Below are 72,089 nucleotides of genomic sequence, written 5' to 3'. Positions count from 1 at the left end.
ACTTAGAAGTTTCAAATTCAACTGATTTTTGGTGAGATGATCTCCTCACAAAAAATCAGCCCAATCCAAAACTCTTAAGCCACATAGGAAAAAACATGTTGAATACCCCCCCCCCCATATATATAATAATGCTGAGAAGTGACCTCACCCTAGTACCTCATATCGCATTTCTTGACGTGAAAGTGTATGGGAAATGTAGATGATTTTCATCCTGATATGAGTTAAAAAGCATCTATGATTCCTATCCACTTTCACGTCAAGAAGGGCGATATGAGATTCCAACTTGAGGTCACTCAACACGACTCATATATATGGGTCGGGTTATTTTGACCACATGCTCGACAAAGTTGTCTTATATGGCTAAAAATTTAAGAATGAACTGATTTTTGTGAGGATGATCTAATCCTGAAACTTCTAACCCCATGAAAAGTGGTTACAAGCTAACGGTAAAAAATTAATGATTCACGATTTCTCAACTTATAAATTAGGGTTAGAATTTTCAGTATTGGCTGATTTTTTTTTAGGATGATTTTCTCACCATAGAGAATATCTTCACAAAAAATCAGCCCATTCTGAAGCTTATAGCCCTTATAAGACAAAATACTTCATTTAGAATCTTGTCTAGGATTTTGTCAAAAGAATGTTACCCTACACATATATGTATGTATCAATCAATCAATCAAATGCCAACTATTCGGCCATCACGTTTTGTCCTACATGGGTTACAAGTTTCAGAATGGGCTGATCTTTTGTGAAGATGATATCTATTATGAGGAGATCATCCGCACTAAAAATCAGTCAATTTCAAACCTTCTAACACCATGTCTATTAGTTGAAGAATCGTGGACCATCCATTTTTTGTAAACCACATTTTATGGGACTAGAAGTTTTGGAATGGGCTGATTTTTGGTGAGGATGATCTCCTCATCATAGAGATCAACTTCACCAAATATCAGCCTATTCCGAAACTTCTAACCATGTAGGACAAAAAATGTTGGCCAAATAATTATCTTATATGGGTTAGAAGTTTTGGAATGGGTTGACTTTTGGTGAAGATGGTCATTTCACCATAAATCAGCCCATTCCGAAAATTTTAACCCCATCTAAAGAGTTTTACAACCAAAAAAATTTGATGGTGCACAATTCTTCTACTTGTAAATTGGGGTTAGAAGTTTCGAAATGGGCTGATTTTTGCTAAGAATGATTTTCTCACCATAAAGATCATCCTCATAAAATTCAGCCCATTCCGAAACTTCAAACCCATATAAAACAAAAACCATTGTCACACTCTATGGATCACATGCCAACTTGGTTTCCAAAACCACCATTAGGTGTGTATATACAGCATGACATTTTATGAACTTCCAAAAAATCAAAATTGAAAAAAAGAGATTTTTTCAGCGTTGGATTTAAGTTTTAAATCTTCGAGTTAAGTGGCCATTAATTTTTTGAACTCAAGATCTAGTCCAAAAAAAGTATTTTCTTTTCCAAATTTTTTTTTCAAACCCGATCTAGACCACAAATCAAGAGGGATAAGGGGTCATTTGACCAACATGGCAATCCACATGGCCCAAATGTGGACCCCGGTCCATCTATATGGTCCCTTGGTCTATATACATATATATATAGGGACGGATCAAGGGACATGTGAAAAAACATATGTAAAAACAATGCAACATTAATAAATTTTCAAAATATGGGTTAGAACTTTTGGATTGAGCTGATTTTTTGTGAGGATGATCTCTATGATGGGAAGATCATCCAAAAAAAAAAAAAAATCAGTCAAATTTGAAACTTCTAATCCCATTAAAAGTGATTTAGAATGTGGACCGTCGATTTTTTACCAATTTTTACCAATAATTTGTAAATCACTTTTGGTGGATTTAGAAGTTTCAGATTGAGCTGTGAGGATGATCTTCTCATCATAGTGACCATCCTCGCAAAAAATCAGCTCAATCCAAAATCTCTAACCCATATTTTGAAAAACCATTGTTTTTACATATGTCCCATGAACCGCCCCATATATATATATATATATATATATATGGATAGCACTCGGCAAGTAATGTTAGGGAGTCAAAATTTGTCCTCTATGGCTCAAGCTTTGGGTTGGGCTGATTTTGGTGAGGATGAGCTCTATGGTGAGGAGATCATCCTCTCAAAATTCAGACCAATCAAAAACTTCTAACCCTATGAAAACTGATTTGTAAATCAACAGTAAAAACAATGGTTGACAATTCTAAAATCACTTTTGATGAGCTTAGAAGTTTCAGATTGGGCTGAATTTTTGTGAAGATGATATCCTCATCATAAAGATCATCCTCACAAAAACTCCGCCCATTATGAAACTTCTAATCCATATAGGACAAAAGCATTGGCTCCCTAACAGGAACTTATGCCAATATATTTATATACGGTCCTGTGCAGCAGCCCGCAGCCCACAATAGGGAGACCACGTTGGGAGCAAAGTTTGTCTTATATGGGTTAGAAGTATCAGATTTGGATGACTTATTATGAGAATCCTCGCAAAAATTCAGCACATTCTGAAACTTCTAACCCCATTAAAAGTGATTTACAAATTTAATGATAAAAATTGATGGTCCACAATTCTTCGACTTTGTAAACCATCTTATATTGTCAATTGATAGAATTTGGATTCGTGAGGGTGAGCTTGACCTAAGTTTTCCCGAGTTGAACTAGTGTAAACTTTATCATCAAAATCACAAAGGTCATAAGGTCAAGAACCATGAATTTGAAGTATCAATCATAATCATCAAAGCTTTTAATACTACAAATAAGATTAATACTTGGAAGTAGAATAGCAGTAACAGCAACCACAAATCAAATCAGGTAGTAAACCACCCCACCAAAATAAAAATAAAACTGAAATTTAAACGATGAAAGCAAAACCTGGAAAATAATCCGCAAAATAAAATAGATAAATAAACCTTAACAAAGCAAGATAGACAAGGGGTATGAAGTTATGAACATAACCAATGTAAAACAAATAAAACTAAAGAGCACGAAAGAAACATATCATCCAAACACGGTCCAACCCTAAGAAACACAGATCATTAAACCATTCTTGAGAAAGTATAGCTGGTGCCATTGAGATAGATTATTGGGCCCTTATGGTATCTCGTACAACATTCCGATGATTGTCCGAGCGAATAAGTCAACTTCAAAGTGGATCTTTTGTGCGAAGAGTGAACTTATTGCCAAAAGAAGATGATGTAAAAAAAAGAGTGAAGAAATTAACACATAGCAGTCTTCTTTATTAAAGATATTCGTATAACATTAAGGACATATCCTTTATTAAATAATTCTTAAACTGTTTTATTTCCAACTTAATATGATAACTATATTTGATATGAAAATGATGTTCCAAACAGTTGAACTACAAAATTATCATCGATATATCCATCTTTCTTGATTCTCATCATTCCCGAGCATCCCACTGCTGAAAAAGGAAATAAGGAAGACTATATCGCCAACTTTTGGTGATATTGTAAAAAGAGTTGGAAGAAAAAAGGAGTGGGGTGGTTCTTCCTTCATGGCTAACCTAACTAGTTCTTTTAACTGACGTTACTATTGGTACTTGATTTATGCCATCGGCTTTGCTCTTTGTATTGATATAGGAGATGTTGAGTGGAATAATTCCAATTTTCCAGGGCTGCGATGGAAATTGGGGTGAAGATTTGTCGTGGAATGGTTATCAACTCTCAGGCAAGGCAAGGTATTGCAAAAAGAATAAACAAATAACTTCCCGTGGAATATAGATATCTTGCAGCAGCAACTCTTTTTCAGGTAGAACCTCCTTCTAAGTGCTCGAAAGGCTCAATCCAGTCCTCATCCTCCCTTACAGCTTGGTCCCATCGCTGCCTGAATACTTCAAGCTCTGCTGTTGACTGCCTTCTGATCTGTAACTCAAAATTGTAATACACAACAAGTAAAAGAGACAAGTTCATGAACCCACCTACAACCTGTAAACAGTTTCATAATTAAAGACACTTATCGCTCTTACATGGGTTCTTAAATCAAGAGATCTGTCGCTTTGTGCCTGTAGAAACACAACCATATTTACAATTATTGAACAATAGTTGAAAGTGTCAACAGAGTATCCATAAACGTATCAAGTGCAGGATCAATGGAGAGCATTCTAACAAACTACCTTACTTGCACAAGGGTGGAAGGATGCAAAACTGCCTCCTAGATTCTATGATAGATATGAAGGCACATTAAAGACTCATCATTGGATTGCTAGGTATACGAGTTCTCCTTCCAAACATTATTATTGATATATATTACTATCATCATCATCAAATATTTTAACACAATTTTTGGAAGGGTAACATTGCTTCTTTCATTTTTTTTTTGACTGTTAATGACTGTTCTTTATTAATAGAGAGCAAGAAGATATGAAGAGGAGAAATAATCAATGAAAGGTAAGAAAAACAAAGATTACATTGAGAAATCTACTACAAAATATATATATATATATATATATATATATATATATATATATATATGGGTGGTGTTCTTTTGACAAAATCCTAGACAACATTCTGGACAAAGCATTTGTCTTACATGGGCTAAAAATTTCAGAATGGACTGATTTTTTGTGAGGATGATTTCTATGGTGAGAAAATCATCCTCTCAAAAAATCAGCCAATTCTGAAATTTCTAACCCTAGTTTATAAGATGAAGAATCGTGAACCATCAATTTTTACCATTAGTTTGTAACCACTTTTCATGGGGTTAGACGTTTCAGAATTGGCTGATTTTTTGTGAGGATGATCTACTGACTATAGAGATCATCCTCACAAAACAATCAGTCCATTCCGAAACTTTTTAACCATACAAGACAACTTTTACTAGAATATTGTGTAGGATTTTGTCAAAAGAATGCTACCATATATAGATGAATATGTATATATATATATCCAAATCACCTGTTTAGCAAGGTCATCTATCATATCACTGCCAACTTCAAAAGAAGCAAGAACAAGATGTTCATTGAAGAGGCCAAATTCAAGATTTTTCTAATAATATGAGAATATCTCAAAGCACCCATACTTGAAGAAGAGAAAATTTTGGTTTTATTGGAATTCACAGTCCCTTGGGGTTTAAATATGATTTGAAAATCTCTTTCATTGTCCAAGAAGAAGCTCCCAATTCCCTGACTGGCCAACCATCAAAAATAAAGTTGACTATATCCTCTCGGGGAGAATATCAAACCACACTGCCAATATTGAAACCTTCAAAGAGACTACTAGGGAAGGAGATTCGAAGAAGTGTTTTCAGTGAAATCTTATCACAACATTCTTTTGGAGTTTTAAGAAAAACGTATTCTACAGAAAGTATGGGGTTTTGTACTTCCTTCTAGGGTGAGAGCCTTTGAGTGGATTGCTGCTCTGGGCAAGATATTCACAGCTACCTATCTTCCCAATAGGAATATGGCTTTCCCAAATAGGTGTTTTATGTGTAAAGAATGTAGGGAGAATGTAAATGAACTCTTTGTAAATTTAACCCAGAAGTGTGGAGCAATCTTGTTAAATTTCGTATAGATTGGTGTTTCAAAATTAAAAAGGTGGAAGTTTTTGGGTTAGCACTCTTTGTCCTTTTTATTAAAAGGGGAATGTGCTTTAGAAAAGCCTCCCTTATGCATTGTTTTGGGCACTTTGAGGGAAAGAAAATGGAGAAACTTTTAGGATGGGATAGTGGAAAGATTAGAAAGATAAAATTAGAAAAGATTGTATCCATGAAAATGTAAGAGTAGCAGGTGATTAATTAAAGGAAATTTGATTAAGATGAATAGGTCATGACTCATGACCAATGCTAACCGAAAACAGCCCTGACTTGAAAGGAATGTACAAGATGAAGTTTCTAAAAGAGCTAGAGAAAGCTGAAAAAGTATGTGAATTAAGGTAGTAAGAGCAGATACCAAGACAATTGAATAAATAAAATACATGGCTTTCGATATAATTAAATGGAGGAACAAGATTCAATGCCGACCCCAAATGTTTGGATAAGGCTTTGACGATGATTTCTCGGTTGGTAGTGGAAGTCTACAAGTTGGTTTGAAAGCTTTAGTGCAACTTGCGTTAAAAGACTTTTGTCACAAGAAGTTTGTGGGCTACATCAATCAATTGGGTTGCATTATTAAGAACAGACCGGACAAGATCATGCCATAGCCTACTTGAAAAATGATTGAACAAGGTTGTACTAAACTAGACGTTTAAAGAAGCTCTCTTGAAAATCGGGGTCCTAAGTTTATTCTGGTCCCATTGTTTAGAAGAATTGAAACAAGGTAAAAGTTAGATCTTTCAGATCATATTTTTAAGAGTAGTTATTGAGTCCATTGGAAGTGGAGGGGATATGGAAAACACCTTTATCAGGTGAAGAAGGAACGAATGGGCCATGGATATTCGGGAGTTTATTGGAGCATATCCGGGAATTAACTAGAGAGTGGGTCTAAAATTCTCTTATTTTACTAGGGAAGATAACAATGAAGATCTAAGGATGATTACACGGAAACCTTGTGTATATTTATTGTTCTATCCCTTAATCTCATAGTTTCCTTTTGTTTAATCTAATAAAAAAATCTTAATTATTAAGTAAAAAAGGGGACTACAACAACAATAATATTTATAATAAAAAAAAGTTTCAAAGGATATGGAAGCATCTGAAGAGTACCACTATGGGACAATACGTAATTTTTTCCATCAAGTACCAACTACCAAAGTCATAGAGGTTGAAATTAACAGGATCCTAACTATCCAGAGATGTAAACAATTTAACTATTCTACCCAACAAGTTATCAGGCTAACACCTTCAACTGAATGGAGATCATAGCTTCACAAATAAAGCTAAACATAACAGGAAAAAGAAAAGGGATTTCAAGTGGAAAATGTTTGCAAAATTAAAAAATAAATAAATAAAGGTAATATGTTATACATGCAGACCTTATTTGCAGATGGTCCTCCCAAGGATGGTATTCCCTGGTGAATAATGTACTCACTATCAATCACCCCAACCTTCTCGGTTCGGTCACCCTGCAATTACAAGCCTTAGATCATTGAGTGCAATGATACAAAGTTTTTTTAAGATGGTAATCAACTCTTAATTTCCAGTACATAATCTTCAATTTCACAACCGATTGCAAATGAATGAAAGAAATGTTTCAATGTTTAGACCACTGTTGTTAAGTGCTAAGGCGTATCGGCATTTAACTGCCACACAGCACAACCTGCTGAAAACTAGACACTTACACCCTAGTTGCATGCTTTAACTCTTTTCAAAAACAAAACCTCAGAAAGGTTTTCTGGAAAATGAAAATAAACTTAATGCTCTTTTTAAAGAAAATCAGCAAACTTCTATTGCAAACAGGTGGTTGTACATTGCGCAGAACCTTAGGTTCGACATCTAATACCTATTGTTCAGTTACAATTTGTTTTCTTGTTGGACTCTTATGCTGGATTGCTTCAGTTTGATAGCATCTTTGTTGGATGAAGTAAACAATAAATGAATGGTGTAATTAACTTGGCTAAATCTAATTTACGATTTTTTAGGGTTTATGTGGAGTTAACCTGAGGGTTGTTTCAACATTGACCCGAACATAGGTTCAACATCAAAGGCATCTCATGATTCATCCAAAGTCATCTCTTCCAACCTCAACCAGACTAAATGAAATGGTAAAGCAATGGATTTTTGGAAGTCTTTCATTCCCTTGAATTGTGAATGAATTCTTTGAGATGAATCTCCAAACTCTTCAAAAGGTTTCTTCGACCATTGTCAAGTTTCCCATTCCCTTGCATTCTCGTTTAAATGGTGCTTGCTCACAATAGCACACATTTAAAAATTCCAGGGTCTTTGTTTACCCAGTTAATTTCCTATTTTTGGAGTTTCAGAAGAATTTCATAACTAGTTCAAATTTCCATACAATCATCCTACGGTCTAAGTCGTGCACTTCCTCTACATTACAAGATTTAGTGAAATCTTATTTTGATTCGTTTATTCAATATCCGTATAAATTTGAGTATACAATTGAGGCCTATACATTGGGATATGGGAAGAGTGTACTATTGTTGGGATCTTATGACATGCATTAACCAAATAAAATCGATTAAATAATTATGGATATTTATACGAATATCCTCAATCTGAATCATGCTCTTGATAATGCCTATAACGGATACCATCACTATGGATGTCTAGTACTCCATATTCAACATCAAAGTGTATTTTACAAGCAAGGTATTAAATTTCGGATTTTGGTGATTATTTCAATCATCCTGGAAATGGGAATAGTTCAACCAAGCGAAAATTTACATGAAAAAGATGGAAATAATGTGGAAAAGATGAGAATAGTGAGAAAATTTTTATTGAAACTGTAGAAAATGATAAAACCAACATAAAATATCGAACACCAATGAACAACCATATGACTGTGGAAACAAAAATTGGTAGAGTTTTCTACATATTAACACGCGTATCTAAGAGCCAAATAGGTAAAAACAGATCCAAGATACATCAAAATAAAAATGCTCACATTAACTACATACACCTTAATATTTAGACACCTACTTAAATGGACAGACCATTAAGTAATGAGGAATGCTATAGCAACAAACTCCTATTAAGGAGCGTGGCAGTTACTTCCTCACTCCTAATAACACGTGTTCTCTTTTGCTTTCACACTAATGGCATGCACCTCAAGCTTTTCTAAATATTTGAGATACCTCCTCATCTTTTGAAATTGATTATATGACCCCCTTGATCTTGGCCTTTAGTAGTTTTGGGGAAAAAACTGTCTGATAAAAGTGACTGAAATTCAACAATGGAACTAAGAGTAACGTTAACTTGTTTCATTTTTCTGATCAAGCCTAAGGGAAAATTATCTCACCTGAGCACAATATCCCAGCTTCATGTCCAGACCCCATCCATGAATGAGATCGTTCTGCACAGAATGGAAGGCATAACTACCCTCAAAGTTAATGAAAACAATCACTTCGATGAATCTGTAGCATTTTAAATGTTTCAACAAAAAAAGCATCAAAAAATAAAAATAAATAACAAGATTAGAGAATCAAGAGTTTTGTAAGTCAACTGGAACCAGCAAATACACTTTTGTGTTCATCATGGCAGTCCATTGTTAAGGAGTTTAAATTTGGGAGAGTGAGAAACTAGGTCAAGATATGGAAGATGAAGAAGGAAAAAAGAAGAAGATGATGGGAGAGAGAGAGTTTACATAGCTTGAGTAACTAGGGTTCGGCCTCCTCATGATTTATTATAAAACATAAAATAAATGTATGTGGGGTGAGGACCCCACTTAAAACATAAACCCATGTCTCAACTAAACCTAATAGGGTTGTCGCCCACACTATAACAGTCCTATTAGGACTGTCGTACAAAGCACTCTAACATTCCCCCTCAAACTGGAGCATACCTATCAAAGATGCTCAGCTTGGAATATAAATAAGAAAAAGGTCTTCGGGATAAGGATTTAGTCAAGATGTCAGCAAGCTGATCATCAGATTTCACATACGGTGTGACAATCTGTTTGTGCATAAGTAGATCCTGAACAAAGTGACAATCCACTTCAATATGCTTTGTACGCTCGTGAATGACCGGATTACTGGCAATGAAAATTGCTGTTTGATTGTAACAATACATCTGCATCGGTAAATGAAGCTCAACACCCATGTCTCAAAGAAGAGAACGAACCCATGAAATACGGGCCATGCGCGTTAATGAAACCAAATCCTGCCATGTCACAAACTCCTAGGCTTATTTTTTAGGTGAAGGTTCAGAAATTGATGGACCATTTCTGATATTGTTAATTTGATGGGGGGAAGTTCAATCCACTGTCAAAGGTTTTTTCTGTAGTTCAGAAAAATTGTTCCCGATGCATAAGACTATTTCATTATATGTCTACCACTAAAAGTGATACAGCTCTATAATGTCATAGACCTACTACCAATGTTGTCAAAATGCAAATATGGTGTTGTTTGCATATGAAAATCACACAATAGTATATGTGGTCGCATAGAAGGAAAAGATTACATTTTTTTAGTGGAAAAAAATTAGGAAAATTTTGCAAATATTACAGTAACTCTAGAAAAAAAAAAGATTTTTGTGATCTTTTTTTTTTTTTTAATAGGTGTATTTTTGTGGTCTTTTATTTTCAATCTAATTAACATTTATTATATTCGCATGTTTAGCAGGTATGTAAGAATGCATAAACACGGAATTTTGTGTAAATTTTTTTTATTAATTTAAATGTGATTTAAGAACATACGTACAAATATATATATGAATCATCTAAGATAAATTTTAATACAATTTACAAATTCAAAATTCAATCTTGCTTTCTTAGAAAATTACAAGTTGCAAGCCATTTGTTCATTGGTACTGGAAATGTGAATAAACCATGTACTCTATATATGGATCCCTAACCCATCGTGGCACGTCTCCACCATCACCGACATCTTCATTGTTGTTTGTGTTGCCGTCATCATCCAAATGTAGTAGTCATAAAGGAACTAAAATGAAGTAGAAAATATAGAACTACAAAATGTAGTTAGAACTAAGATTTGTTCAAAGTAAACGTGACTTATGTAGAGAGTAGAAGTAGGTTAGAGTGGTGTAAGTATGGAGGGATGGGGTATTTATAGAAGTTGGATTTAAAAAAGGAATATTTTTTGTCCAACGGACAAAATTTTGACCGTGCTATCGCATGCTTTTGTATGTGATGGCATAATGACCTAACAGTCCACATCAATTTTTTTAGGCTCTTAGCCAAGGAAGAGACGACGAGGACAATATGTCCATGAGATTACATTGTTTTAGTATTTTATAGATGTAAGTGGCATGATTTGGACAATTAGTTTCATTAATTTGAACACCTAAGTCTCTATGTATACGCTATGGATATTGCCTTTTTTACTCCAATGGTTCGTTTATTGATAAAAAAGAATTTCAACAAAATAACGAACATTATGATGAAAAGGAAAACCATTCCCAAGCGACAAAGAAAAGAAACAAGGGAAAAGAGGGGAAAAAAATTGCCAGTCAGAATTCAATTGGCAAGCCTGTACATAACAAGGGCTCTTGGGTTTCACCCCAAAATAAAAAAATATCTTACTTAGCATCCTAAACTCTTTCAAGGAATATGCCCAATATATCAAGAGCCACTCAACATATTTGCATATTCCAGAAAAGACCTACAATCCTCAGAGATCCTTTTTGTCTATTTAATTCTTTCCCAATTCCCAACATTAGAGCATATGTCATAACTATGGAATATAATATACCTCTGATACCAAACGTACCACTCAGCCAAGACATAAGGATGTCCACGTTATCTTAAGAAAGAACACATATTATGCCGAACAAGTATAAAAAAGAAACCACAAAAATATCCAATCCAGCAACGAATAAATGAGTAGGTGACACCCTCCTCTTGATCTTTACACATTACACATACATTTGAATCATCAACTTAAAACATAATTTGGATGGCCCATGGTTAGGATCCTGTCCAAAACCACTATCCATATAGAAGAGCAATTATCTTCTTATTATTTTTTTTTTTTTTTGATAAATATTATCTTCTTATTAATAGACTCCACTGGAGACCCTTCCACTTCAAAAGTAGCCAAAGAATCATAACAGACCTTCAGAGGAAAACCCATTAAATTTTTTCAAACATGCATTCTAATAGAAGCCCAGTTCAAGTGAACTTGATCTCCCTTTCTAGAACATTTCCCCAGAAAGATAGATACCATACAATTGCTCCTTTCTTCCTGCGAACAAGTGACTCATGTACAAAACCTTTTAAAGGACCAATCTACAAAGGTGGGGGGCACATTTCACAGTGCTTACCCATATTGCATCATTTATTCTCCCCAAAAGTAATTCTCTCCATTTCACATTTATACTTTGCAATTTTTGTACATGCACCTACATAATCCCCTTCCAAATGGTTGTTAATTGCAATATAGTGATTTGTTAGTGCATTTGCATGCTTCTTGTACTGTTTCTTGAAAATTACCAACATGTGTCTTTTTTGTTTTTGCAAAAATTCCCTTAACTTTGCAAATTGCCAGTTTTGTTGTGAATATTCCCTGAATTAATTCAACTTTTTACTGATGCTCCAGTTAAATACTAGTTTGGCACCTTGGCCACCAGTAATGCATATACATCAAGCTATCCTAACACTTGGTCAAGTAATCTTTAAGTATTAAATGTACTGACATACTGTAATTCTCCATTCTAAAACCATTGACATACTAGTTCAGCACCTTGGCCTCAGCTATGGCAGCTACATCAAGCCATGCAATCCTACCACTTGGTCAAGTAATCATTAAGTATCAACTACCAAATGTACTCACACAATGTCATTCTCCATTCTAGAACCATTGACTAGCATTTAATCGATGAAGAGTGAGTTAGTTCTTGTTTTAATTAGGACTAACACGAGATTCAACTCATAGTGTTAAAGCCACCAAAGAATATAAGCGGGAAGTAAATCATCTGGCCATAAATCAAGTAATGAAAATTTGGGATCTGAAAGGAAATTCACTAGATTACCATAAATAGTTTCTAGTATATCAAACAGAAGATCTGAATTTCATACCTGGATGAGGTGCCACACACAATGCCAGGCCGCTCGTGAAAATACAGGTGCCATCCCTTCCACCCATCTGTGCAACATAGAAGTTTTTCAATCCTACCTTTGCTAGAAAAGCAAGCCACCATATAAAAATTATACAGATATAGCCAAAATAGCAAGCCTAAGAACAAAAATAGAGGTGGCCACAACAGGTCCGCTCCTGTGTTAACCCGAGCCATTCCGACTAAGCCTCTGGAAGATCTACTTGTTGTTGGATAGGCATTCCAAACAATAGCAACTGACTTCTAGAGTCAAAATCACCCACAAAAGCTTTGTGAAGATTTTTAGACTGAATCTTTAAGATATTATTGGATCTGGGGATCAAAGTTGCACTTATCAACAAGTCAGCACCCAGCCAAACAGAGCGGATGAATGTGTTGTTTAAAAGGAAAGAAAGGGAAAACAAAATAGTAGTCTTTATGCTATCAAATGTATACAAAATAATGGTTTTATTCATGGATATGTAATTTCCCAAAAATCCTTACATTTTGCTGAACTGATTTAACAAATAAAGTGGAAAAGTTAAGTTATCTCTCACTTAGTTTAACAAAAATGCAGTACATTTTGACAGAATATCACATGACAAAGTGAAATACAGTGGCAGAAGGGAAGAAGAGGAAAAGAGGAGAGCTGGATTACATATTTCACTGTCTCTAGTCCTTAAAAGATGTCTGAGGTAGTTTCAGTAGGATCTTGTGTCAGCTTATGGCCATATGGGCGTAATGACTACCTAGATGTAAACAATTTTTGGGAACATTTGAAAGAGGTTCCCCAAATGTAGAACTACCCATGGTTTATTGGGAATGATTGTTCTCTTTCAAGGAAAATAAAGATGAAAATAACATCATGTCATGTATGACGAGAATCTTCAAATCTTGTTAATTCCTTTGGAGTTGGTGAATTTCCCACTGGATGGAACTGCTTTGGTAGACTAACAAGAATATCCTATTCTTTTCTTGTTTTTTTTTATGAATGAAAATTTTATTGAAAGGAGAACAAGGTGTCCTCCAAAAAGAACAGAAGCCAAAAAACAACCCTCTAAACTCCCTAAACCGTTTACACAAAATAAAAAAAATCAAGCTAAGAACACTTGAAATTGGATCTTAGGACGAATTTTCCTTCCCTTCAAAGATTTTCCCATTCCTTTCTTTCCAAAGGCCCCAACAAATAGTAAAGGGAACGATTTTCCACAGAATCCTTCTCCTACCTGAAAAACTTGATGGACTCCAACATGATAAAAGAGAAAGAACCAATCGATGTTGGCACCAAACTATTTTAAACCATGAAAGGAAATGGGACCAAAGAGCAGTCGCCAACTCGCAATGAATAAGAAAACGATCCACAGACTCCCTACTCAGCTTACACAAGTGACAAAAGTCAACAAGATGCAGGCCCCTCAATCTAAGGAACTCGACTGTAGGGAGTCTATTCAAGATTGCCAACCACATGGTCAATCCAAGTTGGATGGATTTTTCACTTCTTCCAATTGGAATCTCTACTTACTGAATGAGTCAAGATCCCCCAAATCATACTAAAATGGAATAAGTGCTAAGACCTGAAAGGGTAAGGCCTTTCAACTTTGAGATACGGTAGAGAATCCATGTTTTACAAACTCAACAGCTGAGTAATGGATGGAGTTTCTCCCTAGTGATGGGGATGGTTGTGCTTTGTGCTCTAAGCTTAAGGCCTTGAATGGGAACATATGATATGGAACAAGGACTTAGCAATATGATGGAAAATTTATATAAAAAAAATCCTTTAAGAACTCCAAGATGTTGATAAGGCGGAGGAAAAGTGTGTACCTAGCATTGGTGAGGAACTCAGTGGGAGATTTTTAGAAAGAATTAAGTGTTGATGGTGTAGAAATAAGAGATAAATTGGAAGCAAAAGTCTCGTACTAAGTTGCTTAGTGTGGGAGATAATAATATTGAATATTTCCATGCATATGCCAATATATTCGGAATCATTTGTCAGGAGAAAGACCATAATTAAGCCGGATGCCCTTGCTCCTTACAAATAACTTCATTCAACAAATAATTCATCGAAACCCCTGTGTTATGATGGTTTGGATTACACTTCTATCAAAGAAGAAAGGTAGCTTCTCATAAAAGGGACTTTGAGGAGGTAGGTGTTATCAAGTCTCTAAGCGGTGAATAATTTAGAGTCTAGATAGTTCACAATGGCGTTTTACATGGAGTGTTGGGATATCCTTAAAGAAGATGTTCAGAAAGTTTTCTAGAACTCCATGAGAGGGATGTGTAGAATAGTCCCCCCCCCCCTTTACCTTTTCTACAATTAATAAAATGAGACCTTTACCACTCTTATTCCTGATAAAAAATTGCTAGAAGAAGTAAAGGACTATAGACCCATGATCTTGAACATTTCAAAATGTTCTTATTCACACACAATTGGGTCCTATTTAGGTATCACAGCCATAGATCCATGGTTCAAAATTTTATTTCATCTTGAACATATTGGCCAGACATTTTAGTCTCTCCAACAGGACATCTTGATTATTATTGAGAAAACATGCCCCAAGATCCAGACTTTAACCATATATAAACTTATTAGCCTTATTTGTAATTTCTACAATGTAGAAATCTGATTTTATTGATAATACTTGGATGAATATTACATGAACCATGATACGATATTTATAGGGATTACATCAACCAAGATAAGGAAACTAGCCTAACATAAATATTCTAATTCATTAGAACTTCCTAATGTAGAATATCCTAATTGATATTGTTACATATATTATTCTCCAACACTAATACATTGATATGATACAATGTATCTCATGTATCATAATATGATGCATCATGTTCTCTTTCATACAACATCGTGGAGGTGACTTTCTCCAATAAATTTAAAGAGGCCGCCTACTTAATCATTGGGCCTTTTCAAGTTGCATTGCATTGACTCTTGTATTCGAAGGTCAAATATAGAAATTGTTAGCAGATTGGATATTGAAAAGCTAATGATAACACTGATTGGGAATTTATTTTCTAATTTGTTCACCTTTTTCTGATTCTTATAAATGGAGCTTTAAAAGCTTCTTTTTTTTCAAAACACCATGGGGACTTATGATAACATTGATTAGGAATTTCTTTTGTATCATTGAAGGAGGATGTGGTTCAATCTCATATTGTCATGGTGACCTTTTCTGATTCTTATAAATGGAGCTTTAAAAGTTTTTTTTCCAAAACATCATATGGGCTTTTGTCGATAAGCTTCTCTCCCCTTCCGTTCTTCATCCCAATGATACAAGTGCAACGTATGCTTATTAAGAAAGCAAAAGATGTTAGGGATAGTTCAAGGCTTTATGGTGAGAGAAGGACTAGTAATCACTTATCTTCAATATACTTGATACAATTACTTTCCTTGATGTATTGGCCGATTTGGAAGTAATTTTTGGGTGGTTTTTCTTTGAGCTTTTATCCATTTTATATATTAATCTAAGGAAATGTTAATTAATTACAATTAGGAATGAGAAAGAAGGGATTTTGGAAAATTGTGCTTTAAAATTAGGTTGTTTGTTTTTTTAATTTTCTAGTTACTTATTTTGAATTTCCTATTGGTGTTTGGGATCGATCAACTAGAACTTTTTCCTTTCCTTGGGAGACAGAACAACTTCAATTAAAAGTATTTTATCTAGTCCCTTCGCATATTCCCACCACAGTTTCTTTGAAAAGTAAAAGCCTAATTCTTCCATGTTTATGTAGTAGCACATTGTTCCATGGAGCTAAGTTCCCAAATATGGAAGAAATAAGATTTTTCGTAATTCAACCACTCGGTCAATTGTCTTGTATTAAATCCCTCTTTCATGGCCACACATCTTTATGGCTAAAGAATGGGAAATCTTTTTCATGTTACATAAGTAAAACGTTTCTTTAGTCATAACTTTCTCAATAATGTCTTTGTAATTTGATCAAATAGTGTAAAATTATGTAGGAATAGATTTGATAAATATTGATAACTCTTGTATATAGTATTAGAATGGAAAAATCCATTAGATAATGGATTGGTTCTAAGCCATCACTAGAGGTAAATCAACAATTCTAAGTGTTTTATTGTGTATTCTTGATTAACCAACATTTGGATGTAGGAGGAAATGTTTGGGAATAAGAGGCCCCTCGAAATGAAGAGTGATTTCAACCAAAATAAATACAAATTGGTGTTGTTTATTACATTTTGTTTTGGTAGCTCTCAAAATTGAAATATTTTGACTGAAATAATCTAAATGTGTTGATTTCTAATACCTTGGATGGAAGTCTTTATCCCTAGTTATGGTTGTCTTTCAAGAAAATTGTGCAACCAAGCTCAACAAGAATGTGATTTGAGGTCATGGCACAACGCAACATCACAACACGAAAGCAAGTATTCTCCTACAAAGAAGAATTGTAGATGGCCATGTTCATCCTTGAGTACTTCAAAAACTCAAGATGAGTTTGTTTTCAATCAAAAGAGAATAATGCGGGACACAAATCAAGCCAATAGTCACAGGCTCCAATGAAAATTTTGTAATTGTTTGGGTTTACACTTAGTTGGGGCTCAGATTTAAATATTTTATCATTTTTATGTTGGTTGGTGATGGCTTTATATTAATTAGATTAATTACATTCTAGTTTTGAGTGAGCCTTTTTCGGTTATTTTAGGAGTCTGATTTGAATCTAAGTACTATTTACATCACTTTAATTTAGGCTTTATTTTCAAGTGATCGAAACTTTTCTTATTATGTTGATTTTCATGTTATTTGAAAGGTTATTTAGTTACCTTTCCAACGAGCACCAGATTTAGCAAATTTGATGTGTTTTGGAAAAGCTATGACCAAAAAAATTGGTAGGGTATCAATTTGAGGGATTTGTATCCCGGGATGAAAAATGTCAAAGTTTAAGTCATTTTAGGATTGGGGTTAGTGTCTAAAATGAGAGAGAGCCTATATAGGTGGCTATTGTAATTGATTTCTCTCATTTTTTATGGAAAGAACTTTAGAACTTCTCTTTGAGAAATTCTCCAATTATTGGATTTAGTGTGATACCAAGGAATATTTATATCTTCTAATCTATCTTCTTCTTCACCTAATTAACCTTTCCCCCACTCTTCCTAAAGTAGAACAGACCTAGAATCTATAAATGTAGGTATATTACAATGTCTCAATGCATTTTACCTCTAATGAGCTCAATGTATTTAGAGTTCTTTCTTCAAAATGAAGAATGAGAGAGAGGACTTTCTAAAACTAGAGAATTCGCGAACTAGACTTATATGGATTGTGAATATAATAGACTCTATCAATTAGAACTTTGAGCTTTGAAAGACTTGAATAAGTGCAATCAAAAGTTGAATGCATTACCCTGTGCATGGAGGTCCTGTACTTTCATCTGAGCAATTCAGACTTCCTCGGAAAGCATAGACTCGTCTAAGTATCAAATAATAAGGTATCAATTAGATTTGAAACAAATAATAATGTATCAATTAGACTTGGAAGACTGAAAATCTGTAAAAGAAGTAAAATAAATGTAAAAAGCTATGCTTTATTACCTGTGGACCTTTCCTGTTTTATTCCGCATGGTAATTCGATGGTGTACTTCAGATAGATCAGGATCCAAAGCCGGTTGTGCAATCTCTAAACCTTCAGAAATCATTATCTGCAAGAACCTGAACAGAAAAAAAATGACAGATTAAAAATGGAGGTCTGGAAGAAATGCATATGAATTCCCATGCTCTCAGCACACAGTGGCTCCATGTGGTTGAAAGTGATCCCAAGAATATCATCCAAGAGTGCTAAATGTGATGAGACATCCCACGAAGTTGAAATGTTGGGGGTTGGTCCTTGATATTTAGTAGTACTCACTCCATTTTCTTGGCAATGTTGCAATGCTCAACTATACCAAACCAAGAAAGAAAGAGCCCATGTCTCCTTGGCAATTTTGCCAAGAATAAATAGATGGTTGACATTTTACATCTGCTCCTTGCCCATCATATATAGATTCATGATTGGCACCTTTCAATTGATAAGGAGGCCAAGGTTAAGATTTATTAAGGAAATGTCTAAGTAAAAGCCTCTACACTAAAAAGAACCAGTTTATCCCAAATTGACTAAACTGGTTCTCTCTCCCAAAGAAGCCAACCAAAATATCATAAAAAGAACTCAAAACGAAAATCTTCTTTCTAAAACAGAATATCTTTGCTATTGGTAGAGATGGGGATCTATTCAGAACTCTTGACAAGGGAAACACACTCTTTGAAGAGTATATGTGCTCCAAACATCTATTCCTCGAGAGCATCATTTTAATATTCCTAAGAGGCTGATTGTTCTCCGTTTGGGTGGCATTGCCACTTACTTGGAATGCTTCAAAGTTCAAACACAACTTCACTAAAAGAAGGTTTTTGATTTCTCCCATAGACGTATATCCCCTCATCTTCTATTTCAGTCTTTCTTTCTACTAGTCCGTTTTTTTATTTTTTTCCTTCGGTAAATCCTTCCTTCGAAGATGGGAATAAAGCAAAAGTTAAGAGTGACAGTGCATGAATAAATGCCCCCAATACTGGGGCGTCCTAAGGAGAATTAATCCACAATATTCGATTTACATTGTAAATTGAGTAGAGTTAACCACATTTCAGCAACTAGTCCAAAACTTTAAGGATCATTCCTTTAATTTAGTCCCACCAAGAACTTTATTTTTCACTTTTGGCCTTCTGTTCCTTACTATCCAGCGTCACCATACTATCTGAAGAGTGGTTTTAAGCAAAGAGGAAATGGTGAACCTCGCAAACATGAATTGTTCCTTAATTCCCCATCTTACTCAGTCTCCTGAAACTCATTATTCACTTGTGTGCCTAGTTTCTTTTTGACACTTGTGTGCCTAGTTTCAACAAGAATCTTTATATCAGTTAAAAAAGAACATACATAAATGGGAAGAAAAAGCTTGTAAACAAGGAAATGTCTAGTGAGAGAGAGCCTCACTACACCTCAAACTCAACAAGAAATTATTTAACTAATTTATATGATATTTAACCTTTTTTATTAATGAATTTTTTTATTAAAGAGGAAATGGTTGAGGTGACCACTCCGAAAGCGAGGAATGTAAAAAAGAAGGAAAAAAGCCTTGACCCAGGATATGACTTAAAACTCGGCTTAGAAAATTGCAATCAAAACTCACTTGATTTTCTCTTTGAATCGTACGCCACACTCTAGAAGTGACGTGGCTGCTGACTGCACCAATTGCACAAAGGAATTTGCTTTAAATTCTCAGCAGCTTGGCCCAGCAAGGACACCACATGGCGATTTAATGAAGACCAATGACGTATCAGTCTACGTGCCTCTCCCTCACCAGAGTGCCGAACATGTCTTGACTTTTTGAATTTCAAAATCTATGTTTTTGTGTTTTATTGGATGGATTGATGCTATTCTCGAAATCCCAACCAAAAAAGGTTGTGCCTTGGGAGTTGATTCCCAACCCCTCTAAATGAAAATATGTGTGCCTATAGAAACAACGAAACAAGTTAAAGGTCTCGAACTAGTAGTCAAGGTATAGAAAAAATATATACTGAACTTCCAAATATGAAATAAAAATTTGAAGAGCTTTTTTTCCTTTTTCGACAACACAAGCTATCCCACATCCCTTTTAGGATGGGACTAGTCCCTACAGTTGCACACTCCAACTCCATGGAAGTTTCCCAACATGCTTCATCCATAACATCTCTAACTACAAAGTGACTATGTAAACAGATCCAAAGTTCATAACTATGGTACGAGAACACACCTTCCAGGGTGAAAATTTTCCACTCCTAAATCTTCATCCCACAAAAAGATGTAATCGTAAATAGATACAACATCCGGGTGTAAAAAGCGTTTTGCGAACCACCTATAGCCATAAACATGAACCTTGTGAGATACCAAACGGAATATCTATTATCAAATGTATCATAGAACACAATGACATTCAAATCTTGGAAGAATAACACAGAATCTATCAGCAGTAATATTTATAGTTAATCATGTAGCATACATTGATTAAACTTATATGATAATCTTTATATGGTCTTTCTCTGATTTAAAAAAAAAAAAAAAGGTTGTTGAACCGTTTGATCTACAAATGAAGGCTTACACAACAAAACAGTATTGTATATCTGAAAGAGGGTTTTCAGTCCAAGAACAACAATCCATGTCTGTTACATTGCATTCTTGAGAAGGACTCAAAAATGCTTGACGATCTTGCAACTAAACAGTTCTAGGAAGGGAAAACAAGTCAATATGTGCGTCATATATTGTTACCATTTTGTTTGGTTAGGAGCAAGTATGTGTATTGCCTTGTTACTCCACTCAAGATCATTCCACGCATCCACGTTCCCATCATAGTGAAAAAGTAAAATGGAGCAATTTATGGAGGAGAGAAACTGAACTAGAAAAAGGAGATTTAAAATCAGTGAGCCCTGAAATTCTAATGACACAATAACTCTAAATTCAATATATTCATATTTGAACTAATAATGTCAAAGAATGTGTTGGATACGCATTTACCTTGTTGACTAAGTCGTCCACATTTTTCTTTTGCTTAAGGCCAACAGGAACTGCCAAGAGAGCACTGCACTCCACACTGCTACTCTGCCAAAGGAAGAAAAAAAATTATCATATAATATGCAAAGTGTATCTTCAAACAACAGTATTGCCATTAATGATTCTTGAGAAGTATATAACGAGAAATCCAATTGATCTGTCATGCTTCAGTTGCCTAGGTTAAGTAGTTATATTTATAAATAAATCCTTCAGTGTCACATAATGAGCTCCACATTCAGTACCTCTCAGATCCGAGATTGGGAAATTTCTCCTAATACAATAAATCAAAAGGTCCAACAAAAATGGGTCCAGGCACGTGCTTATGGTCGCCTGACACTAGAGAAATTCACCTTTTTCAAGGCAGCTTTAATTGATTTTGGACAATTCACAATCATCTAAATATATAACAATTGCAGAGTAACAACAAATCAGTTAGATAGATAAAGATTCATGAATCATGAACAACGCAAAGATAACAATTCCATGAAATTAATAATTGTTTGGGGGTTACTTGTTGAAAGCTAGAGATGTGGTGCCAGAGAGATCTGAGTTCCAAATCGACAATGTCCTGTGGTAAAGAATTCAAGGATGAAGATCTAAGATGATGATCATCATCTGTGGTTGTTGAAGTAAATGGGTACCACCGACTCTCCATCTGAAGAAGAAGAAGAAGAGGTATGAATGAATTGAACAATTAATGTCAAAAAAGGAAAAATGAGATCTAGTTTTTGCATTTGTAGATAGAATTAGAAACCTTAATGTGTTCATATTGGAGCCTTGTAGTGACCAATATAATGATTAACATGAGAGCAGTAAAGAGACCAAATGAAGCCCTCGATTTCATAACGCTGTTGTTGCCTGTTTGGGGAAACTCAGATCTTTGATCTATTAATTTTCTTCTCTTCCCTTCCGATAAAAATGTTGACTCATTAATCTCTAGACTCTAGAGAGAAGATAGGATTAGGATTTAGGACAGACAGAAAATAAAATTCTCTTTCTTTACTCTGGAGAGAGAAAAACAAATAAATAAATTGATGTCTTGATTCGTCCAAACAAAACCATTTTCCCTTTTTTAGTGTTTTAGGCGAAGGAATGACTGATTGACACTTTTCTTTCGTGTATATTTCACGTGAACGTTGCGTGAAATCAATAGGAATGAATGCTGGTCCCACGCTTCTACTAACATTTCGGTCTATTAACTAGAAATAATGTTGAATCCATGTTCATCTTTCAACCTCTTGAATAAGATGAAGAGTAGACACACTCAATCGACTCTCTAACATGAAAAGTTTGGGAACCTAGAGTATTCGATTCCCTCGGGATACACATTTTTATGGGGAAGTGCAATTTTGTATCCCAAGACATAAAGATTCAAACTTGTTACATTAGGAGAGTCGATTGAATGTGCCACGTGGGGTAATCAATTATCATGGTTCTAAGATGAAAGATGAGACAAATAGAGATGATAACAATGATCTGGTGATGATGATGATGATGACGACGATACTAAGAACATGAGTTGTGATAATCGGACTCCCCCCTTCTAACATACTCCCCTGTATTCCCCTGATGTGGCATGTCATAGAATCATAGATTTCCTCGAGATACATAATTGCACATATTTATAGTTCTATGCACGTGCTATGTCAAGAGAGAATAGGGGAGTATGTCAGAAGGGGGAGTTAGAAAATCATTATTTTAAGAACATTGAAAGCTTAATACAACTCCAATGCACCACTTATCCCACTCTTTATCCCCTCAACTATCATTTTGGCTTGTGAAATTCATAATAGGGGTATCCAATGCACGACCCATCCCACTATCCAAATGGATAGTGGGAATTTCACAACCCAAAATGGATAGCTACACATGACTTTTCCATTTTTTTTAGGGAAAAAATTACAGACAATTGATAGAAAAATATTAAAATTTTAGACTATTTGAAATTTCGATTATATTAAAAATATTAAAATATTTATGGAAACCTTTTTTGAGTAGCACAATTGGAGTACATATCTCATGAATATCCACAATGGCTATCCATAAGCCTAGGTCGCCCATTAATGGAGATGGAGATGGGTATCCTTGGTGGAGTTGTTCTTATATCAGTTGATGAAAATATAAGTGTAGACAAGCCAACTTACACAAGCCCACCCATGAAAAGATTTCCAAAAGCTTGATCCAAGAACAAAAAACCCAAGTATTCAAAATCCTAACATTTGTTCAAAATTAAATTCCAAAGGCCGTTAGTCGGCCTATGGGTTCCCAATAATCACCACTTGATATTTCCCATTACTTTCTCTCGTTTTGCTTATCACTTGGCAAATTCTCATGCATACATGCATTCCCTCAAAGCCCATTCCAATTCCTAAGCCTAACTCATTTATAACCCAAGCCTAATCCAATTCCCATTCCTCAGCCTAATTCATGTTTAAACCTCCAACGCAATCTCATTCTTATTCTTAATCCAAATCTAAGTTTATTCCTTTTCCTAATCTAAATCCAAATTCATCCTATCCCCCCAACCTAAACTCATGTCCAAATCCTTAATCATAACCCATGACCAATGTTAAAGACTAAAAACCCAAAGTCCATTATTTCACACCCCTCCCCAAAAGAGAACACTTAGTAATTTATCCTAAGTCCCAACATCCAAGTAAGCCTGCATTGGTAGGCCAACACTCTAAGCTCGTTGGTGGATCAAGTCACTGGAAAAATATCAAAATTTCCCTCCTTTAAAAACATAGTTAACACAAAAAGTGTTTATATTTTTTGTAAATGTTTCAGCATTTGTAGAGATAAACAATTTTATCCTCAAACACATGGATTTGCAATATGAATAGTCAAGCCTATTGAGTCTTCAATCAGAGAACTAGCTTCATTCAAGAGTCCATAAATGTAGTGGTCAATGATCAACCTAAAAAGAATCTTGGAACCTCCAATCAAATGTTTGAGGATGGGGATGTCTTTCTTGAATCTTCTTCTCCTTTGTCCTCATTGCCTCTCATGTTGGAAAATTTATCGATTATAAAGGAACATCCCCCTAATCAAATCATTAGAGATCCTAAAGTTGGTGTAAAAACCAAACGTCAACTAGAGATGTTGAGTAGTCATATGTGTTTCACATCAAAGTTAGAGCATGTAAACATTGATAAAGCCCTCACTGATGAGGATTGGTTGCAAGTCATGCCTGAGGAACTTATTCAATTTACTGGAAACGAGGTTTGATAATTAGTACCCCGGCCATCAAATAAGAATGTCCTTGGAACTAAATAGATATACAAAAATAAATTTGATGTATGATCCAAAACAAAGCCCGTCTAGTAAATCAATGATACTCTTAGATTGAAGATATAGATTTTGATGAGACATTCGCTCATGTGGTTAGACTCGAGTCTATTCGGATCTTGATGTCCATTGCATGCTTCTTAAAATTCATACTCTTTCAAATGAAGATCAAGAGTGTTTTTCAAAACTGCATTTTTTATGAAAAGGTGTATGTTGAATAACCAAAGGGTTTTATTGATCCCAAAAAATCTCTCAAAGTCTTTAAACTCAAAAAATCCATTCTATGGCTTTAAATAAACCCCCCAAGCTTGGTATGAATGGTTGTCTCAGTTTCTTATCATTTATAATTATTCAAGGAGTGTTGATAAAATACTCTTTGTTCAAGATGTCAAGGGACACGATCTCATTACCTAAATATTTGTGGAAGACTTTGTGTTCGGCTCCACTAATAAAGAGTTGGCTCACAATTTTGCCCACCTGAAACAATTTGAGTTCGAAATGAGCATGGTAGACGAATTGAACTTGTTCCTTGGGTTGCAAGTTAAACAATTCTCTAGTGGTATGTTTGTGTCTCAAACTACATATGTGCATGAGTTGGTAAATCATTTTGGATTATAGTCTAGATGCACACATAATACCCCCATGAGAACTACGCTAAAACTTTACAAAGACTTATCTGGTAAAAGTATGGATCGTCATTTCTATAGAAATATGATAGGTAACATTTTCTATTTTACAACCAGTCGACCAAACATTGCTTACAGTGTAGGAGCTTATGTCTATTTTTAAATCGATTTTAAGGAATCGCAATTGATGGCTACTAAACGAATCATTCGATATGTAGCTGCCACCCCTGAGTATAGTCTTTGATATCCCTTTGATTACTCATTAGACATTGTTGGATACTCAGACATTAACTAGGCTAGTAACATAGATGATCGTAAATCCCCCAATGACAATTGTTTTTATATTGGGAATTGTCTTATTGCTTGACATAGAAATAAATATAATTTCATTTCTCTGTGCACCGTTGAGGCCTAGTATATTGCAGTTAAAAGTTTTTGTACGTAGCTTTTGTGAATAAAGCAGATACTTTCGAACTATGGGATCACTCAAGATATGATTAACCTATTCGGTGATAACATAAGTTCCATCAATATCTCGAAAAACTCGATCCAGTACTTTCGGACAAATCATATTAATATTCAACACCATTTCATTTGTGAGCTCATTGAAGAACGTACCATCTTGTTAGAATACGGCCCAATCGAGAGTCAACTCACCGATTTTCTTACCAAACCTTTGGATTTGATGCGTTTTGACCATCTTCGTAAATCCATTGGGGTGTGCTTCCTTTGAGCCCTCGGTCAAGAGTTGGCTGAGTGTACTTATGCACTCCAAGAGACCAATATTCTCCCAATTTTGTGTCAAATTTGACAAAAATTGAGTTCAAATACTCATTTAGTATGCAAATTGGTAAATCTAAGGTAATTGCATCATTTGAAGTGCATTTTTGGAGAGAATTTTTCCCCAAAAATATCACTTTTTGTGTTTTGTCGGTTCCATTGGTAAAATACTATCTAAAGTTGTTGGTGCCACCTACAACACATGGCCATTTAGATTTTAAATTGATGGTCTTATTTTTTGTTCATCTTGTCCATTTCTCCCTCTCAAAACCTTAGTGCTCTAATTTCTCTCTCTCTCTCTCTTGCCAAAGATTTTTTTACATTCCCACTGTTCCACCATGATGGTGACTATCCTTCTTGTGATATAGTCGATCTCTTTCATAGTTGATTTCATGGCAAAGAGAAATAATCCAGTAGTGCCACCACCTAGTCGATTCATTTGCACTAAAGAGGTATCATCCTCATGGCATCCCCTATTTACATCGACTCCCGATGACTCAAATCTAGAAGACTCAAAACCACTAGCCCAACTCCTTGATAACAACACTCAAACATACCTTAAACGTCTCAAAGGGTACCAAAATCATCCAATAGTTGTTGAGATTATCGTTGACGAGTCGGTTGTACATCCATTTGGAGTCTCTGAAAAACTTTATCAAATGGGTAGGGAAGCTCTTCTCACTTGTAGTGGGGACACATTTTTGCACTGTGTTTGGGTATTCTTTGTATCATCATCAAAGTCTTTCATAAGAAAGCCTACAATATAAGTCTTCTGGTGATCACGATTATCACACTGACTACCATTGGTATACTACTCAGAGTGGCTTGCATGCATGAACACCAAAGATATTACACAACATCGGTCTCAGAAGTAATGTTTTCACCAATAGGGTATCATCAAGCTGTAGACACGTGAACTTTGAAACCATTGGAGAGATTTGAGCTCATATACACAGGTTTAGGAGTTGTTATCATTCAATTAAGTTTTGGATGGGCATCATAAAAGAGTTTTAAAATTATGTTTCTTGGCTTGTACTGACACACATATCCAAAGGATAAAGGGGAAAATGTTTACCTAAATAACTAAGGTAAGGAGATTTGGTTGAGGGACAAGGAAAGTATCAGGAACTTTGTCCCTCCCATCCTAAGATGGTAATTACTAATTGACCAAATATGAGATTAAATTTTGTTTTTGATTTTGAAAGTGGAGGGGGGTATAGAGAGAGTTTAGGAAATTTTGGTTATAGTTTAGGTTTAGAAAAAAGAGAAATTAAACTAATGAACTTGTTAAAAATAGAAAATATTGGTTGTTGGCATTTTTTATTAACCTAGGATTTTGGTGGAAATCCACATGGATTTCACCATTTTGAATCTCAAAGCTCGTTTGCATGCTTATGTGATTACTTGAGAACATCTTTTTGTTGGTTTAGCTTTTATGAGGCATTTAGGAATTAGACACCACCATATGAGGACTAGTAACCATTATGCATGATTTTGTGCCCTTTGATTCTTAACCCTCTTATACTCTGTTTGAAAAAGTTGTATGTAAAGTTGCTAATGTTGAATTAAGTTGTTGAAGCTGAGAGAAAGTTGTTGTTGCTATTGTTGAAGCAACTTACTGAATTGAGTATATTGTTTAGTAACATACTGTCTAATTGTGCTGTTAAGATGTTGAACTGTTTGGTAACCTGCTGTCTAGAAATTGCTAGATGAAATTAAAAATAATATTAAAAAAATATATTATTTATCTAATATAAGTATTAATATGTTAACAATAAGTATCAACATAGGATTTAACATTAAAAAATAAAAATAAAAATTTCATTTCATTTTTTCTATACTAACATACTTAATGTCTATCAAATAAATAATAAATAATTAAATAAAATTTTACATCATGTATATATGGCATTATAAATTTGTTAAACAATCTCATCTCGTACAATATTCATATCAGCAATTAATTCATCATCAACTTCATTTGGCGTCGTATTAGATGCGCCCCATCTATCAATGTCAAATTTTTATCCTCATATTGTGTAAACCAACTATCAGTAACTGATTATTGTTGAATAAAATTATGAAAGGTCATGCTGTGGCGCCCCATCAAACGCTAACACAAAATCCCATGTCAGATCTCGAGACACTAGGTGGCGCATCGAAATTTCGGCATGGTCTCCTCTATTTATGTTAGCATTTCAAGGCGTTCAACCTACACATGATAAACGACATACATTGTCCTGTATATACATACAAAATATAATAACTAACGGCAGCCTACATACATCTAATAACGTACGATAGATCAGAGTGCGGAAGGATAATAAAATACAGAATTATACAACTATTTCCTCACTCTAACAAAAGTCCTAACGCTTGATAAAAAAATCACAATACTCCTAGACGAATCTGACACCATTAGGGGTATTGCCCTAATACTCACCAAGTGACGGACTTCGACTATCTATCTGACCCACCAGATGATTCTCACTCGTTTTCTACACCTACCTTGCCAAGTTTTGGATCTGAAACTAAAAAATTAAAGAATGAAAGAATGAGTAACAATGGTTATCCAGTAAAGAAGAAAATAATTTATGCCAATAACCTCTCCTAACATGAACGAATAAACGTACTGAATCATTTTAAAATAAGTAAAGTTTTACAGAAAAAACTGCGATTAATTGGTACATATAGCCAATGATGAGTAACTAAACGTTTTAAAACTCACATTACATCGATCAGCAATACTTACTATAACATTTTCTTTTTATACAAGACTAATTAATCAAGTAAAAATATTAAACATACATTTCATTTTATATATTAAAATAAGGCAACAGATACCTAATACACAATGGTGGAGTAGTGGAATTAGAGTGTTGGGATTCACGACTGGATCGCTTCTAGTCGGGACATGGTGTTTCATAATAAAATATTAGTTCCTGATTTGTGGTTGGTCGCTGTTTACCACACTTACGGGACCATTTATCCAACTTAGACTGGTCGTTTGACTTGACCGTAAGCAATGGGTCTCTTTTCGATGTGTCATAACGTTCGACTACTATAGATTGTTAGTGATAACTGACTAATCATCTCCGTCTATGCCTATCAGGCGTGCATGTGATTTCCAAATATACAAACCATTCGTATACGACCACCTTTACATTACAAGTTCACTGGTAAAGATAGAGATGAATAAACTCGGATTCCAATTGTGACTCCACTCTCATACGCGTCCCATACCACGTATGAGCTTGGTGGTCCCTACTGTACATTCCAGAATAGTACACCACTCCGGATGATATGACGCACTATCTCTTCAGGCATTCACAAACTCTTCAACAGTTCACAAAATAGCTACATATATATTATTTTTATTTAAAAATAAAAGAGAAATAAACAATACAAGGTAGAGAATGGATGTCAAGTTTCCTACTATGCAAGTGTGGTCACCTGGCCTAAAATACATAACAGAACAAAAAAATAAACAGCGCATCGCGCTAATAGAAAGTAAATAAACATACAACCAATAACATTATCCCTAGATATCCGTTCACCAACTTACACACAACATAACAATGTAAAATGCAGACATCACCCCTCAGGTGTGACTTTGACATTTTACCATTTTATACTATTTTTCCCTTTTTTCGATTTTTACCGTTTTCAATCTTTCAAACAAAATACCCACTTTCTGATATTCATCAACTCAATTTGAGTTCATTGAATATTAAATTATTTTTTTAATTATGAAATTCATTTTTATCAATAACATTGAAAAATTATAAAACTTATATCAAAACGGGGTTCGAGTGGTGCACAAGACCCAACTGACAGAAATAACCCGACGAAATATCCTACCCACGTATAATTTGTTATAAAATATAATAAAACATATCAAATATACAAGTTCTGACGTGAATTTGAAATAACCAATTGAATTCTAAATTTTATAAACATATCACAAATTTTTGATAAAATCTTAAATGTAATTTTCACAATCTACAATACTAATAGAAATTGAGAGTTCCTTACAATCTCTGTGTGAAAGGATTGAAGTGCGTGCGAGGAAATTGAGACGATTGATGCAAAAATCGAGATGGATCGAAATTCGAAGCGGCTGATTTTTGAATATGACTCGGTGGTTTTGAAGATCTCGATGCCGTCGTCCTTTCTCCCTTCTGCAACGGAAAGACGATTTGACCCCTAAACAGACGAAATCCGAGGTCGAAGTTTCGAAACCCCCGTATATATATATAACTGATTTTTGATGATACGAGGTGAAAGAGAAGATGAAACGAAGAGATCTTGGGTGGGTTTTGTAAATGTCGAGGCTGCGGACTTTTTTCCCTTTTACGGCGGAAGTCGACAACGACCCGATCGCGACGGATCTGAGATTGAAAGTTGAAGAAAAAAATAATTATTTTTTAAAAAATGCTTTGGCTAGTTTTTTAACGTGTTTGCAAATGAATAGTGAAAAAAAAAATTATTTATATAAATTTTGGGACAAAATCGATATTTTTCTTATTGTTTTGATCGACAATAACTTGACCGTCCAGACTCCAAAAGTAACGAATGAATACTCTATTTCGTCTAATTTTTCGTTCTGGATCTAATGGTATAATCATTTTCTATAAATTCCGTCTCTAACAAAATTTACATTTTTGGCCTGAGGTGACCCCTAAAATTGACGTCATTTTTGTTTTTGACAACAATTCAATTTTCTGTGCTCTAAAAATGACAAATAAATAATCCATGTCCAATAATTTTTTGTTACGAACCCAATAATATGATTGAATCTTAAAAAATTTTACTTTAGCAAAAAGTCATTATTTTAACCTGGTCTGACTCAGTAATCGAGGATTTTGAAACTTTTATGTTCGGACTAGCATTTGAGCGTGCTTACAGGCTAAAGTATATTTTTCGATCATTTTGAATCAATGGTGAGATCAAATTCCATTAAAAATGATTATAAACACCCTAAAATTTTACCCTTAAATCCCACTTTTAGGATTTTCTCAAAATTCTACTATTTATTTTTCCTCAAGATACGAATCGAAAACTTGGGGTTTTACACATGCACACACGTACAATACGTATCTGAGTCACAAAAGAGTATGAAACCATCCATTTCAAAATTGAGAATCGCTTTTTCAGTACACCAAAACAATGCTCAATAACGTTTCTACACAATGAGTGATAATAATTGAACCACTCCTCCTTCATTCTTGGCTTATCTCCTCTACGAAAATCATGAATGTGATACCGTGTATTACGATCTGGTATAAGATATCCTCGTATATTTTGGTAACCTGCATCAACCATGTAATATTTCCTAAGACAATTAAATTTAAATTACCTTAATAGATATAAAAAATATAAAAAAATAAGAAAATAAAATAACGTTTCATTACCAACAGAAAGATATGGGAAATTCAAACTTGGATTACTAAGCGTAGATTGAAAGACTCGCCAATCATGTGCTGAACATGCTCATCTAACTAAAACAAAAGTAAACTACATGTCAAATGAACAAATAACCAAGACATTCTGTGTACATTCAGTCTTTCTTCCTAATCGAAATGTTATTTGTTTGTCAAATGGTATAACTACAGGTATATGAGTCTTGTCAATTGCACCCACGTAATTTTATTTCATTTAAAAGTAAACATTAAATAATTATTATGTTATTGATTATATTAATTCAAATATTAAATAAATAATTACCTTATGTGTAGACACCCCAATTTGAACGGGCCCACACTCGAAAGGGCCCAAAAATACTGATTTTTCAATAGGATTCGCCAACGGACCTCAAAGGCCCAAATCACTAAAAGGTGACTTTTTGATCAAACCGATGCCCCTAAGACCTCTTAATGATTTAGGAGGCCACCAAAAGGACTCGGCCTACCCTACGCTTTCCCAATATTTGCCGCACCATTCCCAAAATAAAAAATGATGAATTCTCAATAAAATTTATCGACGGACCCTAAAAAGCCTAATTTGCCAACACGTGGCATCTTAATCAAACCAATGATTTCAAAAATCACAAAAAAATAAATAAAATTAAAAAACGAGACTTGGGATGCCTACTACACCTATCCCTTCATCGTCTCACTTCCCAAATCCAAAAAGACCTTAAGACCACCTAAGACCCATAAATCCTCAACACTCACAAATTACATTTCTCACATTATCCTCTAACCTAAATCCAATCCCACACCATCTAAAAACCTAAAACCTACCCACCCTAAAAAATCCAATCCAAAATCACCCCAAACCAATTCATAAAACCCCTAACCTTTCCTAAAACCCAAGCCCAATGCCCCTAAGCCCAAACTCATATCCAATTCATATCTAACCTACAACCCTAACCCATAAACCACAACCCACATTAACCAATCACTCTTTTATCATCAAAAGATGACACATGTCATCACTTCCTCTCACCTCCCTCATCAAACCACCCACCCCATCACTTTTCTCTAAAACATTAACTACCCACATCACCTTTTTTCTAAAAAATCACATCAACCCACACCCTCCCCTAACCTACCCTCATAACTCCCTAACCCATATTCTGTCAAATCAAAACACCTCCAACCCACACCTCCCCCTAACCTATCATTATCATACATCTCCCTAATCTACCATCATCATTTCCTATAAGCCCATCTATACAACCTAAACCTACACTCATTCTCTCAAATCAAACACTCAACATCTCCCATCAATTAAATCTAAACCCCTAACATCCACACATCTTGTCACATATCACCATCTCCCTCACCCTCCCAACCACCTTCTTATACCCTCCATTCTCTTAAACTAAACACCACTCAATCAATCAACCACCATCTTAAACACCCATCATCTTACCTCACTAAACACTTCACCCAAATGGTTTGGGTAAGATCCAAATCATTTGCATCAAACACAATCCATTCACCCTCATTACATAATTACCCCTCTCCCAACTCCTAATTTCATACCCCATACCTTTGAAACATATGCCATTATCTACTTTCTCCCACTTTACCTCATTATATCCCTAAAATAACCCCTCAACATCTATAAATAGCCCTATTCTCATCCCAAAAATGGTTTCCAACTCTCACAAAAAATCTCTTAAAAGTCTCACAAAAATCACTCTACTCTCTACTCTCAACTCTCTACTCATCTCTTCACTACTCTCTCACACTAACCTCAAAAGAGTTACATTCTCATAACTCACCAAGGACTCAACTCAAGAAGACATAGAAAAAGAAGAAGGAAGGAGAGAAAAGAAAAGAAAACCTTGAAGCTTCAAGGTGGGTGCAACAAAAAATAACCCCCTTATCCTCTACCCTCTCCTCCTCCCTCTTCTATCATCCCCTCTTCTCTTCACTTTGTTTCAAATGGACTTGGGATGAATGGACCTCAAGGTAAATGATCCATTAGGATCATCTTTTTTAATGAGATGATCCTATGATCGAGTTGAAAATAAATCCCTACTTAGGGTACAAATGCACGACATGTGGCACATTATTTTTCAGTTTTTTTAAAATCAAAATGACCGAGTTGCGTAGAGGTTACCGTCACTTGGCAGGGAGAAAAGGGTGCTTAACACCTTTCTTTTTCTCCAATCAAGCCGCTTACCTGAATCCCTAGGTTTGATCAACCCCTTATCCATCGAGAGTCACTAAAATGCCAAAAATGTCATTTTTTGAAAAATGTACATCGGGTGACCATTCACACCCACTTACAACATGAATGGTGGCAACTCCAATTCTTAGTAGATGTGGTCGTCGTAATGATGAAATTCACGTATCTACATTATGTAGACAACCCATTTTCACACTCGCCTAATTAATCAACTCGTCAATCCGATTGCGAAGGTTCCCAATGATGTATGAATATTCTAATTTTTTATATTAGTTACTAGATATGTTTCAGAAATTCGGATGAGCTATTTCAAGCAAGCAAAACTCTAGAAATCACGCTATGCTAAGAAAATACGACACAAAAACATAGAAACCATCATTTTTCAAATAAAAAGAAGTTTTACGAGAAAAATCACTAAAAAATGACCAAATTATCAAATACCCCTCATATCAAAACATCCTTAAAGCCTACATTACAATTAAGAAATTCCTTTCGAATACATAAAATAACAAATTAGAAAATCAAATAAACGGTTTCGCTAAATTTTATCAAATTTGACAAAATTATAAAAACACCTCTCATAGGGTTCACGATCATTTCATGCCAAAATCCCATAAGTGAAACAAATCGATACTTCCGTTGAATTCCTTACGAAAAACTGATTTCAAAACATCAAAAAATAGCCTCTCAACCTAAAAGTCCTTTTTGAGAGCAAAACGATAATTTTTCGACCCTAAAATTTAAAATTTTGAAATTAATAATTAAAACATTAATTAATGTAAAGTGAAATATTAATTAAAAATTTTAAACAAATAAAACCAATTAATTAAGCCCATGGGCCAACTTTAAAGTGGTGGCACATTCATTTAAGTAGGGCCCACATAATATTTATAAAAGACCCTTCCATCTGGCGTCACAAAGAATTAAAAATATAATTAGGGGGGTTCTCCAAAAAACTTAAAAATATTCATTGTACATAAGAATTAAAACTCTAATTCAATAGACATAATTAAACCCTAATTAAACAACTTAATCTTATCTTGAAGAAACCTAATCAAATTGAAAAACTCCCAAAAAACGCTATAAAAAAAAGCCTCCATAACCTAAACTAGCAGGTCAAGAAAATCCTAGGAAAAAAGGCTAGAAACTCTCCCCAACTTTCCAAAACTCTAAATCTGAAGCCTCAAGTCCTTACCTAACATCAAAATCCAATTTTTTACTCAAAAAACACCTAGAAATCCTTTAAAAACACCTAAAAACCTTCAAAACACCCAAAAAAATTAGAAAATATTTAGTTCTAGGAGGAGAATAACTCATCTCGGAGATTGAAAGCAGATCTAATGGTAAAGACAAAAGTAGGAAGACTCACACGAGGAACGCTCTCCTCCAGTTATGAGGGAATCAACCATCGCAATCACCGAGGTAAATTAGGTTTTTTGTATTTTTTATTTTTTAGGTTATTTTTTGCAATGTAATTTTTTTTAGAATAATAGAGACTGGTGTTCGTCGAGCAGGATTGGTGCCTAACACCTTCCGATCTTATAACGTGATCCCCGGATCCTTTTTTTCATAGATTAGTATTTTTTATTGATTTTGAGTCATGTTTCGATTCCTAGATAGTAAAACTATGTGGCGACTCTCAAACACAAAAAATGGATCGCAGATCGAGGGCGTTTTCATCTTAAACCATGGAAATATCGTCGATCTGTTAATATTTTTGGTGGTGTGACATTCAAGTCAGGTATTTTTATTAAGTTATGGGCAAAACTATATAATGCTTGCAACACGTGATGAAAATATTGGCTTATCGTTTCATCAGAATGTTGGAATTTATCATGATTATTTCTATTCCTAACATTATGCTTAACTGTATATAAAAAAATTGTAATTTATTCTTCAACTTTTACTGCTCTACTATCTTGAAGTAATTCTCTATCTCTTATAAAATAACATAATTTATTAAAAACATACTTATCCATACGAAGATTGTCCTAGCAAAGCATTGGATTGCCTAAATTAAGTATTTATGTGACATATGCATCAATAGAAAGTAGTGAAATTCGACATGGTTCCTTCATACGTCGATTCCTTGTACGGTAGTAATGCCATAGTAAAATAAAAAAGAATTTTTTTTTCTTTGTGATATCATCCATCTGTTATTGCATATATGCAAATCACATGATTATAAACATATAACAATTAATAATCATCCAATCATATAGAGTTTAAATAAAAAAGTTAAACACAAACATTTTTATCAACCATAACGTAAAATTATTAAGTAAAAAATGCATATAAAATTTAATAAACTAAAATAATGTCTTCTAACAATTATGGTAATAAAAAAATAATAAATAATATCACTATTCTATTATAGTATTTAATAGAATTTGTAATCATAAATCTATCCTATTATCAGAAGATTGTTCATTACGAGATCCCATGAGCCTATTCAAACTTCATTTTAATCTATTCTGATGCAGACATGCGGTCAATATCTATCAATCCAACAAAAATCTCCCTATTAAAAGATTTTTTGAATAATTTGTCAATTAAAAATATCCATATTGGTCCACACCAATGTATGTCATGGAAAGTACTCAACAGGTTGATGCATGAGATAATAGAAGTGTCTTTTTTTGTATTCTACGTCATTTCTTATTTTTTTCAAATCCGCCTATATACTGTCAATCATCACACAAAGCATTCTATGGACTTCAACATTGCCCATTTTTACATTTCTTTTCGCATTCACACTTGTGGTAGAAGAGGGGTCAAAGTCACTCGATCTCTTATGACGTTTTCTAGGTATCTCTTCAATAGATTTTTTAACTTGATCAATTGAAGTATTTGGTGTTGACTCTTCATTCACATCATCAATATCTGCATCTAAACCATTAAGAAAAACACGATTATCTTACATGATTGAAGAAGACGTCTCGTTTGGGGTCATACAATATTTTACAGTTGCAACGGTTTCACCAAATATGTGGTCTAGCTCATCTTCGTACTCTAGTGCTTTATATCGAAATTAATTGGAATGTTTATTTAACTGATAAAAGATATAAAACATAATCAGAAAAAAAAATTAACTAACTCATTTAACTTAATTATCATATGAAAAAAAAAAATTATCAAAATATATGACTTTCATTGTTCATCAATTGCTTCAAAGGATCCCGTATTTACATCCCATCCTAATCCAGATTTCATCCTAAGATTTTTTTCATGCTTTCCATTTATCTTTTACGTTATCCCAACGATCCTTGTATTGAAGTTTAGTGTAAGATTGTTTTGACTTTTCTTAAAATATAGTTATAAAATAATCATGTCCTTTTGAGGTTATACCCCCTTCCCCTTTACCATATTTTTGAACTACTTCAACATAACATTCCACCCAAATTTTATGTATCGTTGAATCTCAATATGCCTTTACTGTTGGTTGACTAGATATTATATTGATAAAAACTACTAAACCAAAATTTAAATTTAAAAAAAAATTAAGAAAAAGAAAGTAATAAATTAATCCACACACAAATTTGTCTATGCATCAACCTGGTTAAGTTCTTGTTCAATTTATTTATAAACATGTAACCAATCACTCTAATTAAAATACTATAGTAAGACCAACTATGTTTTATGAAGCTGTCATCTTATGACCAATTCCATTATCTACAACTTCTGAAGAACATGAATAATAAGTATAACAAACCAATTTCTTTTAATTGAAGCCCATATAGCAAATATGTAAATCAATCGTTTTTTTTTTTGTGGTAAAGTCTATTTAGCAATTGGACAACCTACTCATAAATAAATATATATTACTTACTGAGCAAGCTTTCACTTGTTTGTATTAATGGAAGTTCAGAACCAAAGGCATGTTCATTATGATACCTAGATATTTCAAAATGTCCAGTTAACCCTTATTGGCATGTACAATACCGATTACCGATTTTTTGGCATTGAAATTTCCTTATTGTCTATTGTAATAGTTTGTTATTTTCTCAACTTCAGACACTTTTTTTGTTTATCTTGTCAACATAAGTGTGTAAACATTATATTAGAACAATTATGACTGGGAAAAACTTCAAAATATGGCATATGAACCCAAAATACGATACCTTGTGTGGACACGGGAATTTCATCATTTTGAAATATCCCTCCACTTTGAGGGATTTTGGAGTCGCCACCATTCAAATTTGGTAAAAGGGTGTGAATGATCACCGATGTCACATTTTTTGAAAACTATGTCATTTTAACATTTGATTACTCTCGTACGGATAAGGTACATGGTTCAACTATTGATTCTAGGTAAGGGGGTCCATTTATGGAGTAGGGAAGGTGTTAGGCACCCTACTCCATCCATCGTAGGTGGTAAACTCGGATTCGATCAATTTTTGAAAGTGAAAAAAAAAAATATGAAAGATATGTACCCTCAAATATGAGAAACTTTAAAGTGTGTTTGAACCATTGAGGGCACCCTTATTGAAAAAGGGGTCTTTTTGATGATTCAAACTATTATGGTGTGTGCAAAAGTGTAGAGAAAGGGGGATGAGTAGAAGAGGGGAGTTGAAGGGGGTATTCTTTTGTCTAAACCCACCTTGTTCCTATGTTGACTTTTTTTTATGAGTCTTCTTTTTGGATTTTCTTGACTTGTTTGAGAAGAAGTTGAGAATTGAAGGTTGAGAGTTGGAGGTAGTAGGGTGAGTTGAGAGGGAAAGGTTGAGAGAGTGATTTCTTTTTTTAATATTTTTGAGGGTTGGATATTGGATTTTTCATTAAGGGTTGTGAATGGAGAATGAAGGGGTTTTATAGGAGTTGGGGAGTTATTTTAGGAGTAATATGGGATGAAATGAGGGAAAATGGTAGAATGGTATGGAGTTTAAGAGAATGGTAAGAGTAAATTATGAGGGATTGGAGGGTATTTGTGTAAGAAGGTTAAATGAGTTATTTTACAATCCAAATGGGTTGGATCTTTCAACCCATTTGGGTTGAGTTTTAGGTGAAGGATAATAAATGGTGAGGATTGGGTGTAAGAAAGTAATGGATAGGTTGAGTGTTTGGGGAATGGTGTTTGGATTTAAGAGAATATGGGGTGTAGGAGGGTGGTTGATGATATTTTGGGAGGGTGTGGGAGATGATACCATATCTTAAAATGGGTAGAAATGAAAGGTTGAGATTTGTTGATGGGAGATGATGAATGTTTGATTTGAGAGGAGGGGTGTAGGTTTAGATTGTAGATGTGGGTTTTGTAGGGAATGATGAGGGTAGATTAGGGGGAGGTATGTGTTAAGGGTGTGGATAGATTATATTTTTTTAGAGAAAAGGTGATGGGTTGATGTGGGTAGATTAGGGGGAGGTATGGGTTAGGGGTGTGGGTAAATGATGTTTAGAGAAAAGGTGATGGGATAGGCTTGGGATGAGGAGGTGAGTTGGGGTGGTGACATGTGTCCCACCTTGATGATTGGGGTGATTAGTTGTGATGTTGGATTGGGTTGAGTTGGGTTTGGGTAATAAGGTGGGCTTGGGAAATGAGATGGGCTTTGGGCTTTGGTAATAGATTGGATTAAAGAATGGTTGGGTTTTAGGTGATGAGCTTAGGTTAGGTTAGGTTGAAGAGTGTAAAATAAGAATGGATTGGGCTTATATTGGGTTGAGTTTAGGAGTGAAGAAAAATGATTTGTGAGTAGGCTTGGACTATTTATTGAAAAAGAGAGGACTTTTGGAGGTTTGGGCTTTGAAGGCCCGATATGATTTTTGTTATCTTTTTGGGCATTTTTGCGTCGAGGGCCCGCTCAAATTTGGGAGTCTACACCTTGCTAAGAAAAGAAAACTAAAATATCAAGCACACTATCAAGATATCAGATGGTATAGTCATGTCCCTATCCGTATCCAAGGATTCAGGAAACAAGAAATATTCCCTTAATTCTTGGAATAGTGTGGTAGTGCCCTTGTCAACACTTTTACTTGGGAGTCTTTAGTCTAAATATCCAATTATAGCAATGATTAATAACATGAAATCAAAACAGGTGAAGGAAGGACTAGAATACTATTGGTCATTGTTTTCTTTATATTTGGGGTTGTTGGTTAAAACTGTGGTTGTAGAAGTTGAAACTTGTGCTAGATACTGTATTTATTTTCCTAAAAACATTCTCTTAACAAAACTCCTAAAATTTAAGTAAGCATTATTACTCACCAAAAAAATAAATAAATAACTTAAGCAAAATAATTCATTTACATAAAAATTTAACTTCATAAATCTACAATATAGTCCCTTTGTCAAAGGGAAGTGGGAATAAACCCACATTGCTAGCTGAGAAGGCTTTAACTAAACATAGATTTCTTTATTATGAGACAGACCACTCATCGTCCTGCATTAGAAAAATTAGAAGACTATTCAACATAGATGCCTAACTAGCACGAATATTACTAATGGAACACCCCTCTTACCCAGGACATAAAGAGACATGAGATCCTTGTTTTGAAGTTTATTTTATCAGTTCTTAGTTCACTTATGTCCATTTTCCATTCACATGAGTTGCAAAAACTAGGAATAAAAGAAGTCTATACAATTAGCTATCCAATATCCAGGACTCTTCTCTAATTTTCAGGTCACTTGTCTTCGTTTTTTTTTTAATTGGTAAGATGAAGTAACTATTTAGCTACTCTAAACTCTTACCTTTGTTAACTGTGAAATGCCCACGGACTTAAACACCAATTATTCAAATTTTGAGACTCTAATTGACTATCAAGTTTGATGATTTTGTATACATCCCATGTCACATAGATTAAAAAATTGCGGACTCTCTTAAGTTAAATATGAACACACTTAGATTTCTTAGGGAATATCTTCACATCTTAATGGTTCGTTGGACACTAAAATTTTCCAAGGAAAATTAAAGAACACGAAAGTGTTCACTTTTAAAAATAGAGAGCTTCTATTGTACACCAATTCATATATAAATCACCAAAGAATTGTTACAGTTGGCGTATCGTTAACAAAAATTGGTGTGGCAATCGTAACTTTCTTTTTTATTCTTCAATTCTTTGGTTATCTAATACCGAGATCTGGTTACAAATCGGAATAATGAAAACATGTTGACACAAGCCACCCTCCTTCACAAAGGACCAATCATTCCGATTTTAAATGCTTAAACTTAGTCTAAATTGATTGAATTGGATTAGAAAAATAAATTTCCGGAGAGAGATGCTTCTTCTTTCTTCAACATAAAAAATAGAGAGACAGACAAACAGATAGAGATAGATGGGGTTGCACCTGATAGGCTTTTTATAAAAAGTAAAAAAAAAATGATTTTTAAGGTTGGTTGTGTAAGGAGCGACTTGTGATCTGCAATAGTTGCTCCCTTATTTTATCTTCAAATTCTAATGACAACCCATACAATCGGTAACCAACCCATTATGATCAAAAGTATTATTAGTGGGTAGAGATTGGAGAGCAATTTGTCGACTGAAAATTAAAGTTGCTGAACATTGAAAAAAAAAAACAGAGGAGCAGTTGCTTACCTAACAGAGTTGTAGAGATGAAAATGGAAATAGAGGTTCTTGATTGTAAGATCAGAGAAAGAGAGAGAGAGAGATGGTGCCAAGTTTTTCTACTTTGTTTTTGTGAACCGTGTAATTTTGTGGAGGCTCGTTGAAGTATTGGTAGTCGAGAGAATCGATTGATTTTTCTAAATGAATCGACAACTAAAAAGAGTTCTTATCGATCCCAAACACTGAAGTTCCAAAAATGGAACGAATTCGACATGATTTTAACCGTGCAAAGTCTTTTCCAAACGGAGTATGAGAGTGTGCAAGTTTGTATGCATAGTGGACTTACAAATAAATGATCACCTCTAAGAGATCTTATTCTCTACCTCTTAAGCCATTGAAAATAAAGAAAATATTGCAATTAGGAATTTAAAATTGCCTTGGAGGGGAAACAAACTACATTACTTTATTTGTAAACTAAATGCTCACAAAAAGCTTATTATGAACTTATAGAGAGAGATTACCTATAGGAGATTTTACTCTCTACCCCAAGCATTAAACTATTAGATCTATAAGTTTACATTGCTTAGAATTGAAAGAAGATAAAAGTAAAAGTGCTTGAAATATAAAGAGTAGGGTTTAGATAGAAGTGGGGGAGTGAGAGGGGGATAATTACATGAAGAAAAACAGAAAATATGAACTCCCCACCTTGATATTTTTCTGCTTCTTCTTAGTTAAAGTTTCTTGGAAGTTTGAGGAAGGATTTGGGCCAAGTTTTGATAGGTTAGAAGACTTTGAAAAGAGATTTTGACAGAATTTTGGATCACTCTTGAGTTTCTTCTTATTTTGCTTTAAATGGTCTCCTATTTATAGGATTTTGGGAGACCCTTGGGGATAGATTTGTTCTAAATCCTAGAATTACCAATATTCTCACAAAAACCTCAATGAAATACACTAGATATCTTCATTCAAAATGTCCTCGATGAATTTTTACACCTCTACGAGTCTAACCAATCATGATTATCAATGGGCAAGAGTATAATTCAACTTAAAGTAAGAGAGAATTCTAAATGAAGGATAGAAGTGTCCTAATACCTTGACTTTAAATCAAACATGAGAGAATTGGGCCAGATGGCATGTAATTATGGATTTGAATTTTGGACCGAAATGTCATTTTCTTTAGCTAGTTCTCCAACAACCTATAGATAATCTAGTCTTTGTGCACAAATTCTAGAGGATTCTATAAGTTGAGCAAACTTGTCACAAACTATGGAATTTGGTCAAATTATCTTGAATCAAAGGAATTCTAGTAGGATTGAGGATAGGGTCAATGGGTGCAAGTATAACTTACATTTTCTTAGGCTAAAGAATATTTGGTTAAGGTAGTAATTACACTCATGTGGGGACCAATCTTTGACCAAAAGTCCTTGTTAAAAGAATTAGAGAATTACTTGAAAATTGTAGTAAGGAGATTATTAGAAGGCTGATAGAGAGATAAAAGAGGAAATTGAAAGGATTTCTTCAGGGAAAAGCCATTAAGGAGAGGGGTTTAAAGTGTAATTTCTCTTAAGAAAATTCGAACACACATGGGACTTAAACTGCCTAAGGTGAATTTCGGCCTGCCCAAAATTAAGCCTAACTGAACCTTAGGTTCATTCTATGCAAATATTAACCCTGGTTAAAACTTTTTTTTTTTTTTTGATCGATACCCTAGCTAAAACTTAGGTTCAACCAAACTAAAAAAATGGCCCAGCCGAAAGTAAGGTTCAACTAGGCTTGGAATTGCTCTGAAAATGGTCTGGGTCTCGATGGTTACTTGATTGTTGGTCTTAAATCTCTTGAAAACTCAACTTGGGTCAAGCCCATTCTCGAAATATTTTTAGTGCTTTCGGGCTAGGTCCAGGGCAAAATTGGGGTGTCTACGTAAGTAATAACACATTATTTGAATAAAACACTTACTTTAATGAGAAATTTTCTAAAACGGAGCACTATTGAATTTACTTTCAAAAATAGTAATTTAGCATTTTATCAAAACAAAAAATAATATGAAAAGTAAATTATTAAATTTTTATACCAAAAACACCCTTGAACATGATAGTAGAATTTATTTTTATACATAGTCAAAAGGATCCCATTGACACAACATATATATTTTTTTAAATTACTCAATGTCAACAAAATTCTATTAACATAAGACTAGAATTTATTTGTGTACATTGTCATCAAAAGGATCTCATTGACACAACATTTATTTTTAAAAAAATTACTTAATGTCAACAAGATTCTCTTGACATACGATTAAAATTTATTTTTGTACAGTGTCAAAAAAGATCCTATTGACTAAGAACATTTTTAAAAAATAAAATAAATACTCAATATCAAAAAGATCATCTAGCCATGAGATCAACAAAAAAAAAGTTTGTACAACGTCAAAAGAATCCCATTGACAAAAAACATTTAAAAATAAAATAAAATATGTATTTTTTATATAAAAAATTACTAATTTACTGTTCATATTATTATTATTTTTTTATTTTTATCATTTTGGCAAAAAAAAAATCTGAAAACAATAGGTTATTGTTTTCATAATTAAAGTTTACTAGTGCTCCGTTTTGGGAAGGGAAAATTATAAAAAAAAACTTAATAAAATAATTATTTCACAAAAAAAATCGAATTTATTGCAAATTACAAAAATGATAATAAACTGACCATTGAATTGTCGATTTATTTTCTCTCTTGATTATTTTTTTTAAAAATCGAAATTAAAAAAAAAAAAACGGCCATTGAATGACCGATTTTTTCTCTCTCCTCTTTCTCTCTTTTGATTATTTAAAAAAAAAAAAAAAAAAAAACGAATTTAAAAAAAAACATTAAATAGCCGATTTTTTTTCTCTCCTCTTTTTCTTTATAAAATAAATACATAAAAAAGCTTTGAAAAAATAAAAGAGCAAAAAAAAATAAAGGACTTACAAGGTGGAAATGATAAATAGCTTCCTTCTTTCGAAATTGGCTTATAAAGACCCTTTTAGATAATTAGGATTCTTGAAATTAAAACAACATCCAATAAACAACTGTCCTATAATGTAATAATAAAGAAAAATCAAAATCAAAATGTGTAAAAACACAAAGAACTTACTGTTTATTAAGGAAGAAGAGAGGGAAAGCAAAGCTATTCAAAAAATCAAGAAAGAGAAAGAGAAGAGAGAAAAAAATCAACTATTTAATGTTTTTTTAAAATTCATTTTTTTTAAACAATCAAGAAAGAGAAAGAGGAGGGAGAAAAAACCGACCATTCAATGGTCAATTTTTTTAAAAAAATCAAGAGAGAAAGAGGAGAGAAAAAACTAGTCATTCAATGGCCTTTTTTAAATAAAAAAAATTCGATTTTTTTAAAAAAATAATCAAGAAAGAGAAAGAAAAAGAGAAAGAGGAGAGAGAAAAAACCAGTTATTTAATAACCAATTTATTATCATTTTGGTAATTTACAATAAATTCGATTTTTTTTGTAAAATAATTGTTTTATTAGATTTTTTTTATAATTTTCCCTTTTGGGAATTATTTGATTTTCGAGGCATGTTTTGGTAAATTTGCCTAGTTTATATTTTAGTAATTTTCGTGTAGAACAATGTGTCTACTATCATATTTTTGGCTCTCTTAGTCTTGTGTGATCTTTAATACAATGACTAATGATAAAATGACACGCTGCACATAGACGGTCTGTATGCGGTTGACGAGGCAAGTGCACGAAACTGTAGATCCTTTTCCTTGGTTATCCCAAAGAAAAAAATCTATGGTTGTGCGCGCTTGCCACATCAACTGTACAGCGTGTTATTTTATCACAACTCTACCACAATATGTCTTGTGTACTTGATCATACATGTGAGCGACCAAACAAGTCTTGCCCTTGATCATATACTTGTGAGTTGTGGACCTTCATGGTGCCAAAAACTTAACATAAACGAGCAAATCTTGAAGATTCACTCTTTCAATAAATTTATATACCAGTGGTCATCTTCATTAGGAGGAAGATAGGGGTTCAGAACATTTCATCCAAATGGTTTGATTTTTAGCAAGACCATCAATATAAGCAATTGAGTAAAACAATTTTTTTAAGAAAATTATCATTCCCAAGAGTTCAAAACTAGAATTCTAAAAAATACAGATCATGTAGGTCAAGGATTCTTCAAGCCCATTTCCTTGAATCCTCGGATCAAACAGCATAAGTTGCAAGAAGTTTGATCTAGAGGGGCAAGGAGTCTTCTTGCCCATTCTTTTGGATCTTCAAATTCAAATCACGTATGCTCTTAAAAAATGTCAGTCCTTAAACAACCCTTATATTGAGCAATTGCGGTACCTCTCTGAACTCCAATCCGACGATGATGCTCCCTTACATGAAGCAGCTGCAGCAAAAGGCATTATGACACTACCTCTATCTCCAACCCGATGATGAGGGTCAACCTCTCTCTTCTTCCCACTCAGTGGTACTGAAGGCAAGGCAGTAATATTCCCAATGCTCCTCACTTTCCTTACCCCCATTTCAGCATCACATGCAGAAGCATCAGTGAAGACCTGCTTCTGACATCCTATCAGGCTCGGCTCCTCCATATAGCCTACAACCTCCTCTCCAGTATTTGACCTTGAAGACCAACGCTCGGTGGAATCTGCCGAATTGGGGTCCTGCAGAGAAGAAGAAGGAGAAACCCAATGCTGACCCACATAGCTGTTGCTACCCGAGGATTCCTGTTGCTCCGTCTCTCCTCCTCCCATTACTACACCCCTCCTCAGAGTGACATACTTGTGGAGGCTCGGCTCCAATAGATCATTGCTCACAAACACCTCAGATTCCACGAAAGGGTCCTTGGCATCGGATCTCCTCTTCCCAAGATGATGGGCACTGGAAGAGGCAGTATTGTTATTCTTCTTGTTAGATTGACCTACTACTTCCAAATTTGTGTCTCGAGAGAAAGCAGAAGAAGAGAGATTATTGGAACTGGTACAAGAGTTGAGATCAGCCACGGCTTCAAGTATGGAGCAGGCCTTAGTGACACAAGGTGGGAGAGAAAAAGTAGTAGTAGTAGTAGCAGTGTTCTGTTGGTGGAAGTTGTGGATATCTTCCAATAGCAATGAAGCATAAGACGTAGGATTGAGTAGAGTATCAGGGTTGAAACCCAAAGTCAGATCAAGGTCTCTAGACCTCCTAGAAGACCTGCTTCTTGTTATACTTTGGGAGGGTCTAAGGTTTTCGGTTCCGGCCACTACGGTGGTAATCTCACTGTTCTTTATTGGAAGAACTTTAGCTTCTATGGGTTCTTGCACGATTTGTTGTTGCTTCGTTGCTCCGCAATTCACAACAGTCTCTTGTTGACTGTTGTTGTTGTTGTTGGGTGGAAGTTCCTCGACTCTACTTTTTATCTCATCTGGCTTCTGCAATTAAGGAATTTTTTTTCACAAATAATAACAAGTTGTAAGTAAAAATGGAGATTTTATCTTCAATTGGGATGGGATTCGATGTATTTCTAGTGAGTAGCGTCATATCTGTAAGGTTTTGCTAGGTTGGTCACCTCGACTGGCCTAGTGTTGTTATTAATGAAATGCTATTTATCAAAAAGAAAAAAAAAAAAAGTAAAAATGGAGATGCTGGAGTCCAGAGATCACCAAAATCTCAACTTGGGGCAAGAAGTAAGAAATCTAGGTATGGTATAGATTAGATACAAAAAATAAAAATTATAATTGTGAATGTTAGCTATAATTTACCTGGAAGGGCTTCTTTGTTATTCCTTGGATGGGTTCCTTGATCTTCTGTGCCTTGTTGGTGCTGATGTGATGGTCCTGAGATTTCAATGTAATTTGTACACAGTTATCGTCAATCTCACTCATGGGGTTTCTTCTGTACGGAGACTGTTCTGCTTTTCTTGAAGAGTTTCGGCTAAGGGAGACAACTTGCTGATGATGGTTGGAATTTTCATTAGAAGAAGGTCTAGTATTCGCAGCAGGGGACTTGGATCGAGGTGACGCTGCAGTCCTGAGACCTACCACCTCACCACTTCTCTTAATGGAAACCCTTTTGATGGCGGTGGTCGTGGTTGCAGATTCGATGTTTTTATCTCTAGTGGAGACTGAAGCAGGGACCGAAACCATCTTTCCAGGTCTAGATTTGTCTGTGGCGGTGGCAGTGGCAGATAAAGTTTCGGATCTTGCAGGAGATCGACTTGACCTTCTGCTACCACCATTGTTTCTCTTCCTCTCTTCTTGATGATCTCTAGAAGAAGAAGAAGAGCGATCCCTACTACCCGAACGCTTGTAATCGGAATCTTTCTTTTCCCTGCTTGGAGTTCTTCTGTGAGAAGGTCTAGAATGATGTTGTTGGTATTTGTCATCTTCTTCATCATCGCAACTCTTTTTGTTGTTTTCGGCTGAGGCATCATAGTAGTACTCGTTATCGAAGTCGTAGCTCCTCTTGGAACCAGAGTATTTATGGCCACCACCACCACCACCACCAGCAGAAGCAGCTGCCTTTCCAGATGAGCTTCGACTAAGCCGACCACATTGTATTAAGATGGCATCTACTTCTTCTTTGGTGCAACTAGACGTCCTTACTACTACGGGAGCAGCTGTTGCTGTTACTACTATGCTGCTGCTGCTATTAACAACAACTGTGGCCGCAGAAGAGGAGGAATCCTCTAATTTAGGATTAGTTGGACAAGTATTATTACCTTTCTCTTCAGGGTGTGGGTGTGGGTGTGGGTGTTTTTCGTAGCTTTTCCTTTGTTTGATAACAAATATCTCCTTTTTTATGGTTTCTTCGGCTTGTGGGATCTTCTTCTGTTCCTCTAATTTAGGTTGGGAGATTGGATCTGGAGGTGGAGTTGCAACAGCAGAAGTAATAGAACAAGGAGAACTCTTCTTGCTCAAACAACTACCCATGGTGGTGGGTGGGTGAAAGGAGAGAGAGAGAAAGAGATTTGGGTAAGACTGAACAGCGAGAATGAAAAAATAAGAAAAAAGGCAAAAAGAAAAGGGAGAATTGAAAATTCAAATTTTCATAAACGGGCGGGCTATCTGTTTTCGAGATAAAAGAGCCGTTAGACCATCGTTAGCTGTCCGTTAGTCAGAAGTCCAAATTCTTCTCTAACGGCTACATTTAATTATAACGACAAATAATTGTCTGAAGTCGACCGTTGTGACCATGTGCCACCTCGGAGAAACTGATTAGGCAAGTATGTGTCTAGCAATTGGGCCTGCTAGAGCCCACAAAGGTAGGGTCACGTTTAAATATTTTTAGGAAAAATTATTAAAAAAATTAATTCACAAAAAAAAATTAAATTTTTTAAAGATTATCAATGAGAATCATTTTCAACTGTTTAAGGGTCAAAAATTTTCTCTCTCTTCTCATGTATTTTTAATAATAAAAAATTAGAGAGAGAAAATTTTGACTATTTTCTCCAATTAAGATCAAGATCTCATGATCACGATCACAATATGAAAGAGAAAAATAGTTCTCATCAAGATCAAGATCATGATCTTAATCAACATGATCAAGATTTTGAGATCTTAATTGGAGAGAGAAAATTAAAGAGAAATATTGGAGGGTCGAAAATTTTCTCTCTCCAAATTTTTTATTACTAAAAATGCATGAGAGGAGAGAAAATTATTTTCGGCCATTAAATAGTCGAAAATGGTTCCCATCGATAATTTTTTTTAAATTTGATTCATTTTGCAAATAAATTTTTTTTATATAATAATTTTCTCATTTTTTTATGCTCATTTTGACCCTAACCAAACATGATCCAACCCCACCCGATTATATTATATATTGGTATATTATAGTGTTAGATGTATCATTTTTGTGAAAAATAACAAGTTAAACTATCTATGACCATTTTTCAACAAAGATGGACATTGAGCTCTTATTTTCATCAAAAATAACATGAAATTTCCAAAATGTCAAATAGGTAGGGATTTCCAATATTTGAAACAGCTTAAGAAGGGCAACACACCTACATTACATCTTCTAAGACAAATGCAACTACTTCTTTAGGGAAATTTAGAATCACCATTGAGGTTGATTTAAATGATTTTTGTTTGGAGCTTACAGGCAAAACAAATATATATATATATGGCGATAGTTCGACGGACGTCTTAGAAACCGGCTGAGAAGCCCATGGTTTTTGTTCGTTGGATTTATAGAAAATAACGGCTGAGAACGCGTCAGACATCATTCCAAATTAGAAATTGATTTTATAAGTTTTTATAAAAACTCCCTCATTTTTTGCTTTTTTTTTGAAAACTAAACCAAATAACTCTCTCTTTCTATTAATCTTCTCTCTTGATAGAAAACCCCACTCTCGACAGAAAACGCAACTCTCTTCTCTCTCGATCGACTGATCTTAAGAGAACGAATATCACGCTCTCTCTCTCTCTCGAAACCCCTATAAACCCATCAAAGTTTCTTCTTCATCTTCTCCTTCTTCTCTTAGCTCTTCTTCTCTACAATCCATCGAAGATCTCCCACCAAAGCTTCAAGAGATCGTAAAAATCTTCCAATCGGTAAGAGAACCCAAAGCAAAGTACGAGCAACTACATTAATATCTCTCTCGATCGACGATTTCAAAGAACCCGAACAATTTTGGTTCTCGTAGAGGTGACCTTCAATCCCGAATTTTTTACATAAAAAAAATTGATTTTAGCTTGGTTTTATCCATTCCTGAGTATTTTTGGGTTTGATCGTTAATGCATTTTTATATTTAGATGGATGAACATGGGTTGGAGTTATTGTGTATGAGGGGGAAACCATCTGTTGGATTGTATCGCAAATGCTCCTCAGTCTTTGTTGACTGGGATGAATCTTTCCTTTCTGTAAGCCTCAATCCTTGTTTTTTTCTTAGTTTTAGTGAATTTGTGAGATTTTATCATACGAATGTGAACTTTTATACTGATATAGTATTTGTCACATTTCATACATTTTTACTGCTTAATCCTTGAGTAATTTTCTCATCTACGCACTTTATCCCACTGTGTGCAGCAACTAGATATTACATTTAGGCGGGACCCAACAATGTGTAATGATGGGTTTGAGCTTTTATATTGATGGTTCTGTGGACATTGGTCTTGCGGGTGTAGGTGGTCTGATGGTTATGTGGACATTGATTACATGATTCAAGGTTCAAATAAAATTTGTTGTAGTTATTTGGATTGAGGTCCAAATATAATTTTTGGCACTTTATTCTGTAGATAAGCAATGTCTTTTATAATTTTAAGAACTATTTTGATCTAATTTACTACTCTTTTGATCTTGCATGCTTTCTCTTTAGTTATTAGCAAATTATCTGCTTTAGTTGATAGTCAAATGATCAATTCTCTTCATGTTTTGTACTCCTTGATTAGGACTCCTTCAAGTAATTATCAAGGGTGCTAGTGCTGATGCTGTTGTTCTATTGAGTGAGTGTTGTTCTGCTGTTCTGTTGGGTGTTGGTGATGCTTTGGCAAAATGATTGGGTGTTGGTAGTGCTGTGGCAAGAGTAAATGATGACTCAAAAATGCTACAAGCACAAGAAAGTAGATTCCTTGCAGGAATTACAATGGGCCTATTTTCATTTTTTGAATGGGTTATTGCTTTGTAAGATGTCAAAACACTTGGGTTAAGCTGGGATGTCAAAACAATTGGTTGGAGTGATACTTTATGTACATTCTGAAATCTGTATAGTTGTTGCAGACTTCCATAGGCTTTAAGCCACTTTCAGATGGTATTTATATAGGCTTTAAGCCCTTTCATATGGGTTGTGTCAAGCTGCACATATTGACTACAACTTTTAGATGGGTTTTGTCAGATGTTTGTTTTAGTTTAAGTTAAATTTGGATTTTAGATTATTTTTTTTATTGTGTTTGATTCCTTGATTATTGAAAAGAATAATCTTGGGTGATTCATCCATTGTCATCTTGAGTGAACTGTTTGATTTGTATACAAGAGGAGGCACACTATTTTAAGGATCCAAATGACTGATATTTAGGTGTCACATAAGGTCTGAGTTGATTTAGTGTCAAAGAGGTAAAATTATGCTATCTTTTACCAGCTTTAAGATGATTGAAGTTGGTGTGGTAATATAATCTCTTTTTATTTATTGCTAAAGTTATTTGGGTATGTATGCATGCACCAAGATATGGTTGGATACATGGATCCATGGATTGAGATCAAAAATCTCTTAATTGTCTTCTCCAAGTTCTAAATTCAGCTTGGGATCATGGATTGACCATAGCTGGTCAGAACCAACTGACATGTTATGAGAAACAAAACTCTACTTCTCAGAGTTGGATTTATTCATCAAATGCATGCATGGTAACAACTTACCTCAAGTGAAATTAACTCGTTTAATTCAATGGGTATAACTTAGGTTGAAAGTATATATTTGTATAACTCTGTGTGTGTGGTTACGAAAAATTGCACCCCATTTGCCTTATCTATGATCATTATGTTTACATCTTATCCCAAGCATACCTACTTACCTCAAGTGTTCTTTTAATATTACAACTCTCTTGGCATCTCACAAACCTGGGTATACAATCATTTTTTTACGATATTTTCTTTTATAAGTACCCATAAGGTCGACATTAGGTAGCCGATGTATGGCACGAACAAGCACCATATGGCATTCACATGGTCCCTGATTCTTACCCCCCGTTTTTTATTAAGTACATAAGTACATATTTCCTTTAGTTAGTGGTCGATGGACCAAGGCAGATTTTAACCCAAGACCTGTAGACTTGTTAGTCTTTACTAACTCAGCAATATGTCTGACATCCTCAAAGAGATTTCTCAAAGTGGTAGAAAACCTCCACATTTACTACCGTGGATGAATCACCAAAGATTTATTCTTTTCAATAATCAAGGAATCAAACACAATAAAAAAAATAATCTAAAATCCAAATTTAACTTAAACTAAAACAAACAAACATCTGACAAACCCATCTAAAAGTTGTAGTCAATATGTGCAGCTTGACACAACCCATATGAAAGGGCTTAAAGCCTATATAAATACCATCTGAAAGTGGCTTAAAGCCTATGGAAGTCTGCAACAACTATATAGATTTCAGAATTTACATAAAGTATCACTCCAACCAATTGTTTTGACATCTTACAAAGCAATAACCCATTCAAAAAATGAAAATAGGCCCATTGTAATTCCTGCAAGGAATCTACTTTCTTGTGCTTATAGCATCTTTAAGTCATCATCTACTCTTGCCACAGCACCACCAACACCCAATCCTTTTACCAAAGCATCACCAACACCCAACAGAACAACAGAACAACACTCACTCAATAGAACAACAGCATCAGCACCAGCACCCTTGATAATTACTTTAAGGAGTCCTAATCAAGGAGTACAAAACATGAAGATAATTGATCATTTGACTATCAACTAAAGCAGATAATTTGCCAATAACTAAAGAGAAAGCATGCAAGATCAAAAGAGTAGTAACATAAATCAAAACAGTTCTTAAAATTATAAAAGACATTGCTTATCTACAGAATAAAGTGTTAAAAATTATATTTGGACCTCAATCCAAATAACTACAACAAATTTTGTTTGAACCTTGAACCATGTAATCAATGTCCACATAACCATCAAACCACTTACACCCGCAAGACCAATGTCCACATAACCATCAAACCACTTATAAAATCGATTTCTAATTTGGAATGACGTCTGACGCGTTCGCAGCTGTTATTTTCTATAAATCCAACAAACGAAAATCATGGGTTTCTTAGCCGGGTTCTAAGACGTCCGTCGAACTGTCCCCAATCTTAAATATTAGAAAAAAAAAATAGTAATTTAACATTTTGCTCATAATGTTGTTATTTGTAAATGAATCACATATATATCAGTGCTATAAATCATCGAACTTGAATATATATTGATAATTGAAACTAATGAAAATTTTAATATTTTATTCAATCTTGAAATTCTCTCTCTCTAACTATATATATATATGGATTAGGATCCATATACACATAAAGCTACTCATAAAGCTACAACGTGTTTTGTTTTATATGGGCAAAAATGTTTAGAATGGGCTGATTTTTTGTGAGGATGATCTCTATGGTGAGGAGATCATCCTTGCCAAAAATCAGCCCATTATGAAACTTCTAGCCCCATGTTTACAAGTTGAAAAATTTTAGACCATCCAATTTTTGTAAATCACTTTTGATGGGGTTAGAAGTTTTGGAGTGTCTACAGAACCCCACCCTATATATATATTCGATGGACGTCTTAGAAACCGGCTGAGAAACCCATGATTTTCGTTCGTTGGATTTATAGAAAATAACGGCTGAGAACGCGTCAGACGTCATTCCAAATTAGAAATCGATTTTATAAGTTTTTTATAAAAACTCCCTCGTTTTTTGCTTTTTTTTTAAAACTAAACCAAATAACTCTCTGTTTCTATTAATCTTCTATCTCGATAGAAAACCTACTCTCGACAGAAAACCTAACACTCTTCTCTCTCGATCGACTGATCCTAAGAGAACGAATATCACGCTCTCTCTCTCTCTCTCGAAACCCCTATAAACCCATCAAAGCTTCTTCTTCATCTTTTCCTTCTTCTGTTATCTCTTCTTCTCTGCAATCCATCGAATATCTCCCACTAAAGCTTCAAGAGATCATAAAACTCTTCCAATCGGTAAGAGAACCCAAAGAGAAGTACGAGCAACTACATTAATCCATATATATATATATATATATATATATATGGATTAGGATCCGTATACACATAAAGCTACTCATAAAGCTACAACGTGTTTTGTCTTATATGGGAAAAAATGTTTGGAATGGGCTGATTTTTTGTGAGGATGATCTCTATGATGAGGAGATCATCCTTGCCAAAAATCAGCCCATTATGAAACTTCTAGCCCCATGTTTACAAGTTGAAAAATTTTAGACCGTCCAATTTTTGTAAATCACTTTTGATGGGGTTAGAAGTTTTGGAATGGAATGATTTTTTGTAATGATGGTCCCCTCACCATAGAGATCATCCTTACAAAAAATTAGCCCATTCCGAACCTTTTTAACCATATAAGACAAAAACGTTGTAACTTTATGAGTAGTTTTATGTGTCTACAGAACCCACCCTATATATATATATATATATATAAGATCATCATTACAAAAAATCATTCCATTCCAAAACTTCTAACCCCATCAAAAGTGATTTACAAAAATTGGACGGTCTAAAATTTTTCAACTTGTAAACATGGGGTTAGAAGTTTCATAATGGGCTGATTTTTGGCAAGGATGATCTCCTCACCATAGATATCATCCTCACAAAAAATCAGTCCATTCCAAACATTTTTTCCCATATAATACAAAACACGTTGTAGCTTTATGAGTAGCTTTATGTGTATACGGAACCTAATCCATATATATATATATATATGGATTAATGTAGTTGCTCGTACTTCTCTTTGGGTTCTCTTACCGATTGGAAGAGTTTTATGATCTCTTGAAGCTTTGGTGGGAGATATTCGATGGATTGCAGAGAAGAAGAGATAACAGAAGAAGGAAAAGATGAAGAAGAAGCTTTGATGGGTTTATAGGGGTTTCGAGAGGATCGAGAGAGAGCGTGATATTCGTTCTCTTAGGATCAGTCGATCGAGAGAGAAGAGTGTTAGGTTTTCTGTCGAGAGTAGGTTTTCTATCGAGATAGAAGATTAATAGAAACAGAGAGTTATTTGGTTTAGTTTAAAAAAAAAAAAAAAAACGAGGGAGTTTTTATAAAAAACTTATAAAATCGATTTCTAATTTGGAATGACGTCTGACGCGTTCTCAGCCGTTATTTTCTATAAATCCAACGAACGAAAATCATGGGTTTCTCAGCCGGTTTCTAAGACGTCCATCGAATATATATATAGGGTGGGGTTCTGTAGACACTTAAAAACTTCTAACCCCATCAAAAGTGATTTACAAAAATTGGATGGTCTAAAATTTTTCAACTTGTAAACATGGGGCTAGAAGTTTCATAATGGGCTGATTTTTGGCAAGGATGATCTCCTCACCATAGAGATCATCCTCACAAAAAATCAGCCCATTCTAAACATTTTTTCCCATATAAAACAAAACACGTTGTAGCTTTATGAGTAGCTTTATGTGTATACGGATCCTAATCCATATATATATATGGGTCACGTTCCTAAGACTCATATGGAGACTCACATTGCGACACACCGTTTTGTCTTATATGGGAAAAAATGTTTGGAATGAGCTGATTTTTTGTGAGGATGATCTCTGTGATGAGGGGATCATCCTGGCAAAAAATCATCCCATTCCAAAACTTCTAACCCCATCAAAATTGATTTACAAAAATTGGACGGTCTATAATTTTTCAACAAAAATTGGACGGTCTAGAAGTTTCATAATGAGCTGATTTTTGGCAAGGATGATCTCATCACCATAGAGATCATCCTCACAAAAAATCAGCCCATTCCAAATATTTTTGCCATATAAGACAAAACGGTGTGTGCAATCGCAATGTGAGTCCCAATATGAGTCTTAGGAACGCTGTTCTATATATATATATATATATATATATATATATATAGTTAGAGAGAGAGAATTTCAAGATTGAATAAAATATTAAAATTTTCATTAGTTTCAATTATCAATATATATTCAAGTTCGATGATTTATAGCACTGATATATATGTGTTTCATTGACAAATAACAACATTATGAGCAAAATGTTAAATTACTATTTTTTTTTCTAATATTTAAGATTATATATATATATATATATCTATATATTCCTTTTGTCTTACATAGAATTGACCAAAAATTTCATCTTTTGTAAATGTTGTGTATGGATAAGGTGAGTCACGAGAGTAAGGCATCCTTTGTCTTAACGGAAATGTTCAACACCCTAAGTTTTACCACACACTTTAACAAACGTTTTTTGTCCTGCATGGGTTAGAAGTTTTGGAATGGGCTGATTTTTGGTGAGATGATCTCTATGATTAGAAGATCATCCTCCCCAAAAATCAGCCCATTCCGAAATGTTTAACCCCATGTTTACATGTTGAAAAATTGTGGACCGTCCATTTTTTGTAAATCATTTTTGATGGGGTTAGAAGTTTTGGAATGAGCTGATTTTTGGTGAGGATGATCTCCTCACCATTGAGATCATCCTCACCAAAAATGAGCCCATTCCAAAACTTCTAACCCATGTAAGGCAAAACACGTTTGTTAAAGTGTGTGGTAAAGCTTAGGGGGCGATTGATTGCGCTTCAAAACGCAATTTTACCGGCGTTTGCGTCAAAACGCGGCGTTTTGAAGTTGAATCAAACACAATCCAACTCAGCGTTTTGAAATTGAGTTATGAAATTGCGTTTAGAAACGCAAATGGGTGAAGCGGTATTTTAAAGCTTTTCTAAATTGCGTTTGCGGGAGACGCGAATTACCGAAAACGGCTCATTTGAAAAGACTATTTTGCCCATCGTTTTTTAACCTCATTTCTCTTCTTTTCTGTCGACAGAGAATTGCACACAGCAGCTCTTCTTCTCTTCGTCATTCTCTTCATCTGTTCTTCGAGTGGGAGAGAAAAAAACCCCTAATCCTGAACTCTCTACGATAGATCCGATCGACAAAGTAATTTTTTCTTTTAGTTTAAGAATTAAAAATGGTAAGAAAATCGTTTAATTTTTTAATCATATTTTGTTTTTTCTTTCTATATCACAACTGGTGAGATTTGAGATGAAATTATGTGAATCTTATTTAGGGTTTGTTGGATTTTTCAATCGGCTCTCTTCAATTTCCATTCGTTTTTGACAATGGTGTTGTTAGTAATCTGCACCTGCACTTGTGTTAAGATGCAGTTTCCTACCATTCTCCAACAAAAAACTGGGTACTCTCTCTCTCTCTCTCTCTCTCTCTCTGTATTAGCTTAATATGCTTAGACTTCTAGGGTTTAGATTAGGAATATTGATTGATACACTATATTGTGGAGACCTTATAATATCTGTACAGTTATAGGAAATCAAACCCATTGAGCTTAAACAATTAACCGAAGCGTTAACATTTGATCTGTTTGAAAAAAATTCCATTTGCACAAAAGGTGTTTGAATTTTTTTGGATTTTAGGTGATATATATATATATATATGGGAACGGATCGAGGGACATATGTAAAAACAATGTAACATTAATAAATTTCAAAATGTGGGTTAGAAGTTTCGGATTAAGCTAATTTTTTGTGAGGATGATCTCCATGATGGGAAGATCATCCAAAAAAAAAAAATCAGTCAAATCTGAAACTTCTAACCCCATTAAAAGTGATTTAGAATGTAGACCGTTGATTTTTTTTTTTGCCAAGTTTTGCAAATAATTTGTAAATCACTTTTGATGGATTTAGAAGTTTCAGATTGAGTTGATTTTTTGTGATGATGATTTTCTCATCATAGTGACCATCCTCGCAAAAAATCAGCTCAATCCAAAACCTCTAACCCATATTTTGAAAAACCATTGTTTTTACATATGTCCCTTGAACCACCCCCAATATATATATTTTCTATTTAGATGCTTTCTACATTGCTTTGAGATGGTATTGGACTTGCAGATTAACCTCTATAAGGATCAGATGTAGGGAGTTGTGGATGTGGGTCTATATAAGTTGGTTGGTAATTTGGGTTGTAGTGTGGGGTGTCTTTGTGAGTCAAACTTGGGCTTCCTCCGTGGTGTTGATTCACAATCGAAGGCGTTATGGGTTTTGCATTTAGAAAGAATTTGGGAGAAGATTGTTCATCAAACTTATTAACTCTGTTAAAGAGTACATTATACTCGAAAAACCCTTTTATACTCACCCTCCAAGAATCAAAGTTAGTGGAGTGTGACGATAAGATGATTAATGAGCTTTGGAGGGGGGACATTGGCTGTGATTTTCTTCCAATTTTAGGATCAGCAGGTGGCTTAATCATGACGTGGAATAAGAATTTCATTAAAATGTCAATAAACATGGTTGGGCCTTTTTCTATTTCTATTTTGTGTAATTGTGTTAATAAGGATTTTCAGTGGGTTTTTTCAGGTATTTACGGTCCTACTAAAGGTGGGGAGAGAGTTCAATTTTGGGAGGAATTGGAGGATGTGGGGAATGTTACATAGAAGGGTATTCAAATAGTAACCCATAAATGGTGTCTCTTAGGGACAACACAAATTTACTGGTTTGATAATCTAATTGAATACCCAAAATTTTGATGTAGTTTGTAACATTCATTGGATTTCAAATTCGAATAGGAAAAAATAAAATCGAAATTCTAATGGAGCTTTAATGTAATTATATATTTATAAGGATATTCTGATAATTTTTATGCATTATGAGTATATCATCAACATTGCGTATTATACAGGTATTTTGTTTATCAGGAAAAATTCATATGTCCATTTTTAAGAGGAGATGCTGTCGAAATTTCTATAGAATTATAAACTTTTTAAAATTAAAAAAATTATTTCTATAAATTTTTAATATGAATTTATTATTTTTATATAAATTTAATGTAATTATATATTTATAAAGGTATTCTGATAATTTTTTATGCATTCTGGGTGTACTATCAACCTTAAGGGCATTCTGGTCATTTTACCCTAATACAGCAGATTCTTGAAGCTGTATCAAACAGTAATTACCAGATTATGGTCAACAGCACAGCACTTTTACAAAGCTCTATCAAACAGGCTTTTCAATGTTTCAGCTTCTGACAGCAGATTCAGACAGCAGATTCTGACAGCAGAAGCTGACAGCAGATTTAAGAAGCTGAATCAATCAGCACCTTAGGGTGCTGAACGGGACCCTTGTCTTAAATAGTATTAGGGTAGAGCTCCTTTGCCAGATGTTGTCTTTTGAGCAGTGCCACCTTGTCCATGAGGGACAAATCCACGCTGATGCCACGAGTAGGCCACGTTGCTGGGTGAGGTCCATGTCAACGTTAATATCAAAATCGTTAGTATGGTTTCTGTCGCACTTAATTCCCATTTCCTTCACCCAATGGTAGGAAGACACCTGTCTTACTCGTCCCTCTGGCTACAACAGCTCTCCAACATCCTAACCAACTTCAGTCGTGCATAATCCCTTGTATGATCCAATGATTAGGTGCCACATAGGCAAGGGATAAGTGGTTGGCGATAGTGCGACATGTGTACTGTCAATGCTTCACACTGCCATCTTTCACCACGTGTCCTATGCCACATGTCCGCCATCAACAGTAAACTTCAACATCTCCATTAGTGTGCTCAATGAAGAAGGTTGTGTTAACAAACAGCATAATACCAATGAACAATATTCAATGTGCAACTAAAGAGATTTTATTAAGGAAAAATCATTAAAAGAGAATTAAATGTATTTATGTTTACAAATAAGAATCTATTTTTTCAAAAATGAATTAAGTTTACTAACTCAATGGATTGTCCAATGTTTTATGTGTTAAAATACACTGTTCTATCAAAAATGTCCTTTAAATGATTAAAACGTTGGACTATCCCATGTTTTAATAACTTACTTGAACACCCCACCAATTTAGTCTCCATTTAAAATATTGGACAGTTCAACAAATTACTAAAACGCTGGACAATTCAGCTGACTTAATATATATATATATATATTAAATATTAAAATATTTAACTCTCTTTATTAATTTTTCCTTTTATTAATAAAAATTCAAAAGAGATGATTGAATTGGAGTAATTATTTGTTAGGTGCTATGGACCATGTGTTTGTACAATTACTGAGAAGCTGTGCAGTAATATCATTTAGAGTCAGGCTCCATGACGGTGACCCGTTGAATAGAATAGGAATGGTGTGTCTATGTGGCAAATTTTAAAATACATTGGACTTCTAAACAAGCCATTTTCAATATGACACACAGCCTTTACCCAATTAAAATGTGCCACCTAAACATCGTTTGGTGTTTGTTGCTCTCTCTATACGAATGAATCGCGACTCTTTTATTATTTTTCTCTAATATGTCATATGATTGTACATCTTGATCAGGCCAACATGCAAATGGTGTTACCCCTAAAGGGTTAGCTTGTGGAATTGGACTTGTAAATTTCAACTTTGCCAAGTCCGTCTTTTGAAGTTGACAATGAGAGTATCACACAATCGCATTTGGTTGCCTATGAGAATCTACCCAAAGAATTACATAATATTCCTACTTCACTACTTTACTATTTGGACTGCATTTTGTAGATCCTTCAGTAGGCTTCCTATCCCAAAATTAGAAAGTTTCTCGTTCTAAAATCCCTCACCATAATATAGAATATTTTAATAAAACCCCCTTGCAAAATGGGTGATATTAATAATATCCCCTCCCCATGAAATGCAAGATGAATCCCAAAATTCAAACTTTCTCCAACGTTTGTTCAGTTGACATTCTATTATTTCAATACTAAAAAATACCTTGGTATCTTGTAAATTATTAAGATGTTATTGTTTTAATTGAAGTTAGGATTTTACTATCATCTCACATATTACAATTAAGGTCCGTATTTGTTATTTTTGAATTTGTTTTCGAGAGTGTTAGGATTTGATTCCTTAGACTGATTGCTTTGAAGTCCTACCATTAATGTCTTTGAATCCGAATTCAATTTTAACTAGATTTTTATCGATTAGAGATATCTTCAAAGAACTTGTTAGTACTTTACTAGCTATTCTCCAAACATTCCAAACCCTTTAATACTTAGAAAACCTATCTACCAATAAGAAAGGAAGCAGGTGCCTACTAACTTAGTTGGTAAAGTCTTTGAGTGATGATACCAAAAGCCTAGGTTCAAAAAATCTGAGAACAGAAAAAATGCAATACAAGAATGGTTTGGGTATAAAAATCAATAACAAATCAACTATTTGTTTATCGACTATTTAAGCCTCTTATCACAAATCAATAACACTTGGATGTCTTTACACATTTTTATTAGACATTTTAATATTTATTCTAAAATAACATATATAGAATAAATTTAAAACAAAAAAACATAATTATTTTTTATATTTATCCAAATTATTAACACAAATGTTCGTAATGCAAAGCACATACTAGCTTACCCAATTGAATTAGCAAAGCACATGTTCAAAAATTTTAAGGAAAAGAAATATAAAAAGAGTGAAAAAACTAATTATTGATCAATAACTGTGAAATTTGATAACAAACAACGGATAGCGATTGTATAATGATGAAATCTTTTAAGTGTAAAGAGAATAATGAAAATATTATCATATGATATTGAGATAAATTTTTTTTTTTTATTATTATTTTTTGTAATATGGGTTAATTTATTTTTTTAACCTGAAAAGTATTTTTGATTTGTTTAATTCGGGAAAAGAGTAAATCGTGAATGATCCGAAAAGTTCAAAAAGTCACAAATTTGTGTGGAGGGAAAATTTATAAGCCTCGAGGTAAGGGACACATGGCCTAAGCACGGAAGAATATGGCATCCGAGCCAATTACAAGAACGGAGGACCGGTCAAAAGGTAACATAAATCAAAGGTTAGGATGGGAGGAGGAGAAGATCAAGGGAAGATGCAATTACGGATAAGGATAACCAAAGAAACTTACTAAAACAAGAAAACTATCCTACCAATCTATAAAATAAATAGGACAGTCAGGTACGCAAATTTTGCTTAAGAGATATTTTCCTGATTTTTCTTGATTTGGGTGTTGGAGTGTTTGTGATGCAGGGGCCACCAATCGAAGAACAGATCAAGATCAATCAAGCGAAGGAGAACATATCTCGAGGCAAATCATAAATTTGACTCTACAATTGAATTTTAATCATTTTTGTGTCATTCAGATATAATTTGATAATTATACAAAGAATTACTCTATGAACAGGCTTACCAATAATTAAAAAAATAATAATACAAAGGAATTTTAGAGAAACCCAAGATTTTCTTGAAAAATCTCTAAGTTTTGCAAAAATAACCCAAACCACTCTTAGTGGGACACTCCTTGTAGTCCAAAATGGCTAAAACACCTCAAAATACCCACTTTTAATGAAAACCATATGAAAAATGAATCTACAAGGCTCAACAATCCGCCTGTCCTGTGCACACATACCCATGCACTCAGTACTTAACTAAAAGTACAATAACTACCATTACTTTTTTTTTTTTTTTTTTTCTTTTCCAATAAAGAAGAGAATACAATTGCTAGGAGAAAATCCTCTGTAAATATATTTCTTAGGAATAGCAATTTACAAGTGTATGAATGACTGCACATTTTCTCACAATCATCTTTCTTGACAAAACAATTTGTACTTGCCAGAAAAATATTTCCCACCCAACCCTACAAAAAATTGATTTTTTTCTTCTCCAATTGTTGTTCTCTCGCTCTCACAATTTCCCCCACTCCAAGACTAAAAACCAACCCTTTTGATTTCCTTGGTGCAATAAAACACTAGAATCCACTTTTGAAAATCTTTTTTCTACAATTAGTAGATCCTTCGTAATTCTTCCAAAATAATCATTTTTAGAAATTGTTTCCCAAAATTATCCTAATCAACCGAATTGAGAACCTGTCAAATAATTGCTGAACTTTGTTACTATGTTGAAACTGATGACATGCATCCTTGACGTCAATCTTCTTATAATATATTAATGTGAAAAGATCCAAATGCCCTTGTCTTCGACCCCCATTCAAAAACCCCTTGCTTTCTCTTCTCGAAACCTGTCATCTTCAATCTCTTTGAATAAAAAATTTAACACTTATTTTCAATCTAAATATTTTATCTACTTCTCAAGAAGCAGAAGGCTTCACAACTGTAGTACAAATCTCTAAATTATAGCCCTTGATGGAGGGCTCCTAGTGCAGGACTAAAAAGACAAGGGATATGAGATCTAACTATCCTAATAGGGCCTTTTTCTGGGGCTTAAGATGGTAAAAATTTGCTTAGGAAATATCTTCAGATCTCAGCTCTTTTACTATTGAAGGTATCCAAAATAAAGGGATTGTCAAGAGGTTTATGAGAGTGAGTGATATCTGCAAACAATTTTGAGTCTAAGACATAAAATGAGAATAATATAAGAAATAAGCGCTGATCCTCCTAGGCCTAGCTTTTACCGACCTCTCATGTATGAAGGGAACAGTTAAATCTGAAAACAACTACTTATCATGCTGCTTCAGAAGCCAAGCAAACTAGGTCAGCAAATTACAAAGCCAATCAAAACTACACTGAGATGCCAAAGTTATAAATGTTTTTCATGCATCACAAATGTTCTAGCTTCAATAATACGAAACAACAAACATTTTTATTTTTATTTTTTATAATGATCATGAGCAACTACAGCATCTGATAATCTCTAATAGGAAAAGAGATGCCCATAAAGAGTTGTATGTGACTGCCCAACCAAAAGAACTCTATTAAGTTCAGCATTTTCAGTTCATTACCTAACAAGAAGGAATCAACCAACCATGTTAAGACCTAAGCATTTATGAACAAGTAAGCTGATTACTTAAAACTATTTTTATTTTATTAAAGTGCCACTTTCAATTAGTTATGTAAGAAATTCACAGAACTCAAATGAATCATAATTGTTATGGCACAAAGAATGTAAAAGTAAAAGGACCACATAAAACCTGATTCTTTCATAACAACAAGGTTCAGGTTTTCTCAACACCATCTAGATCTAGCTGTAGATGCAATCTCCCATTCCCATTGTTAGCAGCTAAAATCTGGTCATTTAAATAGGCCAGCCGCTAATGGTCTGATCACGTAACAATATAGGGGAATAAACAACAACTCAAATGTCTCTTCTGGAGAATGACCCCAGCCTCCTAATCAACCAATCCACTTCCATTAGATGATACGGTGAAGTGGAAGCGAATAAAATCTTTTATTCCACAAGGAAAAAAGAAAACACACTCTTGATTCCATAAAATTCTAGAGCAATGATTTATTTTATTGAAAATTGAAATTAATTACAATGCTCTAGGAGGCCTCTATTTATAGGGAAATCCTCCTTATTCAATAAGGAAAACAAAATAATAATCCAAATCTAAAAATAACAAATAAAGACTCAAATTAGGCCCATAATAAAGGTGCGGTTGGTCTGGAAATTGGCCCATGCTATGAATAAAATGAATTGACTGAGTCCTGGATGGATGAGTTGACTTGGTTCCAGATGAATTAATATTCTTTTTATCTTCCTTGTCAAGGAATTCCAGTGCAAGATGTTCTATATCATGATATCACCCTATGGATGGCTCTGTTTGGATGTTGATGTTAGCATTTGGAATTCCTAATCCAACAGCTGAAGCTAGCCAAAGATGTACCTCAATACGAGAAAAAGATTCTTTTGCAAGAATATCTAATAGACAGCATCACGTGGTCTCTCTTCTTCTCATGAAAAAGAAGATATTTTTGGAATCAGAGAGAGTTATCTCCAGAGGAGAGAATCCCAATTTACCTGGAAAAAACCATAGTGCATGAACTCATTTTAACTTAATTTTTTATAATCCTTCTCATTAGGAAGTGTTTCATACTCTCATAAGAGAAGATGGCTTGGTCCTATCAGAGTCTAGCTATACGTATAAGTCCCAAAAAGGATATCTTAGTAAACAAAGATGACACATCACTCCTTTGTTAGATAGAGTGACTTAGTCACGCCTTTTGAATCCCTTGGAGAACCTTATTCTTTTTATAGGTAGGCCTTGGAAAACTTTATCTACATAGAAAATTCTACTTCGAAGCATTTGAAGGAAGAAGTAGCTGCACACATCCCTGAAAGTTGTCACTTCATGATTGCAGAAAATTTAGCATGATTGAAGCACTATCAAACTCCCTAAACGAATTTTTTAGGGATAAGTTGTTACGAAAGTCTTAGATCCATCAGAGATCGCAAAACCCAATTTGAATTACTCAATTCTGATATCAAAATAAAAAGATGTGGACTTTGGAAAATCATTGCACAGAAACAACAAATACTCAAGAATGAATTTTTTTAGAAAAGTTAGGGTTTCTAGAATATTGACTTTGGGACTTGACTATTCTTCTTTTACAATTCTTCTTAGTATCAGAGCCCAAAAGGATCCATCGACAGCCACTCCTTGGCCTTTTCCTCTTCAGTTTTGGGATCTTGAAGCTTCTCCATCGCCACCTCATTTTCTCTCTTCTCCTCCCATCTATTCTTTAGACCTTGAGACCAAACAAACCTAACAACAGGTTTGATTAGAGAGTTTCCACTTCGGGGGTTTCTGTTTCTCTTTTTAGCCCTAGATATCCTAATCGCACGATGCGATAGGGTTGCTGCTGTGATAGTACAACTTGGTTGTGACTTGGCTGTTATGCCATTGCTGTGACAGGACCACTGGCTGCTGTGAATTGGTTACTGACTGCTGCGATTTGTTCTGTGTGCTGCTGCAATTTGTGGTGTGGCTGCTATTTTCTTGTGTTGCGATAGTGTGTGGCTGCTGGCTGCAGTTTTACTGATTTGCGATAGGGTGTGGCTGTTGGCTGCTGTTTTTTCCTGGCTGTTTTACTGATTTGCGATAGGGCTGACAGCAGTGGTGACTGTGGTCTGCTGGATTGGTTCTTATGGGTTGCCCTTGATGTTTTCTGCTTCGTATGGGCTACCCTTTGCCCCTCCTTTGATCTCACACATTGGTTTGGGACTGCGAGAGACCTCCCTTCAAGCCAAAGTCTCAAGTTTTTTGCCTCTCTCCTCTCATTACCCCATATTTCGGTTAATCTCTTGATACATCAGCCCTTCTCAGCTGATTTTCTTCTATCTTTTGCACCCTCTATTGGTTCTCATGCTCTAAGTGTTTGTTAGTTTGACCCTCCTTTTGTTTTTTGCTCTATTGTTTTGTTTCTCCTTTTATCCACTTGTGTTTGTGAGATATGACGTCAAACCAAGAGAACAAGAACTCTACTTCTATTCGAAGGGGAAATTCCTTAGCCCAACGTATTACTAGTACCCTATTAGATGGCCGAAACTTTCAGCCATGGTCTCGGTCTATGAGACTCTATTTGGGCAGAGAGGCAAATCTGGATGGCTTTTGGGCACTGTTAACAAGCCACTCACTACTGATTCCAAGTTTAAACCATGGGAGATTGATAATTGTACTATTCTTGGATGATTGTTTAATTCCATGGAGTAACGTATCTATACTATATTCATGTACCATGAGACTATCTCATCTTTGTAATCAACTCTCATTCAGACATATGTACATGCTAAGAATGATTCGAAGATTTATGAGCTCTACCGAGTCATTGCCCAAGCTACTCTGGGGACTCTTAAGTGTAGCTGATTATTTTGGATTTCTTCAATATTAATAGGAAGAGCTTTCTTATTATGAATGAATGGTTGAGCTATTTACTGAAGTTGCCGGGTATGTGATTCAGAGGATTGCTCGACATCAAACATACTAGGATTGAGGCATTGCGGACCTGGATTCTTAACACCTCTCCTCCTTTGCCCTCCTTATTTGAGACTTTTGCAACTATTGATAATGATGAGCGTCACCACTAGTAGTCCCATCTTAGAATCAAGCTCCTAGTATTCTTTCCACTCTAGTGGCATATCAGATAGCTTTAGCCGCCAATTCAGACTTTTCTAACTCTCGTGCTCCTGGATCTGGGAGTAGCGGTCGTGACCGTGGTCATGATCGAGGCAGTGGTCTTATTTGTAGTCATTGTGGGAGGACTGACTATGAGAAGGCCCGATGCTTTCAGCTATATCCCCATTTGCGATCTACAACCACTCCTCCTTTGGGGCACTCTGCTCCCCGTGTTGCTGCTATTGATTCCTCCCCAATTCCTACCACTGACCCCCGGCTCCCTCGGGCACCATTGATCTACAACAACTTCAAACCTAGATTGCCACTATTCATGCTCATACTTAATCATCTTCGACTGTGGCCTTAGTTACCCTACCTTCAAGTACATCTTCTGCATTTCATACCACCCAGTTGGGGTCATGCTCCCCTGGCATGAATAATTGATTATAGTGTCTCTGATCACATAACCGGTGTGTCTAACCATTTTACTTTTATTTTTCCTACTACTCATAGGAAAATATGTCTTATTGATGGGTCCCTTACACTTATACACAGCAAGGTACCATCCCTTTATCCTCTAGTGTTTCTTTTGATTCTATGCTTCATGCTCCTCACCTATCTCTTAACCTTTTGTTTGTGAGTAGTATAATCAAATCTCTAAATTGTTCAGTAACCTTCTTTTCCTACTCACTGTATCTTTTAAGATCTGACTTCGAGAAAGATTTTTGCCAACGGGTATGAATGGGATGGGTTGTACTTGTTTGGATCTCGGCATACTGCTACTCCGACTTTTATGCTATCTTCCTCTAGGAGTCATACTTTTATCTTTTCAGTCCTTAGATTTGTGGCATGTTCGCTTAAGGCATGCTAATTTTCAGCACTTACGTTCTTTATTTCCTACTTTAAAAAATTATTGTGGTGGACACAAGTTTCAGTGCTCCGTGTGAACTTTCTAAACACACATTCTTCGTATGTTCCTCGTATGCATCGATTTAATACAATGTTTGATTTGGTTCATTTTGATGTGTGGGGGCCTTCCCTTGTTACTCTTTTTATTGATCATTAGTATTATGTTACATTTATAGATGACTATTCTCATTGTATTTTGGTGTATTTGATGAGGTCTCGTTCTCGTTCAGAAGTGCTACCTATTTTTGTTAATTTTCTTAAAATGATTTAGACATAATACAACATCACTGTAAAATCTCTTCGGTCTAATAATGACGGGGAATATATTTCTGTTGGAATTCGTTCTCACCTTCATGAGCATGGTATGCTCCACAAATTGACCTGTCCTTACACTCATAAACAAAATGAGGTGGTGGAATGCAAGAATCGTCATCTTATGAACATTGTCCGTTGCCTTCTTCGAGGAATGCATGTTTCTAACTTATATTGGAATATGATAGTCCTCACTACAGTTTTTCTTCTTAACCGTATTCCGAGTCCACCTTAGGAGGACAGCTGCCTCCATGTTCTTCGTCCTGACAACACCTTCTTTCCTATTACACCCAGAGTTTTTATGTGCACTTGTTTTGTTTAGGAAAGGACCCCTCATCGTACAAAATTAGATGACAAAGCCATTCAATTTGTTTTTTTGGGTTACTCCTCTATGTCAAAGGGGTATCGATGTTATGATCCCATTTCTCATCGTGTCATACATTTTCTTGATGTCACTTTTTTGAAAATGTTCCTTACTTTTGTGCCACATCTTTACAGGACTCTTTTCCCTTACAGCATCTATCTCCTATAGTATTGCCTTCTCGTATAGTACTGCCTTTTCCGATCTTCTCTCCATCTTCGCCAACGCTTTAGGTTTACTCTCATCACCCTCGTCCCTCTTCAACCTTGCTAACCTCCTCCTTGGACTCAAGTATATTCTCTCCTACTCCTGCTTTTATCCCTTATATATTTGACTCTCACTTACCAATTGCACTTCACAAAGGTAAGTGGGGGTGTGTTACTAATCATCAAATTTCCTAGTTTGTATCTTATCAATGACTCTCTCCTTATCTGGTCTACCTTATTACCATTGATTCTATTCTAATTCCTCGGTATATTTCAAAGGCTTTAAGAGATTCTCAGTGGACTGTAGCCATGACTATTGATATAGATGCTTTGCAAAGGAATCATACTAAGAGCTTGTTCATCTTCCCTTCGGGGAGTGGACTATTAGTTGTAAATGGATTTTTATTGTCAAGTATCTCGCGGATTGCACCATTAATCGATACAAGGCGCGCCTTGTTGCTAAGGGATTTACGCAGACTCAAGGCAAGGATTTTGGTGCTACATTTGCCCCTGTGACTAAAGTTTCCATTGTTCGGCTCATCTCTTTAGCTGCATATCGCTCATGGCCTCTTTACCAACTCAATGTGAAGAATGCATTTCTGAATGGTGATCCAATCGAGGTTATCTATATGGATCCCTTATTGGATTTTGTCTTTAGGGCGAATATTCTGGGAAGGTATATCGCATTTAAAAATCTCTGTATGACCTGAAACAATCTCTACGAGCCTGGTTTCAACGATTTTCTAAGGTTATTTTATCTACGGAGTTTTTCTAATGCCAATCAGATCATACATGCTTTGTTCGTTGAGGATTGGATGGTCGTTGTCCTATTGTTCCAGTTTATGTGGATGATATTATCCTGATTGGAGATGATGTCCGATAGATTGACTAGGTAAAGATGATATTGGTTCATACTTTTGAGGTTAAGGACTTAGGTTCTCATAAGTACTTCTTGGGGATAAAAGTAGCTCGCTCTCGCTGTGGTATGTCGTTATCCCAATGCAAATATACATTAGATCTTCTTCAGGACATTGGTATGCTTGATTGTCATCCTACTTCTTTTTATATGGATCAGAATCATCATCTTCATGTCGAATCTGACAAGCTATTATCTGATCCCTCTTCTTATCAAAGACTCATAGGCCGCATAATCTATCTGATTAACACTAGACCAAATTTGGCTTTTACGGTTAGTGTGGTCAAGCAGTTCATGCATGCTCCGCGTACTTTTCACCTTGATGTTGTTTATCATATTCTTCGCTATTTGAAGTCGCATCCAGGTCTTGACATTTTTTATTCATCCACTGTTCAACCTCATTTATCTTGTTTCACTGACCATGATTATGTTGGTTCTATTACGATGGGAGATATACCTCTGATTTCTGTACTTTCCATGATAGTAACTTAATCTCGTGGAAAAGTAAGAACATGTTCGTTTCAGCTTCTATGCTGGCTTTTTTTAGCTTAAAGGCCTTTTTTAGCTTTTAATGCTTTTAAGCTAAAAAAAGCCATTGGATGATGTTCGTTTAGGCTTCTGCAGCTTATGGGGATTCAAATTGAAGCCCAAAATTATTCTTTTTTGAAGTCGCAATATAGGTGCTCCGCGAAGGAGCTTTTGCACAAAGTCAAAGATTGAAAATGGCTTGGAGTGAAATGACAGAAACACCCTTGATCTTTAAATGATATTCCACCAAAATTAGGGTGAAAAGTGAAAAAGTCATGTTATTTGTGCTTTGTTGTAGCTCGACTCCAGCTATTCGAAATAGAAACTTTGGAGGGTTAGGGCATCATGACATTGGAAGAGATAAAAAACGAGTCCGTTGATCTGGTAATCAATCGATCGATTCTCTTTTTTTCTCTTCAACTTCTCGTTATTTTTTATGAATAAATTCGGTCAGTTTTAAAGGAGATCTGAGTTTTAATGGAGATTTGAGTTTTAAACTTGATTTCAGTCTGTTTTAATGGACATCTGAGTTTTAAACTTGATTTTGATCAGTTTTGTCTTCGAATGCCTTGTCGAGTTTAAAACCAACCATTGACCTGAGTTTTAAAGGAGATATGAGTTTTAAACTCGATTTCGGTCAGTTTTGTCTTCGAATGAATTTTTAAGTTTAAAACCAACCATTGATCCAACAACCACTCTAATGGAATGCTGGTCGTCATCATCTAGAAGAGTCTGAGCAGCCGCAACAGCAAGGTTTGCTTCATGCTTTTTGTAAAACACCACAAAGGGTAATTATATTGTGAATCACCCCATGAATTAATAAGGGTAATTAAATTGATTTTGGACAATTTAAACGTTGATAAACACCATCAAAGACATATAGGCTGGCTTTAGTGTCCCATTTATTCAAGATCCCAACTGTGATATTCTTCCTTAAGAAAAGATGTGGATTTCTTGTTAAAGAATTCACTAAATCAAACAAAGCATATCAACCATCCAAAGCACCTAGAATGTAGCTTATATCAGCATCACAGGTCAGTAAATCAAAGTGATTACCATAAACCCTAAGGAACTCATAGACCCAGCTGAAATAAGACAGTGAATTCCCATGTGAATTGTCCCATGGATTCATCCAATGCACAAATCTGGCATACACATTCACACACAAATCTAGTCTCCACTCCCATGAAACTGAGACAAGTCACTCCATCTTATGGCTACCATGTGTGTATCAACCATATAAGTGAGGTGCCAAGCCTTAGCTTCAGCTGTAAACATTTAAGGGAACTGGAGCATCAGATCTCCCACACAGCCTAAGATGGTTGTCTGATCCTCCTACAATGTTACACAAGGGCCTTGAAATACCTGTTGAGTTTAGTCCCACATCGGACACGAATTGCTTTGTCTCTCTCCTTATAAATTCCTAGGCCTCTCCACTCATTGGCCAATTGGTTTTGAGTTGGACCCCCAAATCTATCATGGTATCAGAGCAGGCCTTTCTTTTCTCCACGTCACCCAGTTCATATCTCCACGTGCTTTGGCCCAGTCCAGCCCACACGTGCGGGGGGTTGTTGAGTTTAGTCCCACATTGGACACAAATTGCCTTGTCTCTCTCCTTATAAACTCCTGGGCCTCTCCACTCATTGCCAATTGGTTTTGAGTTGGACCCCCAAATTTATCAATACTAATGAAGAGGCATAATCTATATATGCCTACTTATTACTAGAAAGGTAGAGGGGCTGTCTTCAAAATACTAAAGGAGAACTCAAAAAAACAAAAAAAAACTAATGAAGACTAAATGGGAGACTTGGAACCAAAAGGAGACACTACTACTAAAAAGAACAAATGGCATACTAAGGCCCTGTTCGTTTGGACTTTGGAGCTGGGCTTTTTTAGTTTTTACTGCTTTTAAGCTAAAAAAGCCCGCTGGATTCCGTTCATTTGGGCTTTTGGAGCTGACGGGGCTTCAAATTAAAGCCCGAAATTGAAGCCGCCTTAGAGGTGCTCCGCATTTGAGCTTTTGCGCGAAGCAAAGACCGAAAACGGCTCTACTTAAAATGACCTAACTACCCTTCTTCTTTAAATAATATTCCACCAAATGCCCTTCTTCTTTAAGAATAAAAAAATAAAAAATTGTGCTAATGGGTCCGTCACTTATAGTGATGAAGATCTAAGGAAAAAAAAAATGTGGCAGATGGGCCCGCCACATGTAATGGAAAGAGAGAGAGAGTGATAAAGATGTAAAAATAAATAAAATATGTGT

At 34.9% G+C, this 72,089-nt stretch overlaps 2 protein-coding genes and 2 long non-coding RNA genes across 9 annotated transcripts; 2 read left to right on the top strand and 2 right to left on the bottom strand.

The window, feature by feature from the left end:
• Positions 1-3,074: 3,074 nt before the first annotated feature.
• LOC147401562 (uncharacterized) lies at positions 3,075-22,331 on the bottom strand. 5 transcript variants are annotated; one of them, XM_086442879.1, is made up of 12 exons: positions 21,994-22,324; positions 21,751-21,894; positions 21,204-21,287; positions 20,958-21,079; positions 20,446-20,547; positions 18,221-18,337; positions 18,033-18,098; positions 12,641-12,707; positions 8,906-8,959; positions 6,966-7,055; positions 4,025-4,060; positions 3,075-3,920 (listed from the first exon to the last, which is right to left on the bottom strand). In XM_086442879.1, the coding sequence occupies exons 1-12, from the start codon at positions 22,081-22,083 to the stop codon at positions 3,804-3,806; spliced, it is 1,089 nt and encodes a 362-aa protein (XP_086299005.1). In that variant the 5' UTR covers positions 22,084-22,324; the 3' UTR covers positions 3,075-3,803. The 5 variants fall into 5 exon arrangements, 4 of the variants coding, with proteins under 4 accessions (XP_086299005.1, XP_086299006.1, XP_086299007.1 ...); XR_015178550.1 differs by having other exon boundaries at positions 3,908-3,920; positions 8,906-8,981; positions 21,994-22,330; XM_086442880.1 differs by lacking the exon at positions 8,906-8,959 and having other exon boundaries at positions 21,994-22,328.
• Positions 22,332-45,083: 22,752 nt separating this feature from the next.
• Positions 45,084-48,077, bottom strand: LOC147401561 (uncharacterized). Its single transcript, XM_086442878.1, has 2 exons — positions 46,823-48,077; positions 45,084-46,492 (listed from the first exon to the last, which is right to left on the bottom strand). Exons 1-2 carry the CDS (start codon positions 47,990-47,992, stop codon positions 45,401-45,403), a joined length of 2,262 nt encoding a protein of 753 aa, XP_086299004.1. The 5' UTR covers positions 47,993-48,077; the 3' UTR covers positions 45,084-45,400.
• A 1,387-nt stretch (positions 48,078-49,464) lies between these two features.
• On the top strand, positions 49,465-50,880 carry LOC147401560 (uncharacterized). 2 transcript variants are annotated; one of them, XR_015178214.1, is made up of 3 exons: positions 49,465-49,709; positions 49,817-49,924; positions 50,453-50,880. It is a non-coding gene; the product is annotated as an uncharacterized LOC147401560 (long non-coding RNA). The 2 variants fall into 2 exon arrangements; XR_015178213.1 differs by lacking the exon at positions 50,453-50,880 and adding an exon at positions 50,091-50,276.
• A 5,761-nt stretch (positions 50,881-56,641) lies between these two features.
• LOC147401559 (uncharacterized) lies at positions 56,642-58,223 on the top strand. Its single transcript, XR_015178212.1, has 3 exons — positions 56,642-56,734; positions 56,831-56,956; positions 58,131-58,223. It is a non-coding gene; the product is annotated as an uncharacterized LOC147401559 (long non-coding RNA).
• Positions 58,224-72,089: the final 13,866 nt, after the last annotated feature.

This window comes from Akebia trifoliata, chromosome 5 (assembly GCF_017979445.1).
Source record: "Akebia trifoliata isolate Shusen 1 chromosome 5, ASM1797944v1, whole genome shotgun sequence".
Taxonomy (NCBI): Eukaryota; Viridiplantae; Streptophyta; class Magnoliopsida; order Ranunculales; family Lardizabalaceae; genus Akebia; species Akebia trifoliata.
Note: the sequence above shows the minus strand (reverse complement) of the source record. Positions and strands in the feature narration are given on the sequence as shown.

Coding starts and splice junctions, on each gene's coding strand:
- LOC147401561 (XM_086442878.1), bottom strand. CDS start 47,992: ATGGGTAGTTGTTTGAGCAAGAAGAGTTCTCCTTGTTCTATTACTTCT. Junction 46,493..46,822: donor TAACAAAGAAGCCCTTCCAG/GTAAATTATAGC, acceptor CCTTAATTGCAG/AAGCCAGATGAGATAAAAAG.
- LOC147401562 (XM_086442879.1), bottom strand. CDS start 22,083: ATGAAATCGAGGGCTTCATTTGGTCTCTTTACTGCTCTCATGTTAATC. Junction 12,708..18,032: donor ACAGGACCTCCATGCACAGG/GTAATGCATTCA, acceptor TATGTTGCACAG/ATGGGTGGAAGGGATGGCAC. Junction 7,056..8,905: donor AGCTGGGATATTGTGCTCAG/GTGAGATAATTT, acceptor TTGTAATTGCAG/GGTGACCGAACCGAGAAGGT.